The sequence below is a fragment of the Urtica dioica genome, chromosome 4 (assembly GCF_054948205.1).
Source record: "Urtica dioica subsp. dioica isolate 48M chromosome 4, U.dioica_male_clone48M_v1_H2, whole genome shotgun sequence".
Taxonomy (NCBI): Eukaryota; Viridiplantae; Streptophyta; class Magnoliopsida; order Rosales; family Urticaceae; genus Urtica; species Urtica dioica.
In genome coordinates, this window is record NC_142759.1 from 34471056 (window position 1) to 34543144 (window position 72089).

Here is a 72089-nt window from a genome sequence, read left to right on the forward strand (position 1 = left end):
AAATTCCGCCGCTTACCAAAGCGTTAATTATTTTCTCAAACCCTAGATCGATTCCAACAGCGGTTTCCCCGAGGGGCGCGCAGCGTGTTGTCCGTCTCGTCGGACTCTTGTGGGCTTTAGTGGTCTTGGGTTATCACGCTTGTTACACGAAATATGAAGGTCTCTACTTGATGAGAGTGACTCGATTCGAGGAGCGACTCGAGGCTCGACTCGATGAGAACAACTCGAGGCTCGACTCGAGGAGAACGACTCGAGGGCTTGACTCGAGGAGAACGACTCGAGGCTCGACTCTAGGAGAACGACTTGAGGGCTCGACTCGAGGAGAACGACTCGAGGGTCGACTCGAGGAGCGAGGATCGACTCAGGAGAACGACTCGAGGGTCGACTCGAGGAGCGAGGCTCGACTCAAGGAGAACAACTCGAGGGCTCGACTCGAGGGGAATTACTCAACTCAAGGAGCGAGGCTCGACTTGAGGAGCTGAGAGTTTGGCACGAGGGCTTGCCAGTCCACTCGTGATGGAAGGCTTGCCGCTCTTCAGGACCTCCGGCCTGACCATTGGCCCTTTGAGCGGTGCGCCTTTCCGGCGGTTTGGGTTTTCCGAAAACGACCGACAACAAGTATCTTTATACATTAATGCACAAAAATTGGTCTCTCTTTTCTTTTGGGTTAGACGGCCAAAACACCTTCTAGAAGGTGCTTCTAGATTTTTCTTCATTTGTTCATGACAACATAAGAAAGGCCCATTAGGAATTTTAAAGTAAAATTCCATGAACTGAAATTAATCCTCAAGGCCCAAAATCTTATCACGGCTGAGTGGTTTATTTGTCATCATATGACAATGTCAAAAAATTTATTGACATTCATTTCATCCTATGTCCAAAAAGACATAAATACCCTTTAGACAATTTTCGTAAAACTCTTTTCGTTCTTGTTTTGACTTAGCTTCTAGTTTAACTAATCCTACTCGATATGACATGTGACAGTGACCTCATGGATCTAAATGAACAAAGCTTGAGCTAACATACTTGGACTCAAAAGTTCGCAAACCTTTTCCAAGTTTAGGTTAATGTCAACTGACTCCACTAAAGAGTTGACACTGAGAATCTCTCGGTTCAAATAAATTTATTTTCTACTCAAGAATTTAAATTAATTGTGATGAGTGGATCCTTTAAATGTTTATTCTTCTTCTGTCTCTAGAAGTGCACTGAATAATAGATAACATTCAATGGATCCACTCATCAGAATTAATTTGAATTCTTGAGTACAAAATAAATTCATTTGAACCGAGAGATTCTCAGTGTCAACTCTTGAGTGGAGTCAGTTTACATTAAGCTAAACTTGGAAAAGGTTTGTGAACTTTTGAGTCCAAGTATGTTAGCTCAATCTTTGTTCATTTGGATCCATGAGGTCACTATCACAAGTCATATCGAGTAGGAATAGTTAAAGTAGAAGCTAAGTCAAAACAAGAACGAGACAAGTTTTACAAAAATTGTCTAAAGGGTAATTTTGTCTTTTTGGACATAGGACGAAATGAATGTCAATAAATTTTTTGACATTGTCATATGATGACAAATGAAATACTTGGCCATGATGAGATTTTTGGGCCTTGAGGATTAATTTCATTGCATGGAATTTTACTTGAAAATTCTTAATGGGCTTTTCTTATGTTGTCATGAACAAATGAAGAAACATCTAGAAGCTCAATTTCGTCCAACATACCAAGAGAGAAAAGGGAATTATTTTATGAATTGATGTATGAAGATACTTGCCAAAAGAAAAAGAGGAAATAAATTTCCTCTAGAAGGAATTATTTTGGGCGGCCAGCTAAGGAGAAAACAAAAGAGGAAACAAATCCAAGGACTTGCATGGGATAGTTTGCACGTCCAAATGAGAGAAACGGAAGCCAATATTTGCTCATGAATATGTGATATTCTTTAGAAGAGGAAACTACCTTTATGAAGGTAATCCCTCCCCTATAAATAGAGGCCTCATTCTAATTGTTTTCTCATCCCACATAAGTTAAAGATGACAAACTTCTCTCTCTAGACATTATGGCCGCCTAACCCTCTCTCTCTCTCTCTCTAATTCTTTTCATTTTTGTTTTGGCACCTAGGTACACATTTGACCTAGTGTTTTAGCTCTTCGACTCTTAGACTTGTTCTTGAGACGTCGGGTTTAAAAGTGCCCACACACTAATTCATTCTTTTCTCGAATGATTCATGTGATAGAAACTTTCGTGGTTACTCGAGTTTCTGAAGAACGAGGAAAGACGAGCTGCGTGGGGAGACAAACGTTTCAACCTTCCTAAGGCTTCATTGTTGTCAATGGTGCCAACAAGAAGAGTTGTAGTCTTTATTTTGTACATTTGATGTAATAAAGTCTCACGAAGACTCTTGCTTGTAATTGCTTATTCATTAATAAAAAGTTGAAGCGTTCATTCATTCTTCCTTGTCTATTTGAAGCTTTATGATTAAACATTAGTCTTTAGTCCATAAACAAACTTAACAACTTACAAAGAGATAAATGTAGATTTGCATGAACAAACTCTTCGTAGTTTGCTTAAAATGATATATTCGCAATCTAAGGGTCAAAGGACTATTGACCTCAGTACGATTATTAGGAGAATCTATGATGTCTGGTTATGGGGCATTGAGAGTTGGAGACTCTATAGTTCTTCTAGGTATCTTCCGAAGGTACTGAATTGACCAGTGCACTCCTAGAGACAAAATAAGAACAAACCATTTAACCTCTTATGTCTCGAAGTCACTACGTATGAATTGCATCGTGCTTACCTTAATCCTGAAATGATACATGCCATTTCACAACTTACGTATTCTCATTTGAGAAAGTCAGAGTTCGGACTCACTATGTGATTCCGAACAGGGCCTATTGGTGAAGTACTAAGCTGTGAGAATGTCATGAGTAACTTTGTGAAGTTCTCATAGATATGGAATTCATGTACATGATTGCTGAAATGCAATGTATATCACCTCTTGCTTTGTTCCTTGGAGTGTGAATAAATGAACTGGCCAGTGTCCAAATTGAGTCCTGACTCTTTTGGATGAAACAATGTGACTTGTTAGCTCCTCGTCAATACATTGTTTCTTACTTATTCACAAGCGACAAAAGAGTTGAGGAAATAACAGCTAGAAGGGTAAAATGATAATTTTGTAAATCCCGACTAGGTGATGATATTCATGAAGGGTAAACATAGATAATATTCAGTGGATCCGCTCATCATAATTTGGTTGAATTCTTGAGTAGAAAATAAATTCATTTGAACCGAGAGATTTTCAGTGTCAACTCTTTAGTGGAGTCAGTTGACATTAAGCTAAACATGGAAAATGTTTGTGAACTTTTGAGTCCAAGTGTTTAGCTCAAGCTTTGTTCATTTGGGTCCATGAGGTCACTGTCACGAATCACATCGAGTTGGAATAGTTAAACTAGAAGCTAAGTCAAAACAAAAACGAGACAAGTTTTTTGAAAATTGACAAAAGGCTATTTTTTTCTTTTGAGGCATAGGATGAAATGAATGTCAATAAATTTTTTGACATAGTCATTTGATGACAAGTAACACTCGGCCAAAATTAGATTTAAAGGGCCTTGTGGATTAATTTCATTTCATGAGAATTTTATTGAAAATTCTTAATGGGCCTTTTACATGTTGTCATGAACAAATGGAAAAGCTTCTAGAAGGCCTTTCTAGAACATGTTGGGCGCCTACTACCCAAGAGAGAGAGAATATTTTGTGCATGAATGTATCAAGATACTTGCCAAAAGAAAAAGAGGAAACAAATTTCCTATGCATGGCAATAGGAATTTTGGCCAAGAGCAGTCAAGGGAGAAGCAAATAAAAGAGGAAACAAATCCAAGGACTTGCTTGGCAAGTCTTGGCCGTGTGACTCTATGAAGGAAAAGGGAAATTGGCTCATGAATATGTGATATTCTATAGAAGAGGAAACTACCTTATTGAAGGTGAGACCTCTCCTATAAATAGGTGCCTCATTCCACACATTTCATTCATCAAAAGTTTTAGAGATTGAGAGCTTCTCTCTCTATAACCTTGGCCGCCCCTCTCTTCTATCTCTCTATTCAATTTCGGTTTTTGTTTTGGCAACTAGGTCCTCATTTGACCTAGTGTTTAGCTCTTCGACTTCAAGACTAGTTCTTTAGTCGTAGTGTTTAAAAGTGCCCACACACTAATTCCTTTTTATCTTGAGTGATTTAGTCATAGAAACTTTCGTGGTTGCTCGAGTTTACGAGGAAAGGAAGAGAGACGTGCTGCGAGGGAGACGAACGTTGCAACCTTTTCCAAAAGCTTCTCAACTTTCAAGCTTCTAAATGGTTAGTAATCTTTTATGCTCATATTAGTTTTTATTTACATGTGCTTGCTCTTTGTCTAGGTTAGTAAAATGGTTTTACTTGTTAAAAAGAAAATTTTTAAAATTCCGCCGCTTACCGAAGAGTTAAACTTTTTCTTAAACCCTAGATCAATTCCAACATTCTCAACGTTCAAGCTTCACAAAGGTTAGAAAACGAGTAATGCTCTTTAATAGTTTTAATTTATATATGAACATGTGCTTGCTCTTTGTCTATGTTAGTAAAATCGTTTTACTTGTTTAAAAGAAATTTTTTATTTTCCGCCCTTGCTCGAAGCCTTAAATCGTTTTTTAACCCTAGATCAATTCCAACAAATGGTATCAAAGCTATGGTCAAAGATAAGCATGTACATATGATTAAAACTATGAGCTTGAAAATCGTTTTCGAAAGATTACTCGTTTTTTGACAAGTTAGAATTGTTTTCTTAGATTTTTTTTTTAATTTATTGTTCTTGCCTTTAAATTAAAAAACATGTTGGTTATCTATAACTTGGGGATGTTATTAAAACACATTAGAATCAGTTCTAAAAGTTTTTTATTTTTTATAATGAAAAACGTGTTTTAAAGTTTGAGAAAATTTCGAGTAATTTTGTGACTAGTTATATTGTCTTGGTAGTTTCGTTTATTTACTCGATTCGTTTTATGTTTGTTGTTATCTAATCTTATACTATGTTATTACCATGTTAATAAAACACATATAATAGCTTTAATAACTATCTAAAACGTTCCGTTAAACTCGATTCTTTTTCGCACTCAGGTCCAAACTTTAATTATTTCCAGTTTTCTTCGAGCTCGAGAAAAACCCGCAGTAAAAGTGGCATAACTCTCTGCTTAAAAATTGAAATTTAATGATTCTTGAATCAAAGTAAAGGTCTGTTTGTCCTCTTTACAATGAAATTGGTTTTAGGTCAAAAGGACTTCGGAGCCACCAGTTATGGCGATTTTACTCCGAAGTACGCGGCTGTTCCAAATGTCCAGTTTGTTAGGATTATTGAATTACGAATTTAGGACCCCACTGCATGAGTTATAGAACTCTAATGAGAAAATTTCCTTGAGCAAATTTCCTTGAGCAAAATTGTTTACAAAACTAGTCTGTATTTTGAAAAATCGTTTTCCCTTTCAAACTTGAAAATAGTTTGTCATCCAAATCAAATAAGTTTTCAAAACATTATCTATATCACATATGTTCAAAAGATATGTAATATCAAACTTTCAAGTGTTCGAGTGAGTTGAAATTCACACTTCCCTCATGCACTTTCACGAATAGAAAATAGGAAAATGTCCGAGTATGTACGTTGTGCCTTTATGCACTAACACTGCTATTTGTTGAACACGAAGATCTAGGATTCCTTTCTAGAAGTCCACTCTATCACTCTATAACTAGGAAATTTGTTTCCGAACTTATAAGAGACAACGTGCCAACTCCAAAAACTAAGTGGGAGGGTTATACTTATTGTTTGTAACCCATGATCTCCAACAGTAATGAAAGAAGCAATTAAACGTGAGACTAAGAGTCACTCTTGTGGCCCTCTCCAATAAGAGTACTCTATGGCATTTTTGCTTCGATCATTGCTCAATGACCTACGTCCGAGAGTGAGACGATGAAGACAAGGTCTCATCATGGGGGATTGTTATTTCAAAGTTGACCTTTTGGACTAAGTGGTTGGTTGCACACTTAGGCTTAATCCCTAGTAATCCCTTCTTGAGGATATGCGAAATGATGTGAGTGATCAAACCATTTTAAAAGGTGGCTAGTCAAAATTAGTGTATTGACATCTTGTCTAAGCATTAATGATGTGTCATTTACTTATAAAAGGAGATTTTTTGCGGCCTTCTCTTGAGGGAGTAGATTATCATTTCATTTATAACACCTTTGGATTTTATCAAATTCTAAAAACTTAAATCCTAAACCAAAGACTAATCATAAATTTGTTTCAACTTAATTTAGCAACATGTCTCTCAACCATCCTATCCTCGTACAAACTCGAAAACGAAAACTACGTAGATTCGAAACGTAACCTCGATATCGTCCTTACCGTTAACAAGCACAAATGGGTAGTCACCACGTCCTGTCCTCAAACAAATGATGATTCGACACAAGAGGAAAAAGACATCCTGGCGGCCTGGCTCCGATCCGATGAGATTGCGAGGTGCTATATTTTAGCATCAATGAACAATGTGTTGCAACAACAACATCGTGACATCAGAACTGCCGCCGACATGTTCTACAATCTCCATGAGATGTTTGGAGGGCAAGGGCGTCAGGCCGGACAACAAGCAGTCAGACAGTTTATGAACCGTCGCATGAAGGCTGAGACTCTTGTAAAGGACCATATGATGCTGATCATTAGTTACCTGAATTAGATGGAAATCCTAGGATCCGAAATTGATTGGGAGACCAAAATAGATATGATCTTGGAAACTCTCCCCGAATCATTTGATACCTTCAAGCTGAACTACTCCATGAATAAGCTAGAGTACACTGTTATCGAGCTAAAAAAGGAGCTTCACACTACAAAGGGTCTTACTAAGAAAAAGAGGAATCAAGGGGGTCACATGCTACTGAGCACAAAGCCTCCGCCTCTGGATCTAAGAAGAGACCTCACAAGGCCGAGAATTGTACTAATTACCGAACCATGCTTAATAGCTGATAATTTATCAACGTGGATTCTTGACTCCGCTGCTACTATCCATATTTGTTGTTCCTTGACTGCTTTCAAGAAAGCCAAAAGCTTAGAGGAAGGCGACTTCTGTTTCAAATGGGGTGATGGGAGCCTGGTGTCTGCGAACGCTGTGGGATACGTGACGCTGTCTTTTGAAGACCGCACTTTAAACTTGTATAATGTTTATTTCGTTCCTTCCTTTGGAAAGAACTTAATGTTGTCGGCCCGTCGACGACCGACAGGGGCAAAGAAGTCAATACACGATGCGGTTCGAAGAACCACGTGGAAGCGAGGTGTCGTTGGCCAGTCTGAACCAACAAGGGCAAAACCATCACGCCACATCCCGGCCGGCACCCGGCCAGCCATCACCCGCCCGGTCAAGGACCGTCACGACACCTCCCGTCCGGCCAAGGCCTATTCGACCTTCTCCACCTAGCCAATGGCCACCCCAAACTTGGCCGGCCCAACCTCTTCGGCCGGCCAGCGGACGACCCAACTCGGTCGGCCAATGGCCGGCTCAACACCTTCGCCTGGGCAATGGCCGGCTCAACACCTTCGCCCGACCAATGGCTGGCTCAACACATTCGCCCGCCCAATGGCCGGCTCAACACCTTCGCCCGACAATGGGCGGCTTAACGCCTTAGCCCGGCCAATGGGCGGCTCAACACCTTCGCCCGGCCATTGGCCGGCTCAACACCTTCGCCCTGACAATGGGCGGCTCAACACCTTCGCCCGACCATTGGCCGGATCAACACCTTCACCTGGCCATTGGCCGGCTCAACACCTTCGCCCGGCCATTGGCCGTCTCAACACCTTCGCCCGGTCAATGGTTGACTCAACATCTTCATCCAAGGAGTCTTCAAAACCACTCATTGGTCGCCTATAAATAGAGGGGACCATCCCTCTACTCAAGTAATCCAAAATTGAGTACTGAAACGCTGCTCAACTCGTACTTCACTCGTTTCTCTCAAGCTTCGGCCCTCTAAACACTAAACCCTCTTTATTCCACCTCAAACCTCCTAATGTTGAGCATCGGAGAGGTAAATAGAGGCACCCCCTCTGTTTCCCCTTTGTAGTTCATCGTTTCCTTCTTTTCCAAGACCAACGTCGGACGAGGCAAACACCATCGACAGGTAAGGGACGAATTGGGATACCAAGTCCGACACGATCGAGCCGAAGCGAGACCAGTTGGTCCGGCCTTGGGTCTGACCGCTTTGGGCTCCTAAATAGTTGTCCAAAAATGAGCGACAACATTTTGGCGCTAGAAGGAGGGGATCTCCCGACCTTGGCGACACATTCCCTCTACTACTCTTCTTCTACCTTCGACAGATGAGTCAACTGCCCGTCACCTCCGCGGCTGATCGAGCGACTAGCTCGAGATACACCTTGGGAAGCTTGGCACGCCAGATGGGGGATCAAGGGCCTCGTGACAATGAGAGCCTGCCCCTCGAACCAACCATCCTTGAACCGGCCAGCGACGCCGATGACACTCTCCGTGAAGACACGGCCCGAAGACTCTCTGAACACCTCGAGCGGCCAGGTGTGAATGGCGCACTCATCGCCAACCTCCTCGGCTATGGCATCGAGGACGACATCAACCACGATGAGATAGACCCCCACTACGTGGTGAAGTCGAAAACCAACGAGACTAACCTCGACCACGCTATTCATGAAAGTGAACGCGCATGCACGCCTTCAAGGGCACACCATTCGGAAACCGCATCAAGACGTCAATCTTCGAGTGAACGCACACATGCATACTCGAGAGGACATCCTCGGGTGACCACGTCAAGGCATCAAAGATCGAGTAATACTCAAGGACGCTCAATCTCAAGGTCCTGAAAGGGGCGCTCCAAGCTTACCATCTGCGTCCAAAACCCCTGGAGAGAAGGTGACATTGATGGTCGCGACGTCCATCGAGGACGTTGCTCGAGTGGCATACCCTTGCCAAGGGTGATCGGAACTGTTGTCAGCACATCAATGATCGACAAGGGAAAAATCACAACGCCATCTGCCGGCCGGCCAAGGCCCGTCCGGTCGACTCCCAGCAGGCCAAGTCCCGTCCGGCAAGCTCCCGGCTGGCCAAGTCCCGTCCGGTCGACTCCCGGCCGGTCAAGTTCCGTCCGGCCAGCTCCCGGCCGGTAGCCTCCCGGCCGGCAGCCTCCCGGCCGGCCAAGGCTTGCCTTGGCCAATGGCCGGTTCAAGGCTTGCCTCGGCCAATGGCCGACCCTAGCTTGCCTCGGCCAATGGATGACCCTAGCTTGCCTCGGCCAATGGCCGACCCTAGCTTGCCCCGTCCAATGGACGACTCTAGCTTGCCTCGGCCAATGGCTGACCCTAGCTTGCCTTTACCAATGGACGACTCTAGCTTGCCTCGGCCAATGGCCGACCCTAGCTTGCCTCGGCCAATGGACGACCCTAGCTTGCCTCGGCCAATGGACGACCCTAGCTTGCCCCGGCCAATGGACGACTCTAGCTTGCCTCGACCAATGGCCGACCGTAGCTTGCCTCGGCCAATGGCCGACCCTAGCTTGCCTCGGCCAATGGATGACTCTAGCTTGCCTCGGCCAATGGCCGACCCTAGCTTGCCCCGGCCAATGGCCGACCCAAAATCCTTCTCGGCCAAGGGGTGCCTCAATGACCCCTTGGTCGCCTATAAATGGAGAGGTAAGCCCTCTCCCAAAGGTAATCTATTTTTGAGTCCCGAAATGCTGTCGAACTCATACTTCACTCGTTTCGCTCATCTTCGGCCTCTCACCCTCTAAAACCTCTATACTCCACCTCAATCCCACTAATGTTGAGCGTCGGAGAGGTAAATAGAGGCACCCCTTCTGTTTCCCCTTTGTAGTTCATGTGTTCTTTCTTTCTTTTCAGGTGCGTGGATGAACTCAAGGGACATTCACAGCTAAGGGAAGACTCGGGATACCGAGTCCGACATGCTTGAGCCCGAACGCGACCACTTGGTCCGGCCTTGGGTCGAACCGTTTGGGGCTCCTAAATCGTTGTCCGAAAACGAGCGATAACATTTTGGTGCTAGAAGGAGGGGACCTCCCGACCTTGGCGACGCTCTCCCTTCCAATACTTTTCTTCCCGCTTATATGACTCTCGAGAGATGATTCAAGTTCCCGCTACCTCCGCTAACACTCGAGCGACGGGCTCGAGGTACGGCCCCCGAAGCCTCGCGCACCGTCTAGGAGGGCAACCTCGTGACAATGAGAGCCAGCCCCGTGACTCGCCGCATGACCCTGAGGCCGCGCTCCGAGAGGACACGGCTCGAAGGCTCGCCGAGCTCCTAGACCATCCCGGCGTCGACGACGTACTCATCACCGACCTCCTTGGCTACAACAACGTCGACGATGTCAACCATGATAACAAAGACCCCAACCATGTGGCGAAATCAAAAACCAGCGAGACGAACCCCGTCCACGCTATTCACGATAGTGGACGCGCACGAACGCCTTCGAGGAGACTCCCTCGGGCAACCACGTCAAGACATCAATCGTCGAGTGAACAAACACGTGCGCCCCCGAGGAGACACCCTCGAGAGATCACATCAAGACAAAGATCGAGCAATGTTCGAGGACGCTCAATCTCGAGGTCCCGAAAGGGACGCTCCAAGCTCACCATTTGCGTCCAAAACCCTTGTAGAGACGACAACGTTGATGATCGCGGCATCTGTCGAGGACGTCGCCTGAATGACATACCCTTGCCAAGGGTGATAGGAACGGCCAGCGGAGACTTGAGATACCGCCTCAATTCGGCCAGCGGAGACTTGAGAGACCGTCTCAATTCTCGAAGGGAATCTCATGGGAGTGACTTGAGGGATAAACTCAACACCCAATGCGAGATCACAAGAAAAGTCATCTCGGGACACCAACCACCCAACGCTTTTAATCAAGCATCGAGCAAGAAGCGAGTCGCCACACTCATGGCACCGGCCACCGGTCCCGACTCGCGAAGGAAGAGGCATAGAAATGGTCAAGTCCCTAATGACCATCCTCTCCAGCCCCGAAACAATCCTTCGTCCCTCTCAACGCAACACCCGATAGGATCCTGAGCTTACACAGAGATAAGCTGGGATCTCCGCCTCCGACGAAGATGGACCCCGCAACGCGAGACAAGAGCAAACAATGCGAATATCACCAGGACCACGGACACACGACAACTGAATGCTACCAACTTAGGAAGCAAGTTGATTCCCTGATTCGAGGTGGGGATCTCAAGGAATTCGTCACATCTTCTAGCAAGGTGACAATCCCGACTGAGCACCCTACTCGTCAAAGAGAAGGAAACTGTTGTCAATGGTGCACACAAGAAGAGTTGTAGTCTTTATTATGTACATTTGATGTAATAAAGTCTCATGAAGACTCTTGCTTGTAATTGCCTATCTATTCATTAATAAAGTTGAAACGTTCATTCAATCTTCCTTGTTTGAAGCTTTATGATAAAACCATAGTCTTTTAGTCCATAAACAAACTTAACAACTTACGAAGAGACAAATGTAGATTTGCATGAACAAACTCTTCGTAGTTTGCTTAAAATGATATATTCGCAATCTTAGGGTCAAAGGACTATTGACCTCAGTATGATTGTTAGAAGAATCTATGATGTCTGGTTATGAGGCATTGAGAGTTGGAGACTCTATAGTTCTTCTAGGTATCTTCCGAAGGTACTGAATTGACCAGTGCACTTCTAGAGACAATATAAGAACAAACCATTTAACCTCTTATGTCTCGAAGTCACTATGTATGAATTGCATCATGCTTACCTTAATCCTAAAATGAGACATGCCATTTCACACCTTAGTATTCTCATTTGAGAAAGTCAAAGTTCGGACTCACTATGTGATTCCGAACAAGGCCTATTGGTGAAGTACTAAGTTGTGAGTCTGTCATGAGTAACTTTGTGAAGTTCTCATAGATATGGAATTCATGTACAAGATTGCTGAAATGCAATGCATGTCACCTCATGCTTTGTTCCTTGGAGTGTGAATAAATGAACTGGCCAGTGTCCAAATTGAGTCCTGACTCTTTTGGATGAAACAATGTGACTTGTTAGCTCCTCGTCAATACATTGTTTCTAACTTATTCACAAGCGACAAAGGAGTTGAGGAAATAACAGCTAGATGGGTAAAATGGTAATTTAGTAAATCCCGACTAGCTGATGACATTCATGAAGGGTAAACATAGATAATATTCAGTGGATCCGCTCATCATAATTAGGTCGAATTCTTGAGTAGAAAATAAATTCATTTGAACCGAGAGATTTTCAGTGTCAGCTCTTTAGTGGAGTCAGTTGACATTAAGCTAAACTTGGAAAAGGTTTGTGAACTTTTGAGTCCAAGTGTTTAGCTCAAGCTTTGTTCATTTGGGTCCATGAGGTCACAGTCACGAATCACATCGATAGGAATAGTTAAACTGGAAGCTAAGTCAAAACAAGAACGAAAATTGTCGAAAGGGTATTTTTGTCTTTTGAGACATAAAGATGAAATGGATGTCAATAAATTTTGACAAGTTCATTTGATGACTTAATGTCACTCGGCCATAATATGATTAACTGGGCCTTGTAAATTAATTTCATTTCATGAGAATTTTATTGAAAATTCTTAATGGGCCTTTCTCATGTTGTCATGAACAAATGAAGAAGCTTCTAGAAGCTCCTTCTAGAGAGACTTGGGCGCCTACCCTAATAGAGAAATAGGAGAGTTTATTTTGTGCATAAATGTATTTAGATACTTGCCAAAAGAAAAAGAGGAAACAAATTTCCTCCAAGAGGAAAGTGGGAATCGGCCAAGTGAGAGACAAGGCAAGGCCTTGAACAAAATTGGAAACAAATCAAGGCTTCTAGAAGCCTTGAGTTGGCCGAGTGTCTCAAAGGGAAAAAAAGAGGAAATTGCTCATGAATATGTGATATTCTATAGAAGAGGAAACTACCTTATTGAAGGTGAGACCTCTCCTATAAATAGGAGCCTCATTTCCTCACATTTCATTCATCCAAGTTTAAGAGATTTGAGAGACTCTCTCTCTAGAACTTGGCCGAAGTCCTCTTCTCTTTCTCTCTAGTTTATTTTCGATTTTCTCTTGTCTTGGCACCTAGGTCCTCACTCGACCTAGTCTTTAGCTCTGCGACTTTGAGACTCGTTCTTAAGTCGTAGTGTTTAAAAGTGCCCACTCACTAATTCCTTCTTTTCGAGTGATTTAGTGATAGAAACTTTCGTGGTTGCTCGAGGTGCCGAGGAAAGAAAGAGAGACGTGCTGCGAGGGGAGACGAGCGTTGCAACTTTCCAAAAGCTTCTACAAGGTTCAAGCTTCAAGAAAGGTTAGTAACTTTAATAGCTCATATTAGTTTTTATTTACATGTACATGCTCTTGTCTAGGTTAGTAAAAACTAGTTTTACTTAAAAAAGAAAATTTTTAAAATTCCGCCGCTTAACGAAGCGTTAAACTTTTTCTTAAACCCTAGATCGATTCCAACAAATGGTATCAGAGCTATGGTCAAAGGAATGCATGTGCATGTTTTTAAATTATGAGCTTGAAAATCGTTTTCGAAAGTTTACTAATTTTGTGACAAGTTAGAATTGTAATCTTAGATTTTTTTTAATTTATTGCTCTTGTCTCTAAATTAAAAACCATGTTGATTTTCTATGAGTTTGGGATGATGTTAAAACACATTAGAATCAGTTCTAAAAGTTTTTAATTTTTTATATTGAAAAACGTGTTTTAAAGGTTTGAGAATTTTCGAGTAAAATTTTGTGACTAGTTTTGTTACCTTGCTAGTTTCTTATTTTTACTTGAATCGTTTTATGCTTGTTGTTATTTATTTTATGCCTTGTTATTACCTTGCTAATAAAACACAAATAAAAGCTTTAAACAACATCTTAAAACGTTCCGTTACACTTGATTCTTTTTCGCACCTAAGTAGGACCAAGTTTTAATTTATTTCTTTTTCTTCGAGCTGGAGTAAACCCGCATTAAAAGTGGCATAACTCTCTGCTCAGAAATCGAAATTTAATGATTCTTGAATCAAATTAAAGCTCTGTCTGTCCTCTGTCCAATGCCACCGGTTTCGGCTGAAAAGGACATCGGAGCCGCCAGATATGGCGATTTTACTCCGAGGTGCGCGGCTGTCTGAAACTCCAGTTTTTTAGAAATCCGGATTTTCAAACCCCACTACCATGAGTTATAGAACTCTAATGAGAAAATTTTCTTGAGCAAAAATGTTTTTCATATGATTATAAACATGATGTGTAAGATTAAAATGTTTTGATTTTTGAAAGTTTAATTGAAATTGAATTTTTACAAAACTAGTTTGAATTTTGAAAAACCGTTTTCACTTTCAAACTTGAAAATATTTTGTCATCCAAATCAAATAAATTTTCAAAATGTTTTCAAAACTATATCTATATCACATATGTTCAAAATCTATATGCTCTTGAAAATTTGAGTGGGAGGTCTCCTTGTAGACAAGCCGAAAAATAAAAGGATGTGTAATCTCAAACTTTCAAGTGTTCGAGTGAGTTGAAGTTCACACTTCCCTCACGCACTTTCCCGAAATAGAAAATAGGAAAAGATCGAGTATGTACCTTGTGCCTTTATGCACTAATACTGCTCTGAACATGTTGATCTAGGATTCTCTTCTAGTTGTCCGCTCTGTCGCTCTCTAACTAGGAAATTTGTTTCCGAACTTATAAGAGTCGATGAACCAACTCCAAAAACTAAGTGGGAGGGTTATACTTGTTGTTTGTAACCCACGATCCCCAACACTAATGAAAGATGCAATAACGTGGGACTAAGAGCCGCTCTTGCGACCCTCACTTAAATGTGAGTACTCCAAGGCGTTATTGCTTCGATCATTGCTCAATGAGCTACGTCCGAGAGTGATGCAATGATGGCAAGGCCTCCCCTTGTGGGATTGTTTTTCAAAGCTGATCTTTTGGACTAAGTGGTTGGTTGCACACTTAGGCTCAATCCCTAGTATCCTCCCTTGAGGCTCTGCGAAAGGATGTGAGTGATCAAACCAATTTACAAGGTGGCTAGTCAAAGCTGATGTATTGACATCTTGGCTAAGCATTAGTGATGTGTCATTTACTTATAAAAGGAGATTTTTTGCGGCCATCTCTTGAGGGAGTAAATTATCGTTTGGTTTATAACACCTTTGGATTTTATAAAAGTCTTAATAAAACTTAAATCCTAAACCAAAGACTAATCATAAACTTGTTTCAACTTCAATAGGCTTTATGTCCCGCAAACATCTCTCAATCTTTCTTTCCTCGATCAAACTCGAAAACGAAAACTACGTAGATTCGAAACGTAACCTCGACATAATACCTACCGTTAACAAGCACAAATGGGTACTCACCACCCCGTGTCCTCCTCTGTCGAATGATGATTCAACTCAAGAGGACAATGACGCCTTAGCGGCCTGGCTTCGATCCGATGAGATTGTGAGGTGCTGTATCTTGGCATCTATGAACAATATGCTGAAAGAGCAACATCGTGACATCGAGACTGCCGCCGAAATGCTCTACAATCTCCTTGAGATATTTGGAGGGCAAAGGCGTCAAGCAAGGCAACAAGCAGTCCGACAGTTTATGAACTGTCATATGAAGGCTAGGACTCCTGTTAGAGACTTTATGATACTGATCATTAGTTTTCTAAATAAGATGGAAATCCTAGGATCTGAGAATATGGGAAGAATGTCATAGATATGATCTTAGAAACTCTCCCCGCATCTCTTGATACCTCCAAGATGAACTACTCAATAAACAAGCTAGAGTACACTGTTACCAAGCTTATGGAGGAACTTCACACTACTGTAGGTCTCACTAAGAGAAAGAGGAATCAAGGAGAGGCACATGCTACTGAGCAAAAAGCCTCCGCCTCTGGAACTGTGAAGAGACCTTACAAGGCCGATAAAAAGAACTGTCCCGCCTATCTCAAAGCAAAGGAACATAGTATTGTACTAGTTACCGAAGCATGCTTAGTAGCTGATAATGTATCATCGTGGATTCTTGACTCCGCTGCTACTAACCATATTTGCTGTTCCTTGAATGGTTTCAAGAAAACCAAAAGCTTAGAGGAAGGCGAGTTCTGTTTCAAATGGGGTGATGGGAGCCTGGTGTCTGCGAAGGCTGTGGGATCCGTGACATTGTCTTTTGAAGACCGCACTATAAACTTGAATAATGTTTATTTTGTTCCTACCTTTGGTAAGAACTTAATATCCGTTGCTCGTCTTCTTGAGCAAGATTATTGTTTAAAGTTCATTAAGAATGGAATTCGTATTTCGTTTCCTGATAATTCTTTTGTCACTGATGCATGTATGAAGAATGCTCTTTTCTACATCTATCCCACTCAACCTTCTCTTTTAGACACCAAAATAGATAACGATCTAATTAGGGAGCCAAAGAGGATCAAACTTTCTGAATCCTCGGATCTAACAAAATCAACATACCTCTGGCACTTAAGACTTGGTCATATTAGTCTAGATAGGATTAAGAGACTTGTGAGGGATGGTCCACTCCAAGCCTCTGCAATAGGCTCACTACCTACTTGTGAATCCTGTATAGAAGGAAAAATGACTAAGCGACCTTTCTCCGATAAGGGTCGAAGAGCCACTGAGTTGCTGGAACTAATACATTCTGATGTATGTGGTCCGCTCAACCAACAGGCACGTGGAGGATACGAATACTTCATTACCTTCACTGATGATTACTCAAGATATGGGTTTGTCTATTTGCTTAAACACAAATCCGAGACCTTTAACGTATTTAAGGTCTTTAGGGCTTTAGTGGAAAAGCAAACTGGCAAAGTGATCAAAACCCTTCGATCTGATCGAGGTGGTGAGTATATGTCTGGAAAGTTCGATGACTTTCTTAAAGAAGAAGGTATCGCTTCTCAGCTTACCGCACCTGGCACACCTCAACAAAACGGAGTGTCAGAGAGAAGAAACCGAACTCTTATGGAGATGGTTAGATCGATGATGAGTTACTCATCACTCCCACTTTCCTTTTGGGGATATGCCCTCGAAACAGCCGCCTACATTCTGAACCAAGTTCCGTCTAAAACGGTTCCTGGTACTCCTTATGAACGATGGACTGGCCGTAAAGTGAATCTTGGCCGCATCCGAATTTGGGGTTGCCCTGCACACGTGCTGAGGCAAAAGACTAGCAAGTTGGCTAGTAGGTCAGAATTGTGCCTGTTTGTAGGATATCCGAAGGAAACCAAAGGTTTTACTTTCTATAGTCCCGAGGACGATAAGACTTTCGTTAGCACGAATGCTCGTTTCCTTGAGGAGGACTTTATGAAGGATGCGAAACCTAGAAGCAAAATTGTGCTTGAAGAAAAGTTGGGTGAGGAAGCTTCTACCTCATCTATAAGAACTGTTCTTACCCCAACTGAAACACAACCTAACTCATCAGAATCTCGTCAAGTAGTACTTCGACGTAGTGGGAGGGCTACTCAAAAGCCTGACAGGTACATGTCTTATGGAGACTCTCTTGTAGCCGTCTCCGACATGGATGACCCTGTTTCCTATAGCCAAGCGATGGCTTGTTCTGAATCAAACCTTTGGCTTGACGCCATGAAAGTTGAAATGCACTCGATGTATGTCAACAAAGTCTGGAAACTTGTAGACCTTCCTGAAGGGATTAAACCCGTAGGGTGTAAGTGGATATACAAGAAGAAAAGGGGTCCTGATGGGAACGTCGAGACGTTCAAAGCACGACTTGTGGCGAAGGGTTATACCCAACAAGAAGGGATTGACTATGAAGAAACCTTCTCGCCAGTCGCAATGCTTAAATCCATCCGCATACTCCTATCCGTAGCTGCAGCTCTCGACTATGAGATCTGGCAAATGGATGTCAAGACAGCCTTTCTGAATGGCAATCTTGACGAGCGCATCTACATGGCTCAACCAGACGGTTTCGTGGATAAAGGTCAAGAGACCAAGGTTTGTGAGTTGCTTAAATCCATTTATGGACTAAAGCAAGCATCTAGGTCATGGAATATTAGATTCGATGAAACTGTAAAGAGCTTCGGCTTTGAACAGTCAATAGATGAGCCTTGTGTTTACAAGTTAATACACGAAGGCAAAGTTGTGTTTCTGGTACTATATGTCGATGATATACTACTCATTGGTAATGACGTGGGTAAGTTATCTGAGGTTAAGGTCTGGCTGGCAAAGCAATTCGATATGAAGGATCTAGGAGAAGCCACATACATTCTGGGAATCCAAATCTTTCGAGATAGGAAAAACCGGACCCTGTCGCTCTCTCAAGCATCTTATATTGATAAGGTGATGGATCGCTTCTCGATGCAAGACTGCAAGAGGGGTCAAACACCCTTTAGGCATGGAGTTTCACTCTCTAAGGACCAGTCTCCCAAGACTGCACAAGAGATTGAAGACATGAGGAAGATTCCTTACGCCTCTGCCGTAGGAAGCCTCATGTATGCTATGCTTTGCACTAGACCTGATATATGTTTCGCCGTTGGCGTAGTTAGCCGTTTCCAATCCAACCCTGGACCCGAGCACTGGATTGCTGTTAAGCATGTTCTTAAGTATCTTCGAAGAACTAGGAACTTGATGCTTACATACTCAGGTACTGACCTGACTATGACGGGATATACCGACTCCGATTTTCAAGCGGATAAGGATTCCAGGAAATCCACATCAGGATCTGTGTTCTGTTGTCAATGGTGCCCACAAGAAGAGTAGTAGTGTCTATTTATGTACATTTGATGTCATATAGTCTTACGAAGACTCTTGCTTGTAATTGCTTATTCATTAATAAAAAGTTGAAACGTTCATTCAATCTTCTTTGTTTGAAGCTTTATGATAAAACCTTAGTCTTTTAGTCCATAAACAAACTTAACAACTTACGAAGAGACAAATGTAGATTTGCATGAACAAACTCTTCGTAGTTTGCTTAAAACGATATATTCGCAATCTTAGGGTCAAAGGACTATTGACCTCAGTATGATTGTTAGAAGAAACTATGATGTCTGGTTATGAGGCATTGAGAGTTGGAGACTCTATAGTTCTTCTAGGTATCTTCCGAAGGTACTGAATTGACCAGTGCACTTCTAGAGACAAGATAAGAACAAACCATTTAACCTCTTATGTCTCGAAGTCACTACGTATGAATTGCATCATGCTTACCTTAATCCTGAAATGAGACATGCCATTTCACACCTTAGTATTCTCATTTGAGAAAGTCAGAGTTCGGACTCACTATGTCATTCCGAACAGGGCCTATTGGTGAAGTACTAAGTTGTGAGTATGTCATGAGTAACTTTGTGAAGTTCTCATAGATATGGAATTCATGTACAAGATTGCTGAAATGCAATGTATGTCACCTCATGCTTTGTTCCTTGGAGTGTGAATAAATGAACTGGCCAGTGTCCAAATTGAGTCCTGACTCTTTTGGATGAAACAATGTGACTTGTTAGCTCCTCGTCAATACATTGTTTCTAACTTATTCACAAGCGACAAAGGAGTTGAGGAAATAACAGCTAGAAGGGTAAAATGGTAATTTAGTAAATCCCGACTAGCTGATGACATTCATGAAGGGTAAACATAGATAATATTCAGTGGATCCGCTCATCATAATTAGGTTGAATTCTTGAGTAGAAAATAAATTTATTTGAACCGAGAGATTTTCAGTGTCAACTCTTTAGTGGAGTCAGTTGGCATTAAGCTAAACTTGGAAAAGGTTTGTGAACTTTTGAGTCCAAGTGTTTAGCTCAAGCTTTGTTCATTTGGGTCCATGAGGTCACTGTCACGAATCACATCGAGTAGGAATAGTTAAACTGAAAGCTAAGTCAAAACAAGAACGAGACAGTTTTACGAAAATTGTCAAAAGGGTATTTTTGTCTTTTTGGACATAGGACGAAAAGAATGTCAATAAATTTTTTTGACATTGTCATATGATGACAAATGAAATAAATATTACTCAGCCATATTAGTGTAATTGGGCCTTGAGGATTAATTTCATTTCATAGAATTTTACTTGAAAATTCTTAGTGGGCTTTTCTTATGTTGTCATGAACAAATGAAGAAACATCTAGAAGGTCCTTCTAGAAGCCTTATTTTCGTCCAACCCAATGAAAAGAGAGGCTAAATTTCGTGCATACCATGGTATGAAAGAGAGATTATTTTGTGCATTAATGTATGAAGATACTTGCCAAAAGAAAAAGAGGAAACAAATTTGCTTCTAGAAGCAAGTGTATTTTCGGCCAAGAGAGAGCAAATTAAATGAGGAAACAAATCCAAGGCCTTAATTAGCTCATGTTGGACGTCCATATAGGTGAGAAAAGAGAAAAGGAAACTACCTTTTGAAGGTAATCCCTCCCCTATAAATAGAGGCCTCATTCTCATTGTTTCATTCATCTCAAAGTTTTAGAGATTGAGAGCTTCTCTCTCTAGACTTGGCCGATCCTCTCTCTCTCTCTCTCTCTCTTCAATTTCGTTTTATTGTTTTGGCACCTAGGTCCTCATTTGACCTAGTGTTTAGCTCTGCGACTTCAAGACTCGTTCTTAGGTCGTAGTGTTTAAAAGTGCCCACTCACTAATTCCTTTTCTCTCGAGTGATTTAGTGATAGAAACTTTCGTGGTTGCTCGAGGTGCCGAGGAAAGAAAGAGGGACATGCTGCGAGGGGAGACGAGCGTTGCAACTTTCTAAGAGCTTCTCAAAGATCAAGCTTCAAGAAAGGTTAGTAAGCTTCTTAGCTCATAATAGTTTTTAATTACATGTACTTGCTTCTTTGTCTAGGTTAGTAAAAACTGTTTTTACTTGAAAAGAAATTTTTTAAAATTCCGCCGCTTCCCGAAGCGTTTAAACTTTTTCTTAAACCCTAGATCAATTCCAACAAATGGTATCAGAGCTATGGTCAAAGATTAGCATGTACATGTTTTTAAAATTATGAGCTTGAAAATCGTTTTCGAAAGTTTACTAATTTTGTGACAAGTTAGAATTGTTATTTTAGATTTTTTTTTAATTTATTGCTCTTGTCTTTAAATTAAAAAGCATGTTGATTTTCTATGAGTTTGGGATGGTTTTAAAACGCATTAGAATCAGTTCTAAAAGTTTTTAATTTTTTTATATTGAAAAACGTGTTTTAAAGGTTTGAGAAATTTCGAGTAAAATTTTGTGACTAGTTTTGATATCTTGCTAGTTTCTTATTTTTACTTGAATCGTTTTATGCTTGTTGTTATTTCTTTTATTCTATGTTATTACCCTGCTAATAAAACACAAATAAAAGCTTTAAACAACATCTTAAAACGTTCCGTTACACTCGATTCTTTTTCGCACCTAAAAAGGACCAACCTTTAATTTATTTCTTTTTCTTCGAGCTGGAGTAAACCCGCATTAAAAGTGGCATAACTCTCTGCTCAGAAATCTAAATTTAATGATTCTTAAATCAAATTAAAGCTCTGTCTGTCCTCTGTCCAATGCCACCGGTTTCGGCTGAAAAGGACATTGGAGCCGCCAGATATGGCGATTTTACTCCGAGGTGCGCGGCTGTCTGAAACTCCAGTTTTTTTTAGAAATCCGGATTTTCAAACCCCACGACCATGAGTTATAGAACTCTAATGAGAAAATTTTCTTGAGCAAAATTGTTTTTCATATGATTATAAACATGATGTATAAAGATTAAAAGTTTTGATTTTTGAAAGATTAATTGAAATTGAGTTTTTACAAAACTAGTTTGAATTTTGAAAAACCGTTTTCACTTTCAAACTTGAAAAATATTTTGTCATCCAAATCAAATAAGTTTTCAAAATGTTTTCAAAACTATATCTATATCACATATGTTCAAAATCTATATGCTCTTGAAAATTTGAGTGGGAGGTCTCCTTGTAGACAAGCCGAAAAATAAAAAGATGTGTAATCTCAAACTTTCAAGTGTTCGAGTGAGTTGAAGTTCACACTTCCCTCACGCACTTTCCCGAAATAGAAAATAGGAAAAGATCGAGTATGTCCCTTGTGCCTTTATGCACTAATACTGCTCTGAACATGTCGATCTAGGATTCTCTTCTAGTTGTCCGCTCTGTCGCTCTCTAACTAGGAAATTTGTTTCCGAACTTAAAAGAGTCGATGAACCAACTCCAAAAACTAAGTGGGAGGGTTATACTTGTTGTTTGTAACCCACGATCCCCAACACTAATGAAAAGTGCAAGTGTCGCCGGACTAAGAGTCACCCTCGTGGCCCTCTCTTAAATGAGAGTACTCAAGGGCGCTTTGCTCTGATCATTGCTCAATGAGCTACGTCCGAGAGTGAGACGATGATGACAAGACCTCCCCTCAGCGGATTGTTTTTCAAAGTCAATCTTTTGGACTAAGTGGTTGGTTACACACTTAGACTCAATCCCTAGTAATCCTCCCTCGAGGCTCTGCGAAAGGATGTGAGTGATCAAACCAATTTAAAAGGTGGCTAGTCAAAATAGATGTATTGACATCTTGGCTTAGCATTAATGATGTGTCATTTACTTATAAATGGAGATTTTTTGCGGCCTTCTCTTGAGGGAGTAAATTATCGTTTGGTTTATAACACCTTTGGATTTTACAAAAGTCTTAATAAAATTTAAATCCTAAACCAAAGACTAATCATAAACTTGTTTCAACTTTTATAGGCAATATGTCTCTCAACCCTCTCTCTACAATTCTTTCCTCGAATAAACTCAAAAACGAAAACTACGTAGATTCGAAACGTAACCTCGACATAACACCTACCGTTAACAAGCACAAATGGGTACTCACCACCCCATGTCCTCCTCTGACGAATGATGATTCGACTCAAGAGGACAATGACGCCTTAGCGGCCTGGCTTCGATCCGATGAGATTGTGAGGTGCTATATCTTGGCATCTATGAACAATATGCTGAAAGAGCAACATCGTGACATCGAGACTGCCGCTGACATGCATACAATCTCCTTGAGATGTTTGGAGGGCAAAGGCGTCAAACAAGGCTACAAGCAGTCCGACAGTTTATGAACTGTTATATGCAGGCTAGGACTCCTATTGGAGACTTTATGATATTGATCATTAGTCATCTGAGTAAAATGGAAATCCTAGGATCTGAGATTGATGGGAAGAATGTCATAGATGTGATCTTAGAAACTCTCCCCGCATCTCTTGATACGTTCAAGATGAACTACTCCATTAACAAGCTAGAGTACACTGTTACCAAGCTTATGGAGGAACTTCACACTGCTGTAGGTTTCACTAAGAGAAAGAGGAATCAAGGAGAGGCACATGCTACTGAGCAAAAAGCCTCCGCCTCTGGAACTGTGAAGAGACCTTACAAGGCCGATAAAAAGAACTGTCCCGCCTATCTCAAAGCAAAGGAACATAGTATTGTACTAGTTACCGAAGCATGCTTAGTAGCTGATAATGTATCAACGTGGATTCTTGACTCCGCTGCTACTAACCATATTTGCTGTTCCTTGAATGGTTTCAAGAAAACCAAAAGCTTAGAGGAAGGCGAGTTCTGTTTCAAATGGGGTGATGGGAGCCTGGTGTCTGCAAAGGCTGTGGGATCCGTGACGCTGTCTTTTGAAGACCGCACTTTAAACTTGAATAATGTTTATTTTGTTCCTACCTTTGGGAAGAACTTAATATCCGTTGCTCGTCTTCGTGAGCAAGATTATTGTTTAAAGTTCATAAAGAATGGAATTCGTATTTCGTTTCCTGATAATTCTTTTGTCACTGATGCATGTATGAAGAATGCTCTTTTCTACATCTATCCCACTAAACCTTCTCTTTTAGACACCGAAATAGATAATGATCTAATTAGGGAGCCAAAGAGGATCAAACTTTCTGAATCCTCCGATCTAACAAAATCAACACACCTATGGCACTTAAGACTTGGTCATATCAGTCTAGAAAGGATTAAGAGACTTGTGAGGGATGGTCCACTCCAAGCCTCTGCAATAGGTTCACTACCTACTTGTGAATCCTGCATAGAAGGAAAAATGACTAAGAGACCTTTCTCTGATAAAGGTCGAAGAGCCACTGAGTTGCTGGAACTAATACATTCTGATGTATGTGGTCCGCTCAGCCAACAGGCACGTGGAGGATACGAGTACTTCGTTACCTTCACTGATGATTACTCACGATATGGGTTTGTCTATTTGCTCAAACACAAATCCGAGACCTTTAAAGTATTTAAGGTCTTTAGGGCTTTAGTGGAAAAGCAAACTGGCAAAGTGATCAAAACCCTTCGATCTGATCGAGGTGGTGAGTATATGTCTGGAGAGTTCGATGACTTTCTTAAAGAAGAAGGTATTGCTTCTCAGCTTACCGCACCTGCCACACCTCAACAAAACGGAGTGTCAGAGAGAAGAAACCGAACTCTTATGGAGATGGTTAGATCGATGATGAGTTACTCATCACTCCCGCTTTCCTTTTGGGGATATGCCCTCGAAACAACCGCTTACATTCTGAACCAAGTTCCGTCTAAAACGGTTCCTGGTACTCCTTATGAAAGATGGACTGGCCGTAAAGTAAGTTTGGGCCACATCCGAATTTGAGGTTGCCCTGCACATGTGCTAAGGCAAAAGACTAGCAAGTTGGCTAGTAGGTCAGAATTGCGCCTGTTTGTAGGATATCCGAAGGAAACCAAAGGTTTTACTTTCTATAGTCCCGAGGACGATAAGACTTTCGTTAGCACGAATGCTCGTTTCCTTGAGGAGGACTTTATGAAGGATGCGAAACCTAGAAGCAAAATTGTGCTTGAAGAAAAGTTGGGTGAGGAAGCTTCTACCTCATCTGTAAGAACTGTTCTTACCCCAACTGAAACACAACCTAACTCATCAGAATCTCGTCAAGTAGTACTTAGACGTAGTGGGAGGGCTACTCAAAAGCCTGACAGGTACATGTCTTATGGAGACTCTCTTGTAGCCGTCTCCGACATGGATGACCCTGTTTCCTATAGCCAAGCAATGGCTTGTTCTGAATCAAACCTTTGGCTTGACGCCATGAAAGTTGAAATGCACTCGATGTATGTCAACAAAGTCTGGAAACTTGTAGACCTTCCTGAAGGGATTAAACCCGTAGGGTGTAAGTGGATATACAAGAAGAAAAGGGGTCCTGATGGGAACGTCGAGACGTTCAAAGCACGACTTGTGGCGAAGGGTTATACCCAACAAGAAGGGATTGACTATGAAGAAACCTTCTCGCCAGTCGCGATGCTTAAATCCATCCGCATACTCCTATCCATAGCTGCAGCTCTCGACTATGAGATCTGGCAAATGGATGTCAAGACAGCCTTTCTGAATGGCAATCTTGACGAGCGCATTTACATGGCTCAACCAGACGGTTTCGTGGATAAAGGTCAAGAGACCAAGGTTTGTGAGTTGCTTAAATCCATTTATGGACTAAAGCAAGCATCTAGGTCATGGAATATTAGATTCGATGAAACTGTAAAGAGCTTTGGCTTTGAACAGTCAATAGATGAGCCTTGTGTTTACAAGTTAATACACGAAGGCAAAGTTGTGTTTCTGGTACTATATGTCGATGATATACTGCTCATTGGTAATGACGTGGGTAAGTTATCTGAGGTTAAGGTCTGGCTGGCAAAGCAATTCGATATGAAGGATCAAGGAGAAGCCGCGTACATTCTGGGGATCCAAATCTTTCGAGATAGGAAAAACCGGACCCTGTCGCTCTCTCAAGCATCTTATATTGATAAGGTGATGGATCGCTTCTCGATGCAAGACTGCAAGAGGGGTCAAACACCCTTTAGGCATGGAGTTTCACTCTCTAAGGACCAGTCTCCCAAGACTGCACAAGAGATTGAAGACATGAGGAAAATTCCTTACGCCTCTGCCGTAGGAAGCCTCATGTATGCTATGCTTTGCACTAGACCTGATATATGTTTCGCCGTTGGCGTAGTTAGCCGTTTCCAATCCAACCCTGGACCTGAGCACTGGATTGCTGTTAAGCATGTTCTTAAGTATCTTCGAAGAACTAGGAACTTGATGCTTACATACTCAGGTACTGACCTGACTATGACGGGATATACCGACTCCGATTTTCAAGCGGATAAGGATTCCAGGAAATCCACTTCAGGATCTGTGCTCATCCTTAATGGAGGAGCTGTTGTGTGGAGAAGTATTAAGCAATCTTGCATTGCTGACTCCACAATGGAAGCAGAATATGTGGCTGCTTGTGAAGCATCCAAAGAGGCTGTATGGCTTAGAAAATTCCTTAAGTATTTGGAAATTGTTCCAAACGTCGACGAGCCCATGACCCTTTATTGTAATAATAGTGGGGCTGTCGCAAACTCAAAGGAACCTCGAAGCCATAAGCACTCTAAGCATATTAAGAGGAAATACCATTTGATTCGAGAGATCGCGCAACGCGGAGACGTGGAGGTGAAGTAGATCTCTGGCAGATCCATTCACCAAGGCCCTAGCGAACATGGTCTTCGACCAACTTCGAGAGGGATTAGGCATGTAGGACTACTCACATCTTCTTTGAGTCAAGTGGGAGTTTGTTGTCAATGGTGCCCACAAGAAGAGTAGTAGTGTCTATTTATGTACATTTGATGTCATATAGTCTTACGAAGACTCTTGCTTGTAATTGCTTATTCATTAATAAAAAGTTGAAACGTTCATTCAATCTTCTTTGTTTGAAGCTTTATGATAAAACCTTAGTCTTTTAGTCCATAAACAAACTTAACAACTTACGAAGAGACAAATGTAGATTTGCATGAACAAACTCTTCGTAGTTTGCTTAAAACGATATATTCGCAATCTTAGGGTCAAAGGACTATTGACCTCAGTATGATTGTTAGAAGAAACTATGATGTCTGGTTATGAGGCATTGAGAGTTGGAGACTCTATAGTTCTTCTAGGTATCTTCCGAAGGTACTGAATTGACCAGTGCACTTCTAGAGACAAGATAAGAACAAACCATTTAACCTCTTATGTCTCGAAGTCACTACGTATGAATTGCATCATGCTTACCTTAATCCTGAAATGAGACATGCCATTTCACACCTTAGTATTCTCATTTGAGAAAGTCAGAGTTCGGACTCACTATGTCATTCCGAACAGGGCCTATTGGTGAAGTACTAAGTTGTGAGTATGTCATGAGTAACTTTGTGAAGTTCTCATACATATGGAATTCATGTACAAGATTGCTGAAATGCAATGTATGTCACCTCATGCTTTGTTCCTTGGAGTGTGAATAAATGAACTGGCCAGTGTCCAAATTGAGTCCTGACTCTTTTGGATGAAACAATGTGACTTGTTAGCTCCTCGTCAATACATTGTTTCTAACTTATTCACAAGCGACAAAGGAGTTGAGGAAATAACAGCTAGAAGGGTAAAATGGTAATTTAGTAAATCCCGACTAGCTGATGACATTCATGAAGGGTAAACATAGATAATATTCAGTGGATCCGCTCATCATAATTAGGTCGAATTCTTGAGTAGAAAATAAATTCATTTGAACCGAGAGATTTTCAGTGTCAGCTCTTTAGTGGAGTCAGTTGACATTAAGCTAAACTTGGAAAAGGTTTGTGAACTTTTGAGTCCAAGTGTTTAGCTCAAGCTTTGTTCATTTGGGTCCATGAGGTCACTGTCACGAATCACATCGATAGGAATAGTTAAACTGGAAGCTAAGTCAAAACAAGAACGAAAATGGTCGAAAGGGTATTTTTGTCTTTTGAGACATAAAGATGAAATGGATGTCAATAAATTTTGACAAGTTCATTTGATGACTTAATGTCACTCGGCCATAATATGATTAACTGGGCCTTGTGAATTAATTTCATTTCATGAGAATTTTATTGAAAATTCTTAATGGGCCTTTCTCATGTTGTCATGAACAAATGAAGAAGCTTCTAGAAGCTCCTTCTAGAGAGACTTGGGCGCCTACCCTAATAGAGAAATAGGAGAGTTTATTTTGTGCATAAATGTATTTAGATACTTGCCAAAAGAAAAAGAGGAAACAAATTTCCTCCAAGAGGAAAGTGGGAATCGGCCAAGTGAGACACAAGGCAAGGCCTTGAACAAAATTGGAAACAAATCAAGGCTTCTAGAAGCCTTGAGTTGGCCGAGTGTCTCAAAGGGAAAAAAGAGGAAATTGCTCATGAATATGTGATATTCTATAGAAGAGGAAACTACCTTATTGAAGGTGAGACCTCTCCTATAAATAGGAGCCTCATTTCCTCACATTTCATTCATCCAAGTTTAAGAGATTTGAGAGACTCTCTCTCTAGAACTTGGCCGAAGTCCTCTTCTCTCTCTCTCTAGTTTATTTTCGATTTTCTCTTGTCTTGGCACCTAGGTCCTCACTCGACCTAGTCTTTAGCTCTGCGACTTTGAGACTCGTTCTTAAGTCGTAGTGTTTAAAAGTGCCCACTCACTAATTCCTTCTTTTCGAGTGATTTAGTGATAGAAACTTTCGTGGTTGCTCGAGGTGCCGAGGAAAGAAAGAGAGACGTGCTGCGAGGGGAGACGAGCGTTGCAACTTTCCAAAAGCTTCTACAAGGTTCAAGCTTCAAGAAAGGTTAGTAACTTTAATAGCTCATATTAGTTTTTATTTACATGTACATGCTCTTGTCTAGGTTAGTAAAAACTAGTTTTACTTAAAAAGAAAATTTTTAAAATTCCGCCGCTTAACGAAGCGTTAAACTTTTTCTTAAACCCTAGATCGATTCCAACAGAAACGTGTACTAAAGAACAAGCTACCGCCATTTGCAGCTGTTGTCGCTCGTTTTCGGAAAACGATTTAGGAATCGGAAGCGGTTAGGCCCAAGGCCGGACCAAGTGGCCTCGCTTCGGTTCGAGCGTGTCGGACTTGGTATCCCAAGTCGTCCCTTAGCTGTTGGTGATGTCTATCTCGTCCAAACACCTGAAAAAGTAAGAATGTGAACTACAAAGGGGAAACAGAGGGGGTGCCTCTGTTTACCTCTCCAATGCTCAACATTAGTGGGATTGAGGTGGACTGTAGTGGTTTTAGAGGGTGAGAGGCCAAAGATGAGCGAAACGAGTGAAGTATGACTTCGGCAGCGTTTCGGGACTAAAAAATGGATTACCTTTGGGAGAGGGCGGACCTCTCTATTTATAGGCAACCAAGGGGTGTTTTGGGCAACCCCTTGGCCGAGTGAGCCTTTGGGTCGGCCATTGGCCGAGTGAAGTGCTTGGCCGGCTGAAGGTTCACTCGGCCATTGGCCGAGTGAACTGCCTGGCCGGCTGAAAGTTTCACTCGGCCATTGGCCGAGTGAACTGCCTGGCCGGCTAAAGGTTTCACTCGGCCATTGGCCGAGCGAACTGCTTGGCCGGCTGAAGTTTTCACTCGGCCATTGGCCGAGTGAACTGCCTGGCCGGCTGAAGGTTTTACTCGGCCATTGGCCGAGTGAAGGGGCTAAACCTTCGGCCGGCCATTGGCCGGCTGCCCCTTGGGTCGGCCATTCGTCGGCCGAACTTTTGGGTCGGCCACTGGCTGGCTGAGCATTGGGCCGGCCATTGGCCGGTTGACCCTTGGGTCGGCCATTGGTTTGGGCAGGCCAATGGCCGAGGCAAGGTTTCGCCATCCGAGGCCTCGCGCCGGTCGCGTGGGTCGAAGTGACGCCTTTGTCCTCGTCGGTCCGAGACGGGCCGACAACATTAGCCCCCCGAGTTTCTGGTCAAGCGTGGGTCGAGCGGAAACTCAGTACTTGAGCTGATGTGCGGACCCGGGACAAACGCTCTCGAGTTTATGGTCGCATCGTAGAAGGGATTTTAAGGCGTCGCAAGGGACGACTTTTGTGCGTCGTGAGGGACGGCTTTTGTGTGTCGCGAGGGCCGGCTTTTGTACGTCGTGAGGGACGGCTTGTGTGCGTCGCGAGGGACGGCTTTGGTGCATCGCGAGGGACGGATTTTGCTGTCTTTCTTTTTATGCGTCTTATGTTCTCGACATACTATCGTAGTCGATTCGCACGGTTTTGTCGGTGCGCGTCTTATTTTCTCGACTTGCCGACGAGGGCGTAATCGATTTGCGCGGCTTGGCAGTGCGCGGCTTATTTTCTCGATTCACCAATGAAGGCATAACCGACTCGCACGTCTTGGAGGTGCGTGGCTTATTTTCTCGACTTACCAACGTAGGCGTAATCGATTTGCACGTCTTGAGGGTGGGTGGCTTATTTTCTCGACCTACCAACGAAGGCGTAATCGATTTGCACGTCTTGAGGGTGCGTGGCTTATTTTCTCGACCTACCAATGAAGGCATGATCGATTTGCACGGCTTTATTGTTCGTGGCTTATTTTCTCGACCTACCAATGAAGGCGTGATCGATTAGCACGGCTTTGTTTTGCGTGCCTCATTTTCTCGACCTACTAATGAAGGCGGGATCGATTTGCACGGCTTTGTTGTGCGTGGCTTATTTTCTCGACCTACCAATGAAGGCGTGATCGATTAGCACGGCTTTGTTGTGCGTGGCTTAATTTCTCGACCTACCAATGAAGGCGTGATCGATTTGCACGGCTTTGTTGTGCGCGGCTTATTTGTTGTCAATGGTGCCCACAAGAAGAGTTGTAGTCTTTATTTTGTACATTTGATGTAATAAAGTCTCATGAAGACTCTTGCTTGTAATTGCTTATTCATTAATAAAAAGTTGAAACGTTCATTCATTCCTCCTTGTCTGTTTGAATCTTTATGATAAAACATTAGTCTTTAGTCCATAAACAAACAAAACAACTTACGAAGAGACAAATGTAGATTTGCATGAACAAACTCTTCGTAGTTTGCTTAAAACGATATATTCGCAATCTAAGGGTCAAAGGACTATTGACCTCAGTACGATTGTTAGGAGAATCTATGATGTCTGGTTATGGGGCATTGAGAGTTGGAGACTCTATAGTTCTTCTAGGTATCTTCCGAAGGTACTGAATTGACCAGTGCACTTTTAGAGACAAGATAAGAACAAACCATTTAACCTCTTATTTCTCGAAGTCACTACGTATTAATTGCATCATGCTTACCTTAATCCTGAAATGAGACATGCCATTTCACAACTTACGTATTCTCATTTGAGAAAGTCAGAGTTCGGACTCACTATGTGATTCCGAACAGGGCCTATTGGTGAAGTACTAAGTAGTGAGAATTTCATGAGTAACTTTGTGAAGTTCTCATAGATATGGAATTCATGTACAAGATTGCTGAAATGCAATGTATATCACCTCATGCTTTGTTCCTTGGAGTGTGAATAAATGAACTGGCCAGTGTCCAAATTGAGTCCTGACTTTTTTGGATGAAACAATGTGACTTGTTAGCTCCTCGTCAATACATTGTTTCTAACTTATTCACAAGCGACAAAGGAGTTGAGGAAATAACAGCTAGAATGGTAAAATGGTAATTTTTGTAAATCTCGACTAGCTGATGATATTCATGAAAGGTAAACATAGATAATATTCAGTGGATCCGCTCATCATAATTTGGTTGAATTCTTGAGTAGAAAATAAATTCATTTGAACCAAGAGATTTTTAGTGTCAACTCTTTAGTGGAGTCAGTTGGCATTAAGGTAAACTTGGAAAAGGTTTGTGAACTTTTGAGTCCAAGTGTTTAGCTCAAGCTTTGTTCATTTGGATCCATGAGGTCACTGACATAAATCATATCGAGTAGGAATAGTTAAACTAGAAGCTAAGTCAAAACAAGAACGAGACAAGTTTTACGAAAATTGTCAAAAGGGTAAATTTGTCTTTTTGGACATAGCATGAAATGAATGTCAATAAATTTTTTGACATGGTCATATGATGGCCTAGATCACTTGGCCATGATGTGTTCATTGGGCCTTGTGGATTAATTTCATTTCATAGAATTTTACTTGAAAATTCTCAATGGGCTTTTCTTATGTTGTCATGAACAAGTAAAGAAAAATCTAGAAAGGCTTTCTAGAAGCCCTTTGCCGTCCAACCCAAGAGAATGGGAGACTAATTTCGTGCAGCCCAATAGAGAAAAAGAGAGTTTATTTTGTGCATAAATGTATGAAGATACTTGCCAAAAGAAAAAGAGGAATCAAATTTTCCCCAAGAGGAAAGTTAATTTCGGCCAACTAGAGTCAAGAGAGAAGCAAAATTAAATGGGGAAACAAATCCAAGGCTTCTAAAAGCCTATGTTGGACGTGCAAAGCAAGGGAAAAATGAGGAAATAAGATTTCCTCATGAATGCTTGGAAAAAAAGAGGAAACTACTTCTTTCCAAGGCTAACCCTTCTCCTATAAATAGGACCCTTGTTTCTCTCATTTCATTCATCCAAGTTTTAGAGATTTGAGAGACTCTCTCTCTAGACTCGGCCGACTCCTCTCTCTCTCTCTCTATTCAATTTCATTTTTGGTTTTGGCACCTAGGTCCTCATTTGACCTAGTGTTTTAGCTCTTCGACTTCAAGACTTGTTCTTAAGTCGTAGTGTTTAAAAGTGCCCACACACTAATTCCTTTTTCTCTCGAGTGATTTAGTGATAGAAACTTTTGTGGTTGCTCGAGTTGCCGAGGAAGGAAGAGAGACGTGCTGCGAGGGGAGACGAACGTTGCAACCTTTTCCAAAAGCTTCTCAACGTTCAAGCTTCTAAAAAGGTTAGTAATCTTCAATGCTCATATTAGTTTTTATTTACATGTGCTTGCTCTTTGTCTAGGTTAGTAAAAACGTTATACTAGTTTATTTTTTTTTTTTTTAAATTCCGCCGCTTACCCGAAGTGTTAAACTTTTTCTTAAACCCTAGATCATTTCCAACAAATGGTATAAGAGCTATGGTCAAAGATATGCATGTACATGTATTTAAAATTATGGGCTTGAAAATCATTTTCGAAAGTTTACTAATTTTGTGACAAGTTAGAATTGTTATCTTAGATTTTTTTTTTAATTTATTGCTCTTGCCTTTAAATTAAAAATCATGTTGATTTTCTATGAGTTTGGGATGTTATTAAGACACATTAGAATCAGTTCTAAAAGTTTTTAATTTTTTATACTAAAAAACGTGTTTTTAATTTTGAGAAAATTTCTAGTATATTTTGTAACTAGTTGTATTGTCTTGCTAGTTTCTTTTATTTACTTGAATCGTTTTATGCTTGTTGTTATTTGTTTTATACCATGTTATTACCTTGATAATAAAACACAAATAAAAGATTTAACAACTTCCTAAAACGTTCCGTTACACTCGATTCATTTTCGCACCTAAAAAGACCGAACTTTAATTATTTCTTTTTCTTAGAGCTGGAGTAAAACCCGCAGTAAAAGTGGTATAACTCTCTGCTCCAAAATCGAAATTAAAGCTCAGTCTGTCCTCTTTCAAATGCTACCGGTTTTAGGTCAAAAGAACATCGGACCCGCCAGTTATGGCGATTTTACTCCGAGGTGCGCGGCTGTTCCCAATGTCCAGTTTTTTAGAAATCCTGATTTTCAGCCCCACTACCATGAGTTATAAAACTCTAATGAGAAAATTTTATTGGGCAAAAATGTTTTTCATAAGATTATAAACATGATGTGAATGATTAAAACGTTTTGATTTTTGAAAGTTTAATTGAAATTGAAATTTACAAAACTAGTTTGAATCTTGAAAAACCGTTTTCGTTTTCAAACTTGAAAATATTTTGTCATCCGAATCAAATAAGTTTTCAAAATGTTTTCAAAACTATATCTATATCACATATGTTCAAAATCTATATGCTCTTGAAAATTTGAGTGGGAGGTCTCCTTGTTGACAAGCCGAAAAATAAAAAGATGTGTAATCTCAAACTTCCAAGTGTTCGAGTGAGTTGAAGTTCACACTTCCCTCATGCACTTTCCCGAAATAGAAAATAGGAAAAGATCCGAGTATGTCCCTTGTGCCTTTATGCACTAACACTGCTCTGAACATGAAGATCTAGGATTCTTTTCTAGTTGTCCGCTCATTCGCTCTATAACTAGGAAAACCGTTTCCGAACTTATAAGAGTCGATGTACCAACTCCAAAAACTAAGTGGGAGGGTTATATTTGTTGTTTGTAACCCACGATCCCCAACACTAATGAAAGAAGCAATTAACGTGGGACTAAGAGCCGCTCTTGCGACCCTCTCTTAAATGGGAGTACTCCAAGGCGTTTTTTCTTCGATCATTGCTCAATGAGCTACGTCCGAGAGTGAGACGATGATGACAAGGCTTCCCCTTGGGGGATTGTTTTTCAAAGTTGATCTTTTGGACTAAGTGGTTGGTTGCACACTTAAGCTCAATCCCTAGTAATCCTCCCTTGAGGATCTGCGAAAGGATGTGAATGATCAAACCAATTTAAAAGGTGGCTAGTCAAAATTGATGTATTGACATCTTGGCTAAGCATTAATGATGTGTCATTTACTTATAAATGGAGATTTTTTGCGACTTCTCTTGAGGGAGTAAATTATCGTTTGGTTTATAACACCTTTGGATTTTATCAAGTCTTAATAAAACTTAAATCCTAAACCAAAGACTAATCATAAACTTGTTTCAAATTTATTAAGAAACATGTCTCTCAACCATCTCTCAATCATCCTTTCCTCGAACAAACTCGAAAACGAAAACTACGTAGATTTGAAACATAACCTCGATATCATCCTTACCATTAACAAGCACAAATGAGTACTCACCACCCCGTGTCCTCCTCTGACGAATGATGATTCGACTCAAGAGGGCAAAGGCGTCAAGCAAGGCAACAAGCAGTCCGACAGTTTATAAACTGTCATATGAAGGCTAGGACTCCTGTTGGAGACTTTATGATACTGATCATTAGCTTTCTGAATAAAATGGAAATCCTAGGATCTGAGATTGATGGGAAGAATGTCATAGATATGATCTTAGAAACTCTCCCCGCATCTCTTGATACGTCCAAGATGAACTACTCCATAAACAAGCTAAAGTACACTGTTACCTAGCTTATGAAGGAACTTCACACTGCTGTAGGTCTCAGTAAGAGAAAGAGGAATCAAGGAGAGGCACATGCTACTGAGCAAAAAGCCTCCGCCTCTGGAACTGAGAGGAGACCTCACAAGGCCGATAAAAAGAACTGTCCTGCCTCTCTCAAAGCAAAGGAACATAATATTGTACTAGTTACCGAAGCATGCTTAGTAGCTGATAATGTATCAATGTGGATTCTTGACTTCGCTGCTATTAACCATATTTGTTGTTCCTTGAATGGTTTCAAGAAAACCAAAAGCTTAGAGGAAGGTGAGTTCTGTTTCAAATGGGGTGATGGGAGCCTGGTGCCTGCGAAGGTTGTGGGATCCGTGACGCTGTTTTTTGAAGACCACACTTTAAACTTGAATAATGTTTATTTTGTTCCTATCTTTGGGAAGAACTTAATATCCGTTGCTCGTCTTCTTGAGCAAGATTATTGTTTAAAGTTCATCAAGAATGGAATTCGTATTTCGTTTCCTGATAATTCTTTTGTCACTGATGCATGTATGAAGAATGCTCTTTTCTACATCTATCCCACTCAACCTTCCTTTTTAGAAATCGAAATATATAATGATCTAATTAGGGAGCCAAATAGGATCAAACTTTCTGAATCCTCCGATCTAACAAAATCAACATACCTATGGCACTTAAGACTTGGTCATATCAGCCTAGATAGGATTAAGAGACTTGTGAGGGACGGTCCACTCCAAGCCTCTGCAATAGGTTCACTGCCTACTTGTGAATCCTGCATAGAAGGAAAAATGAATAAGCGACCTTTCTCCGATAAGGGTCGAAGAGCCACTGAGTTGCTGGAACTAGTACATTCTGATGTATGTGGTCCGCTCAGCCAACAGGCACGTGGAGGATACGAATACTTCGTTACCTTCACCGATGATTACTCGCGATATGGTTTTTTCTATTTGCTCAAACACAAATCCGAGACCTTTAACGTATTTAAGGTCTTTAGGGCTTTAGTGGAAAAGCAAACTGGCAAAGTGATCAAAACCCTTCGATCTGATCGAGGTGGTGAGTATATGTCTGGAGAGTTCGATGACTTTCTTAAAGAAGAAGGTATCGCTTCTCAGCTTACCGCACCTGACACACCTCAACAAAACGGAGTGTTAGAGAGAAGAAACCGAACTCTTATGGAGATGGTTAGATCAATGATGAATTACTCGTCACTCCCTCTTTCCTTTTGGGGATATGCCCTCGAAACAGCCGCTTATATTCTTAACCAAGTTCCATCCAAAACGGTTCCTGGCTTATGAACGAAGGACTGTCCCTAAAGTAAATATGGGTCACATCCGAATTTGGGGTTGCCCTGCACATGTGCTAAGGCAAAAAACTAGCAAGTTGGCTTGTAGGTCTGAATTGTGCCTGTTTGTGGGATATCCAAAGGAAACCAAAGGTTTCATTTTCTATAGTCCCGAAGACGATAAGAATTTCGTTAGCACGAATGCTCGTTTCCTTGAGAAGGACTTTATGAAAGACGTGAAGCCTAGAAGCAAAATTGTGCTTGAAGAAAAGTTGGATGAGGAAGCTTCTACCTCATCTGTAAGAACTGTTCTTACCCCAACTGAAACACAACCTAACTCTTCAGAATCTCGTCAAGTAGTACTTCGATGTAGTGGGAGGGCTACTCAAAAGCCTGACAGGTACATGTCCTATGGATACTCTCTTGTAGCCGTCTCCGACATGGATGACCCTGTTTCCTATAGCCAAGCAATGGGTTGTTCTGAATCAAACCTTTGGCTTGATGCCATGAAAGTTGAAATGCACTCGATGTATGTCAACAAAGTCTGGAAACTTGTAGACCTTCTGGAAGGGATTAAACCCGTAGGGTGTAAGTGGATATACAAGAAGAAAAAGGGGTCCGGATGGGAACGTCGAGACGTTCAAAGCACGACTAGTGGCTAAGGGTTATACCCAACAAGAAGGGATTGACTATGATGAAACCTTCTCGCCAGTCGCGATGCTTAAATCCATCCGCATACTCCTATCCATAGCTGCAGCTCTCGACTATGAGATCTGGCGAATGGATGTCAAGACAGCCTTCCTGAATGGCAACCTTGACGAGCACATTTACATGGCTCAACCAGACGGTTTCGTGGAAGAAGGTCAAGAGACCAAGGTTTGTGAGTTGCTTAAGTCCATTTATGGATTAAAGCAAGCATCTAGGTCATGGAATATTAGATTCGATGAAACTGTGAAGAGCTTTAGCTTTGAGCAGTCAATAGATGAGCCGTGCGTTTACAAGTTAATGCACGCAGGTAAAGTTGTTTTTCTGGTACTAAATGTCGATGATGTATTAGTCATAGGTAATGACGTGGGTAAGTTATCTGAGGTTAAGGTCTGGATGGCAAAGCAATTCGATATGAAGGATCTAGGAGAAGCCGCGTACATTCTGGGGATCCAAATCTTTCGAGATAGGAAAAACCAGACCCTGTCGCTCTCTCAAGCATCTTATATCGATAAGGTGATGGATCGCTTCTCAATGCAAGACTCCAAGAAGGGCCAAACACCCTTTAGGCATGGAGTCTCACTCTCTAAGGACCAGTCTCCCAAGACTGCACAAGAGATTGAAGACATGAGGAAAATTCCTTACGCCTCTGCCGTAGGAAGCCTCACGTATGCTATGCTTTGAACTAGACCTGACATCTGTATCACCGTTGGCGTAGATAGCCGTTTCCAATCCAACCCTGGACCCGAACACTGGATTGCTGTTAAGCATGTTCTTAAGTATCTTCGAAGAACTAAGAACTTGATGCTTACATACTCAGGTACTGACCTGACTATGACGGGATACACTGACTCCGATTTTCAAGCGGATAAGGATTCCAGAAAATCCACTTCGGGATTTGTGTTCATCCTTAATGGTGGCGCTGTTGTGTGGAGGAGTATTAAGCAATCTTGCCTTGCTGACTCCACAATGGAAGCAGAATATGTGGATGCCTGTGAATCATCCAAAGAGGCTGTATGGCTTAGAAAATTCCTTGAGTATTTGGAAGTTGTTCCAAACGTCGACGAGCCCATGACCCTTTATTGTGATAATAGTGGGGCTGTCGCTAACTCAAAGGAACCTGGAAGCCATAAACGCTCTAAACATATTGAGAGGAAATACCATTTGATTCGAGAGATCGTGCAGCGTGGAGATGTAGAGGTGAAGTAGATCTCTGGAAGATCCATTCACCAAGGCCCTAGCGAACAAGGTCTTCGACCAACATCGAGACGGATTAGGCATAAAGGACTACACACATCTTCTTTGAGTCAAGTGGGAGTTTGTTGTCAATGGTGCCCACAAGAAGAGTTGTAGTCTTTATTTTGTACATTTGATGTAATAAAGTCTCATGAAGACTCTTGCTTGTAATTGCTTATTCATTAATAAAAAGTTGAAACGTTCATTCATTCCTCCTTGTCTGTTTGAAGCTTTATGATAAAAAATTAGTCTTTAGTCCATAAACAAACAAAACAACTTACGAAGAGACAAATGTAGATTTGCATGAACAAACTCTTCGTAGTTTGCTTAAAACGATATATTCGCAATCTAAGGGTCAAAGGACTATTGACCTCAGTATGATTGTTAGAAGAATCTACGATGTCTGGTTATGAGGCATTGAGAGTTGGAGACTCTATAGTTCTTCTAGATATCTTCTGAAGGTACTGAATTGACCAGTGCACTTCTAAAGACAAAATAAGAACAAACCATTTAACCTCTTATGTCTCGAAGTCACTATGTATGAATTGCATCGTGGTTACCTTAATCCTGAAATGAGACATGCCATTTCACAACTTACGTATTCTCATTTGAGAAAGTCTGAGTTCGGACTCACTATGTGATTTCGAACAGGGCCAATTGGTGAAGTACTAAGTTGTGAGAATGTCATGAGTAACTTTGTGAAGTTCTCATAGATATGGAATTCATGTACAAGATTGCTGAAATGCAATGTATATCACCTCATGCTTTGTTCCTTGGAGTGTGAATAAATGAACTGGCAAGTGTCCAACTTGAGTCCTAACTCTTTTGGATGAAACAATGTGACTTGTTAGCTCCTCGTCAATACATTGTTTCTAACTTATTCACAAGCGACAAAGGAGTTGAGGAAATAACAGCTAGAAGGGTAAAATGGTAATTTAGTAAATCCCGACTAGTTGATGACATTCATGAAGGGTAAGCATAGATAATATTCAGTGGATCCGCTCCTCATAATTAGGTCGAATTCTTGAGTAGAAAATAAATTCATTTGAACCGAGAGATTTTCAGTGTCAGCTCTTTAGTGGAGTCAGTTGGCATTAAGCTAAACTTGGAAAAAGTTTGTGAACTTTTGAGTCCAAGTGTTTAGCTCAAGCGTTGTGTTATCGGCCCGACGAGGTCCGATGTCGCGACCGGCGTCTCGGGCGGCCGGACAAGCTCCCCCAGCCGAGGACCGGCCCAGTTCGCCCGGCCGTCGGCCGACCCAAACAGATTCACTCGGCCAAAGGCCGAGCGAAACCCCCAGGCGGCCCACAACGCTCACTCGGCCAATGGCCGAGTGAGGCCCCAGTCGGCCCAACACATTCACTCGGCCAAGGGCCGAGTGAAACCTTCTGCCGGCCCAACGACTCGCTCGGCCAACTGACGAGTGAGTCTCCTCTCGGCCCAGACCCTTCACTCGGCTGATGGCCGAGTGAACCTCCCTCGGCATCCAGCATCTCGCTCGGTCGTCGGCCGGCCGAGCCTCACTCGGCTGATGACCGACTCAACCTCGCCCGGCGCCCACTCCCTCGCTCGGCCATCGGCCGGCCGAGCCTCACTCGGCTGATGGCCGACTCAACCTCGCCCGGCGCCCACTCCCTCGCTCGGCCATCGGCCGGCCGAGCCTCACTCGGCTGGTGGCCGACTCAACCTCGCCCGGCGCCCGCTCCCTCGCTCGGCCATCGGCCGGCCGAGCCTCACTCGGCTGGTGGCCGACTCAACCTCGCCCGGCGCCCTTGCCCTCACTCGGCCATTGGCCGAGTGAGCCTTCCCCAGCGGCCTACATCTCACTCGGCCATCGGCCGGCCGAGCCTCACTCGGCCGATGGCCGGCTCAACCTCACTCGGCCAAGGGACCCTCGAAACGTCCCTTGGTCGCCTATAAATACAGGGATCCTTTCCCCCGTCTAGGTAATCCGATTTTGAGTACTGAAACGCTGCCGAACTCACAACTCGCTCGTTTCTCTCAACTCTCGACCCCTAAACACTAAACCTCTATCAACCACCTCAATCCTACTAATGTTGAGCGTCGGAGAGGTAAACAGAGGCAACCCTCTGTTTCCCCTTTGTAGTTCACACCTTTTCGCTTGTGTTTCAGGTGCTTGGACGAGATAGACATTACAAACAGCTAAGGGACGACTTGAGATATCAAGTCCGACACGCTCGAGCCGGAGTGAGACCACTTGGTCCGGCCTTGGGTCTAACCATTTCCGGTTCCTAAATCGTTGTCCGAAAAACTGCGACAACATTTTGGCGCTAGAAGGAGGGGATCTCTCGACCTTGACGACGCATTCCCTCTACCAGTTTTCTCCCTTTGTTCTCACGACTCTCGAGAGATGAGTCACATTCCCACTACCTCCGCGGGTACCCGAGCGACTGGCTCGAGGTACGGTCTTCGGCACCTCGCACATCGTCTTGAAGGGCAACCTCGCGATAGCGAGAGCCAGCCCCAAGACCCGATGGTTGACCCCGAGGCCGCGCTCCGAGAGGACACGGCCCGGCGGCTTGCGGAGCTCCTTGACCGCCCCGGCGTCGATGGCTCGCTCATAGCCGACCTCCTCGGCTATGACGTTGAGGATAGGTCCGCCAAAGACTACTCCGACTCCGAATATGTGGGGGAGTCGAGGACCAACGAGGTAACGCCTAGCCTCGTCCCTTCGCGGCCCGAGAGGCCCAACGACGCTTTGGCCGGACCGTCGCACATGGTGCGGCAGCAGGCACGATCCCATTCCCGGGGGCTCGCCCCCTCGGTTTCAAGAGGTGGCCGGACACGGCCCCTCGCCGAGGAGAGAGCGACTCTGGTAGATGACGGGGCCGATAGCCGAAGCGCCCGCCGGACGGCCCGACCAAGGGCGACCTCGCCTCGCCCCGCACCGAGTGCGGACCTTAGAGAGCGCTTGACGGCGCAGAGAAACTCCCGAGGGGAGGATCTCCGCCAAAGGCTAAACTCTCGAAGGGACGCGCTCCCCGCCGCAACTCTCGGCCGGCCACAGGCCAATGTCGTGGACCAAGCGTCCAACGAACGCCAACCGGTGACTCCCGTGGCCCCGACGATCGGCCCCGCTAACGGGCTCGACATGGTCACGATGATTCAAAGCCTCCAGAATCAAATCATCGAAATGAGGGAGTCGGGGAGGCAAAGGCCGTACGGAGGGATCAAGGAATCATACTCTCCCTTCGCCGCGCAAATCCTCGCGCAACCATGCGTGGGGAACTTCAAGTTACCGTCCATTCCTCCCTACGATGGACGTACGGACCCTCACTTCCACGTCCAACACTATGAGACGTGGATGACTATGCAGGGGCAGGCGGACGCCACCCTCTGCCAGGCCTTCAGCCTGACCCTCACAGGCTCGGGGTTTGAGTGGTTCCGAAGCTTGAGGCCGGGAAGCATCCCGTCTTTCCGGGCCTTGCGAGAGGCTTTCCTCGCCCGATTCGCCACCCTCGTGGCGCAAAAGAAGCCGAAGACCCACCTCCTCTCTATCCGACAAGGGAGAGACGAGACGTTGAGACAATACCTCGCTCGCTTCACCGAGGAATCTCACAAGGTCGAAGGGTTCGACGACAGGGACGCCATCACGGCAATCACTGAGGGAGTGCGCACGAGCGACTTCCTCAAGTCTATTGTTGGCCAGGTCCCGCGTGACATGGCGGAGCTGATGACAAGAGCTCGCACATACATGGGAGTCGAGGACTATCTCGATGGCCGAGATGGCCGAAAGGCAGGAGGACAGGGGAGTCGCCGCCGCGACGATCGAGACGAAGATCGTCCCGACCCCCGAAAGAGGAGGAATAAGGGAAGCCAGGCCCCTAACGGCCGTTCCCTCCCCGGGCCGAAGCCGTCGCATGTCGACAGCTTCCGGAGGTTCTCGCCGTTCACTCCTCTGAACACTCCGCCGGAGCAAATCCTAGCTCTGCACCGTGACAAGTTGGGGAGCCCGACCCCGCTCACGAAGGATCCCGCCAAGAGGGATCAAAGCAAGTACTGTGACTACCATCAAGATCATGGGCACCTGACATCCGAATGCTATCAACTCAAGCGTCAGATTGAGGCCCTGATTCAAGATGGGAAGCTGAAAGAGTACGTCCTGAGAACTATCGGGACGGCCGCGGCGCACGGAGGTCGCCCGCGGCAAGGGAAGAAAGGCCCGGCGACGGTGACTGTCACGGACCGAGCAACAAACGAAGAGCCGGAGAGCTCGCAACTTCACGTCGTGGGTGCAATCTTGGGTGGCCCGGAGTTCGGAGACTCGGCTACGCAAAGGAAGAAGTACGTGCGCGAAGTTTCCCAAGGGAAAATAGCGCACTACATCAACCACACGTACGAGGTTCCTCCTCCGGCCCCCTTCGAGTCCATGTTCTTCACCGGACAAGAAGCAACGCGAGTTCTCCATCCACACAATGACGCGATAGTCGTCTCTGCCCCGGTCGCCAACAACCTCGTCCGGAGAATCCTGATTGACAATGGGAGCTCCGCCGACATAATCTTCAAATCTGCGTTGGACAGGATGAAGCTATCCGGGGTAAGACCGACCCCGATCTCAACCCCGCTCTTCGGCTTCTCTGGGGAGAGGGTTATGACGGAGGGAACTATCGACCTCCCGGTTACCTTCGGTACGCCGGGGGGGCTCGAAGTTACCCACATCGTGTCGTTCCTGGTGGTGGATCAGCCCTCGGCTTATAACATCATCGTCGGCCGCCCGACTCTCAATCGGTTGAAGGCCATAACGTCCACGTACCACCTGATGATGAAGTTCCCGACCGATAGAGGGATCGCCGTGATGTTGGGAGACCAATCCATGGCGAGGATGTGCTACATCCAGGGCGTGGACGGAAAGGGGAAGGCGAAGGTAGTGAGCACCGTCTTCCAACTCGGAGACAAATTCCCGTGCAAGTTAGAGGAAGGGGGCACCTTCGGAGAGCTAGACCAAAGGGACGAAGTCGAGCGTCGAAAGGTGGAGACACCGGACGACCTCGTTCCCGTCGTGTTGGACGACGCCAAACCTGATCAAGTGGTCAAGGTAGGCGCCCAACTCCCGTCTGAGACCCGAATCGAGCTCGCCGCTTTCCTCCGAGAGCACAAAGATGTCTTTGCGTGGACACACGCTGACATGCCGGGAATCGACCCCGAGATCATGGTTCATCGTCTCAACGATGATAAGAGAGTGGCCGAGCGCGTTCAACCGCGACGGGCGTTCAGTGGGGAGAGGTACCAAGCCATTGGTGAAGAAGTTGACAAACTTCTCGCCGCCGACTTCATCAGGGAGGCGGAGCACCCCAAGTGGGTGTCCAATGTGGTAATGGTCAAGAAGCCAAACGGGAAGTGGCGGATCTGTATCGATTACAAAGATCTCAACAAAGCCTGCCCAAAGGACAGCTTCCCTCTTCCGAGGATCGAGCAGCTCGTGGATGCCACGGCGGGCCACGAGTTGCTGAGCTTCATGGATGCCTATTCAGGCTACAACCAGATCCGCATGCACGAGCCGGATCAAATCAAGACCACCTTTGTTACGAACCGCGGACTCTACTGTTACAAGGTCATGCCCTTTGGCCTCAAAAACGCGGGAGCAACGTATCAAAGGTTGGTGAACCGCATGTTCGCCAATCAAATTGGCAAGACTATGGAGGTCTACGTGGATGACATGCTTGTCAAAAGCCTCAAAGCCCGCGACCACGTCCGAGACCTTAGAGAAATGTTCACGATTCTGCGGCGTTACAAGATGAAGCTTAACCCCAACAAGTGCGCTTTCGGGGTCGAATCTGGAAAGTTTCTGGGCTACATGGTGAGCCGCCGCGGGATCGAGGCCAATCCTGAGAAGATTAAGGCGATCTTAGAGATGAGGTCGCCACAAAAGGTCAAAGAAGTTCAAAGCTTGACGGGAAGGATCGCCGCCCTGACACGATTTGTTTCCAAAGCCACTGACAGGTGCCAACCATTCTTCAAGGCACTGAAGAAGACCGACGGGTTCGTGTGGACGGAGGAGTGCGAGGAAGCATTCCGCGATATGAAAGCCTATTTCACCTCCCCCCCGTTCCTCGCGAAGCCAAAGAACGGCGAAACCCTGTACCTCTACCTCGCGGTTTCCGATAGGGCCGTGAGCGCGGTCCTCATACGCGAAGAAGACAAGGTGCAATGGCCAGTCTACTACATTAGCAAGGCACTCCTCAACGCCGAAACCCGATACCCCGAGATCGAGAGACTGTCCCTCGCCCTCGTCATGAGCGCGAGAAAGCTCCGGCCCTACTTCCAGGCGCACCCCATCGTGGTCCGCTCGGGGCATCCCATCGAGAAGGCCCTTCAAAAAGGGACCTCCTCTCGAATGGCGATATGGTCCCAAGAGCTGGGCGAATACGGGGTCGAGTTCCAACCGAGAACCGCCATTAAGGGTCAGGCCCTCGCCGACTTCATCACCGAGTTCACAAGCGCGCCCCCAACCAATGAGGACGACGAAGGGAGTAAGACCGCGGGAGACAAGGAGGACAACCATAGCGAGTCCTCAAGGAAGAGAACCAACGACCCGATAGGGCCGGTTTGGGATTTACACGTGGATGGCGCGTCAAACGCCCGGGGGGCTGGCGCCGGCGTTGTGCTCACAAATCCCGATAGGGAAAAGCTGAGGTACGCCCTGCGGTTCGAGTTCAAGGCTTCCAACAACGAGGCAGAGTACGAGGCTCTGATTGTTGGCTTGGAGCTAGCGAACAAGTTGGGCGCCCAAAACCTGCGCATCCATTGCGACTCGCAATTGATCGTGAATCAGGTTAAGGGCGACTACGCCGCAAAGGAGCCACACATGATCGCCTATTTGTCCAAGGCCCAAAAGAACTTGGAGGCCCTGTCGTGGTTCGAGATCGTCCAGGTCCCTCGAGAGGCGAACGTTGACGCCGACGCCCTAGCTCGCCTCGCGTCTGGGATAGACGAGGAAGGCGAAGGCAGCGTCCCAATCAAAGTGTTAACCCGACCGTACGTCTCGAGAGGCGACGTAGGGGTCATTGACGAGACTCCGCCTCCCTCATGGATGACCCCGCTCGTGGAATTCCTTAAACGGGGAGTCGTCCCCGAGGACAAAGAAGAAGCTAGAAAGATGAGAAGCCTAGCCCCGAAGTACACAATGAGGGAGGACAATTTGTTCAAGAGAGGCTACTCCATGCCCCTTCTCCGTTGCCTGACCGAGGTGGAGGCGAGGAAAGCACTCCACGAGGTGCACGAGGGGGTGTGCGGTAACCACGCTGCCGGGCAATCTTTGGCATTGAAGTTGCTAAGACTTGGATATTTCTGGCCAACCTTGAAAAAGGACTCCCACGAGTGGGCCAAGAAGTGTGACAAGTGCCAAAGGTTCGCCCACATTCCGCGCCAAGCACCGGCCCCTTTGTGTCCGATTATCGTACCGCGACCTTTCGCGAAGTGGGGAATCGACCTCATCGGCGAACTACCTACGGCCCCGAGGCAGTACAAGCACGCGATCGTGGCTATCGATTACTTCACGAAGTGGGTAGAGGCTGAACCGCTAGCAAAGATCACCGAGGCGAACACGACAAGCTTCATTTGGAGAAACATCATCTGCCGCTTCGGGATCCCTGCGTCAATTATAACCGACAACGGAAAACAATTCGACAACGCGCGCCTCCGGGAAATGTGCGAACAGCTTGGCATTAGCAAGACTTTCTCCTCTCCCCGCCATCCCCAAGCCAACGGTCAGGTCGAGGCGGTGAATAAGACGATCAAGGAGAACCTGAAGAAGAAGCTGGAAGCAAGAAAGGGGGCTTGGGCTGACGAGCTCCCCATGGTCTTATGGGTATACCGCACCACCGCCCGAAACGCGACCGGCGAAACCCCTTTCGCTCTCGCGTTCGGCGTCGAGGCTGTGGTACCTGTCGAGATCAAGCTGCCAACCTTGCGCATCGAGGAGTACGACGAAGCCGCCAACGATGACGTGATCAGGCTCGAGCTAGACCTCATAGACGAAAGGAGGGCGGACGCACTTACCCGGCTTGCCGCGCAGAAGAGGAAGGTCGAGAAGTACTACAACTCGAAGATCAAGCTGCGGAAGTTCGCCGACGGAAGCCTCGTCCTTCGAAGGGTGTTCCAAAACACCAAAGTGCAAGGTGCGGGAGTTCTAGGCCCCACCTGGGAAGGCCCGTACCGTGTGCACCGAGCCATCCACAATGGCACGTACGAGCTCGAGAACATGGAGGGACTCGTGTTCACGCACCCGTGGAATGCGGAGCATCTCCGGCAATATTATCAATAAATGTTCACTCGTCCATTTTCACGCTTTGTTGTTTTCGTGTAACTTTCGATTCTAGCAAAGTCAATTTTAAATTTCAAGTTTGGCCAAAGGCCTGGGATGTAATTTTTGAACCATTTCGATAATTTAATAAATTACATTTCACTTCAATACACTTGGTATCTTAGTTTCTAGCCTCCTCTACGAGCACCCAAGAAACTCGGGGGGCTAAGGAGGATATTTCCATGCGCCAAACGGCAACAAAACACCCATAAATCGGATCCGCGCTCCGGACCTCCGAATTCGTACCCTCCCCGCGCGACGCTCTCGCACGGGTTGAGGCCGTATGCCGAGAGATAGCGAAACGTCGATGAGTTGGATCCGCGCACCGGACCTCCGGCCTCGCACGTCTTTTGCTACAACCCTCTCGTGCACCGATGCACCTCGCGCACCGATAGGCGACAAGTCATCGATGGATCACGTCCGCACACCGGATTGTCGATCCCGGCAGTCAAAACCTAAAAACGTGACACGCGTACCGACAAGTACCATGCTCACTGGGAACTGCAAGCTCGTCGCGAGACGCACGCCGATAGGTAGCATACTCGCTTGAAGATGAGCGCGATGGTCGGACCAGCTCGCGCACGTCGATAGGCGGCGAGTCACGAATGGTCGACCGAGAATCGCACCCGCCGGATGAAACTGGTCTAGCCAGCATCCGCGGGAAACTTCGCCGCCGAATGCGGTAGCGAGCCATGCAAACCGGTTGCGCTAGACATAGTAAGCCGAGTTCGTAAGACATGCATCAATCAAACCGCGCAAATCGATTACACTAAGCATAGCAAGTCGAGACAATAAGACGCATAGCAAGTAAAAAGGCTTCAATCAAAGCAAAGCAATGTTTCACAATCAACCCGACAAGAAAAGTACGAGGGTACAATGCAAACATAACGAGAATCCGAAAGCAAGCGCTAAACAGGTGCGCAAAAAACCAAAGAAGGCACGGCTACTCTGAGCCGAAATCGATTTGTTCTTCATCATCCTCGGGATGTGGGGCGTCGGGCCCGCCGATGTCCTCTCCGTCAAACCGGTGGTTTGTCGACTGCGCGGCCTCCGTGGGAACTTCGGGATCCGGGCCGTCTTCCGGCGACTCGTCGTCGGGAGAAGGGAACATGGCGTTAAAAAAAGAAAAGGTTGTTCCTCGGGACGCGTTTTCCCTCGCGGTCGCGTCTCGGACTCGTACAGCTGCTTCATAGCGAGCCTGCTCTAACGCCAAGTCCCAATTCTCCTCCTGTTCCTCCTTGGATCGCACGGCATCTTCCCTTTCCTCTGTGAGGGTCTGCACCTCAGATAGCAAAGAGTCCCTCTCCCTCTCGGCCTTGACCCGAGACATCTCGCTCGCCGATAGTCGGGCCTGAACGATCTTCAGCTCCTCGTCCCGGCTCGAGAGCGTCGACTGAAGTTTCTTAGTCTCGCCTAAGAACGTGTCGGCGGCCTGCTCCGCCTTTTCTAGGGACGCCTGCGCCGCTATGCGCTGCGATCTTTCGGCCGCCAACTCCTCCCGGGTTCGCTGTGATTCTTCGTCGAGCGCCTGAAACTCCTGGGCGGTTCGGACTCCCACCAGGGCGGCAGCATGGTCGGCCGCCGCACGCTCCATATCTCTCTTCATGATCTGCATTCTGCGAAGTAAGTCTCGGAGGATGCGTTCGCTCCGCTCCTGGCTCGCGAGCATCTGCAAGGAATCGTGATATATACATCATCATGACAAGTGCGGTGGTTATGCGCGATGCAAAGGAGATGGGTCGTACCTTTCGGGCATTGCGAACCCCGTTATGGAAGTGGTCTAGGTCGCTTGCGGTCAACAGACTCTTGAAATCCCCTAGAGGAGTCTCGAGAAGTCCCCGGGAACACTGGCCTCGCAGCTCGGCCGCCTCCGCTAAAAGCATCGACTCCATGCCGTCCGACGCCGCTGACGTGCGAATACGCTTGTGGCCGGACGACGAACCAAGGAGGGCCGTCGACGATGGTCGCTTGTTCGAGGAGTTCGCCTCATTCCTCGTCCGCGTCGGTGACCCCCCGTGTCGGACCTCTACCTGAGAGCGTGGCGCGGCCTCGGCATCAGCGCTAGGAGCTACCGCCGGCACTCTCGCGCGTGATCGACGTACCATGGTATCTGCAAAATAGAAGGAAGAAGTGTCAGTCGATTAAAACGCAATAATAAGCACGAACAATGAAAAGCAACAATGGTGCGAAAGCATGTAATCGATCGGTACCCCCCACGTCGGGTAGGGGGGCAGACGAGCCCCCTGCCTCAGATACGGGGTCCTCCACGGCCTCCGCTCCGGATCTGGGTCGCGATGGGTCCTCGACGGCAGGTGTGAACCATCCGGTGGTCGCCATCAGGTCCGGGGATTCAAAAAGCCACCCCTGTCGCCCCGAATCTGGAAACGCTCCGACCACGAGCGCGAGCTCAGAGCTCTCGAGACCGTAGTCGGCGGGGAAGTCAGCTACGGGACCAAAGACGAGGGGCGCCGCCCCGAAGGCGGACTCGGATACCCACATCCAAGGATAGCGATGCTTGGAGGTCAGCTTAGTGAGAATGGGGAACCGCTTCCGATGCTGGGCCTTGTAAAAGCCAGGTTTTCCGGGAACGTCAAAGACGGCCACGAGGTTCCTTATATCATCGGCCGTCAGTGCCCGACCCTTCGCGCGGTGTAGCATCATGTGGCAAGCGGCTACCATGCGGTAGAAGGATGGAGACATCTGGGCCGCATGGACACTGAGCCGGGCTAGGAGGTCCTGGATTACGGGTTGGAAAGGTAGTCGCAATCCCCCGCGAAGACTAGCCTCATGGACGGCGGCGTACCCCCTCCGAGGACGAGTGGGGAGATCTCCCGGCAATGGGCGCAACAGTGACACTGATTGCGGGATACCGAAGCGTTTCCTCAAATCTCGGAAACTCGCGAACGAAAGAGAACTCGAGAAGTCAACGCCGGAACAATCGAAGCCGTCTCGAACCGCTGATTCTCCGATAGGGAATAGCAAGGCGCGCTCCTCCTCCTGTGCGGTCGAGCTGGTTGAGGCAATCGACGGGGTATGGCGGCTCGACGCCTCGCCGGAATCCTCGCCGTTAGAAGGGATCGCTCGGGCCGAGACACGCACCCCCGGCCCGACCGAGCCCTCGACCCGTGTAGCGGCCGCGAGGGACGGCCCGGTCGATGCGTCCGGCCCGGTCGCGGGCCCGTCATGCACATCGGCCGCTCGGGCCCGAAGGCCGGTATCTCTTGGGGTCGGCCCAATCGCCCCCCCTTCATGGCCCTGGGTCATTGGGTCGGCCATGGGGCACCCATGTGGTGTGTCCCGCCCAACCGCGTGACCCGGCCCAAGAGGGGCTAAGTCCTCACCCCCTAGGCCCGGCCCATTGGGCCCTAGGGTTCGCAGGGCAGCCAAGGTGGCCGCCCCCACCTCTTCAGCCGTGGGCGATCGGCAAAGCTCCCCCCCGGCGTTGGGCGGCCGGTGCTCCGCCTGTCCGGCGCCGCCGCCCCCGCCTGCAGCGTCGGCCGCCGCCGGCGGCGCTCCTCCTCCATGGACGCGCTCCAGCCCGGTCGAGCCCGACCCGCCTGGGCTCCCATGGCCGCCGACCACCTGCAGCGCAGCCCCACCCGAGGGGGTGGGGGCCTCCCCGACACCGGCGCCGCCCTCGGCGGCGTTCCTCCACGCCAGCGCGCCATCGTCGGCGCCGACCTCGCCAGACGCGCCGCCCCGGAGCTCGCCCGCGCCCCCCATGGCCGGCTCGGCCCGCTCAGGACGGGGGACACCTCCCCCAGGTCTGGGTTCGCCCCAGACGGCGCCGACTCGGTCGGGCGCAGCCTCCTCCACGCCGGCGTCGGCCGCTGCTGCATCATCGGCGCGATCCTCGGTCGGGGTCGTCGTGCGCGACCTTTCTGGCGCGATCCCGGGGCTGGGCCCAGCGCAGACAGCGCCGACCCAGCCAGGCGCGGCTCCCCCGACGTTGGCGGCGTCCCGCGCAGCGCCGCCCATGGCCGGCCCGCCTCCTCCAGCGGCGGGCTCAGCGAGGGCGTCCTCCCCCGCGCTGGGTACGTCGCCGCTGGTGTTCTGGGCGGTCAGGCCTGCGCGCGCGGCGCGTCCCTCGGCCAGGCCAGCCTCGCGCTGGTCGGCCCGGTGGTCCCCGGCGGTCGGTGCCATCAGGCCGACGCTCCCCTGCCGGTCTGGGCAGTCCCCGGCGCGCGCGTCACCGTCCCCGTCGGCCAGCCACGCCTCGATCAAAGAAAAATCACCGCTCGATGCTTCCACCATGTTCCTACCCGATACGAACAAAGTCAGAGCGTTGAAAGAGGAATGGGTAGGCGAAAGTTGTGCCCAAAAGTTATCCAATTCGACGTCTCGATTCTCGAGAAGCGGGAAGAGGTCGTCCTCGACGGACCCACACCCGATAGGTGATTGGTGGGATCCATAGGCACGTGTAACGAAAAAGCACGTGAAAAGAAAAGAAAATAATATTAAAAATCAGGTGAGGGCCTACCGTTCAACGACGAGATGGCCCAGCGAGACGACGGAGATCGGGGTTTGCTTGAGTTTACCACACGGGCTACGCCCGGCGCCAAACTCGGGGGGCTAATGTTATCGGCCCGACGAGGTCCGATGTCGCGACCGGCGTCTCGGGCGGCCGGACAAGCTCCCCCAGCCGAGGACCGGCCCAGTTCGCCCGGCCGTCGGCCGACCCAAACAGATTCACTCGGCCAAAGGCCGAGCGAAACCCCCAGGCGGCCCACAACGCTCACTCGGCCAATGGCCGAGTGAGGCCCCAGTCGGCCCAACACATTCACTCGGCCAAGGGCCGAGTGAAACCTTCTGCCGGCCCAACGACTCGCTCGGCCAACTGACGAGTGAGTCTCCTCTCGGCCCAGACCCTTCACTCGGCTGATGGCCGAGTGAACCTCCCTCGGCATCCAGCATCTCGCTCGGTCGTCGGCCGGCCGAGCCTCACTCGGCTGATGACCGACTCAACCTCGCCCGGCGCCCACTCCCTCGCTCGGCCATCGGCCGGCCGAGCCTCACTCGGCTGATGGCCGACTCAACCTCGCCCGGCGCCCACTCCCTCGCTCGGCCATCGGCCGGCCGAGCCTCACTCGGCTGGTGGCCGACTCAACCTCGCCCGGCGCCCGCTCCCTCGCTCGGCCATCGGCCGGCCGAGCCTCACTCGGCTGGTGGCCGACTCAACCTCGCCCGGCGCCCTTGCCCTCACTCGGCCATTGGCCGAGTGAGCCTTCCCCAGCGGCCTACATCTCACTCGGCCATCGGCCGGCCGAGCCTCACTCGGCCGATGGCCGGCTCAACCTCACTCGGCCAAGGGACCCTCGAAACGTCCCTTGGTCGCCTATAAATACAGGGATCCTTTCCCCCGTCTAGGTAATCCGATTTTGAGTACTGAAACGCTGCCGAACTCACAACTCGCTCGTTTCTCTCAACTCTCGACCCCTAAACACTAAACCTCTATCAACCACCTCAATCCTACTAATGTTGAGCGTCGGAGAGGTAAACAGAGGCAACCCCTCTGTTTCCCCTTTGTAGTTCACACCTTTTCGCTTGTGTTTCAGGTGCTTGGACGAGATAGACATTACAAACAGCTAAGGGACGACTTGAGATATCAAGTCCGACACGCTCGAGCCGGAGTGAGACCACTTGGTCCGGCCTTGGGTCTAACCATTTCCGGTTCCTAAATCGTTGTCCGAAAAACTGCGACAACACGTTGTTCATTTGGATCGATGAGGTCACTATCATAAATCATATCGAGTAGGAATAGTTAAACTAGAAGCTAAGTCAGAACAAGAACGAGACAAGTTTTACGAAAATTGTCAAAAGGGTAAATTTGTCTTTTTGGACATAGCATGAAATGAATGTCAATAAATTTTTTGACATGGTCATATGATGGCCTAGATCACTTGGTCATGATGTGTTCATTGGGCCTTGTGGATTAATTTCATTTCATAGAATTAAACTTGAAAATTCTCAATGGGCTTTTCTTATGTTGTCATGAACAAGTAAATAAAAATCTAGAAAGGCTTTCTAGAAGCCCTTTGGCCGTCCAACCCAAGAGAATGGGAGACTAATTTCGTGCAGCCTAATAGAGAAAAAGAGAGTTTATTTTGTGCGTAAATGTATGAAGATACTTGCCAAAAGAAAAAGAGGAAACAAATTTTCCCCAAGAGGAAAGTTAATTTCGGCCAACTAGAGTCAAGAGAGAAGCAAAATTAAATGAGGAAACAAATCCAAGGCTTCTAGAAGCCTATGTTGGACGTGCAAAGCAAGGGAAAAAAGAGAAAATAAGATTTCCTCATGAATGCTTGGAAAAAAGAGGAAACTACTTCTTTCCAAGGCTAACCCTTCTCCTATAAATAGGCTTTATTGTGTGTGGCTTATTTTCTCGACCTACCAATGAAGGCGTGATCGATTTGCACGGCTTTGTTGTGCGTGGCTTATTTTCTCGACCTACCAATGAAGGCGTGATTGATTTGCACGGCTTTGTTGTGCGCGGCTTATTTTCTCGACCTACCAATGAAGGCGTGATCGATTAGCACGGCTTTATTGGGCGTGGCTTATTTTCCCGACATACCAATGAAGGCGTGATCGATTTGCACTGCTTTATTGTGCGTGGCTTATTTTCTCGACCTTCCAATGAAGGCGTGATCGATTTGCACGGCTTTGTCCTCGGGGGGCCTTTGTGTGACATTTGTGTGACCGAGTTTTCCATGGACGCTGGCTAGACCAGTTACGTCCGGCAGGCGCAAGCCTTTGAAACCTATGTGACTCGCTGCCTATCGGCGCACGAGCAGGGCGGCGAGCGTGACACAACCATCTTTTGAGCGTGGCACCCTTGGGCGCGCGTGTCATGTGATAGGCGGGGTTAGGTGTAGACTTGAACCCCTGGCGAGTGCGGCACCTTAGTGCTCTGGTAGCGTTTTCAGGTTGAGTCTCTTGGGTCGAGTCTTGTCCCCTTGTGAACATGGTGCCATGGCGCACATGTCACGTTTAGGGACTCAATTATTCGACTCGAGGAGTGAACTCGTGGACTCGTTATTCGACTCGAGGAGTGAACTCAACTCGAGGAGTCATGTAGAGTCAGCACGAGGAGTAGTTAGTCGACACGTGGCCTCGGTATTCGACTCGAGGAGTGAACTCAACTCGAGGAGTCATGTAGAGTCAGCACGAGGAGTAGTTAGTCGACTCGTGGCCTCGGTATTCGACTCGAGGAGTGAACTCAACTCGAGGAGTGAACTCATCTCGAGGAGTCACGTGAAGAGTCAGCACGAGGACTATCAGTCGACTCGTGGACTCGGAACTCAACTCGAGGAATGAACTCAACTCGAGGAGTTATGTGAAAAGTTGGCACGAGGACTATCGGTCGACTCGTGGACTCGGAACTCAACTCAAGGAATGAACTCATCTCGAGGAGTCACGTGAAGAGTCGGAACGAGGACTATCAGTCGACTTGTGGACTCGAAACTCAACTCGAGGAGTGAACTCAACTTGAGGAGTCGTGTAGAGTCGGCACTAAGAGTATCAGTCGACTCGTTGACTCGGAACTCACCTCGAGGAATGAACTCATCTCGAGGAGTCACATGAAGAGTCGGCACGAGGACTATCACTCGACTCGTGGACTCGAAACTCAACTCGAGGAGTGAACTCAACTCGAGGAGTCTTGTAGAGTCAGCACGAGGAGTATCAGTCGACTCGTGGACTCAGAACGCAACTCGAGGAATGAACTCATCTCGAGGAGTCACATGAAGAGTCGACACGAGGACTATCAGTCGACTCGTGGACTCGGAACTTAACTCGAGGAATGAACTCATCTTGAGGAGTCACGTGAAGAGTCGGCACGAGGACTATTAGGCGAATCATGGACTCGGAACTCAACTCGAGGAATGAACTCATCTCGAGGAGTCACGTGAAGAGTCGGCACGAGGACTATTAGGCGACTCGTCGACTCGGAACTCAACTCGAGGAGTTATGTGAAAAGTTGGCACGAGGACTATCCGTCGACTCGTGGACTCGGAACTCAACTCGAGGAATGAACTCATCTCGAGGAGTCACGTGAAGAGTCGGCACGAGGACTATCAGTCGACTCATGGACTCAGAACTCAACTCGAGGAGTGAACTCAACTCGAGGAGTCGTGTAGAGTCGGCACGAGGATTATCAGTCGACTCGTGGACTCGGAACTCAACTCGAGAACTCATCTCGAGGAGTCACGTGAAGAGTCGGCATGAGGAGTATCAGTTAACTCGGGGACTAGGAACTCAACTCGAGGAATGAACTCATCTCGAGGAATCACGTGAAAAGTCGGCACGAGGACTATCCGTCGACTCGTGGACTCAGAACTCAACTCGAGGAATGATCTCATCTCGAGGAGTCACGTGAAGAGTCAGCACGAGGACTATCAGTCGACTCGTGGACTCGGAACTCAACTCGAGGAGTGAACTCAACTTAAGGAGTCGTGTAGAGTCGGCACGAGGAGTATCAGTCAACTTGTGGGCTCAGAACTCAACTCGAGAACTTATCTCGAGGAGTCATGTGAAGAGTCGGCACGAGGACTATCAGTCGACTCGTGGACTCGGAACTCAACTCGAGGAATGAACTCAACTCGAGGAGTTACGTGAAATGTTGGGACGAGGACTATCGGTCGACTCGTGGACTCGGAACTCAACTCGAGGAATGAACTCATCTCGAGGAGTCACGTGAAGAGTCGGCACGAGGACTATCAGTCGACTCGTGGACTCGGAACTCAACTCGAGGAACGAACTCATCTCGAGGAATCACGTGAAAAGTCGGCACGAGGACTATCAGTCGACTCGTGGACTCGGAACTCAACTCGAGGAATGATCTCATCTCGAGGAGTCACGTGAAGAGTCAGCATGAGGACTATCAGTCGACTCGTGGACTCGGAACTCAACTCGAGGAATGAACTCAACTCGAGGAGTTACGTGAAAAGTTGGGACGAGGACTATTGGTCGACTCGTGGACTCGGAACTCAACTCAAGGAATGAACTCATCACGAGGAGTCACGTGAAGAGTCGGAACGAGGACTATCAGTCGACTTGTGGACTCGAAACTCAACTCGAGGAGTGAACTCAACTTGAGGAGTCGTGTAGAGTCGGCACTAGGAGTATCAGTCGACTCGTTGACTCGGAACTCAACTAGAGGAATGAACTCATCTCGAGGAGTCACGTAAAGAGTCGGCACGAGGACTATCACTCGACTCATGGACTCGAAACTCAACTCGAGGAGTGAACTCAACTCGAGGAGTCTTGTAGAGTCAGCACGAGGAGTATCAGTCGACTCGTGGACTCAGAACGCAACTCGAGGAATTAACTCATCTCGAGGAGTCACATGAAGAGTCGACACGAGGACTATCAGTCGACTCGTGGACTCGGAACTTAACTCGAGGAATGAACTCATCTTGAGGAGTCACGTGAAGAGTCGGCACGAGGACTATTAGGCGAATCGTGGACTCGGAACTGAACTCGAGGAATCAACTCATCTCGAGGAGTCACGTGAAGAGTCGGCACGTGGACTATTAGGCGACTCATCGACTCGGAACTCAACTCGAGGAGTTACGTGAAAAGTTGGCACGAGGACTATCGGTCGACTCGTGGACTCGGAAGTCAACTCGAGGAATGAACTCATCTCGAGGAGTCACGTAAAGAGTCGGCACGAGGACTATCAGTCGACTCATGGACTCGGAACTCAACTCGAGGAGTGAATTCAACTCGAGGAGTCGTGTAGAGTCGGCACGAGGATTATCAGTCGACTCGTGGACTCGGAACTCAACTCGAGAACTCATCTCGAGGAGTCACGTGAAGAGTCGGCATGAGGACTATCAGTTAAGTCGGGGACTCAGAACTCAACTCGAGGAATGAACTTATCTCGAGGAATCACGTGAAAAGTCGGCACGAGGACACTATCCGTCGACTCGTGGACTCAGAACTCAACTCGAGGAATGATCTCATCTCGAGGAGTCACGTTAAGAGTCAGCACGAGGACTATCAGTCGACTCATGGACTCGGAAGTCAACTCGAGGAGTGAAATCAACTTAAGGAGTCGTGTAGAGTCGGCACGAGGAGTATCAGTCAACTCGTGGGCTCGGAACTCATCTCGAGGAGTCACGTGAACAGTCGGCACGAGGACTATCATTGGACTCGTGGACTCGGAACTCAAATCGAGGAATGAACTCATCTCGAGGAATCACGTGAAAAGTCGGCACGAGGACTATCAGTCGACTCGTGGACTCGGAACTCAACTCGAGGAATGATCTCATCTCGAGGAGTCACGTGAAGAGTCAGCATGAGGACTATCAGTCGACTCGTGGACTCGGAACTCAACTCGAGGAATGAACTCAACTCGAGGAGTTACGTGAAAAGTTGGCACGAGGACTATCGGTCGACTCGTGGACTCGGAACTCAACTCGAGAAAAAATACTCATCTCGAGGAGTCACGTGAAGAGTCGGCACGAGGACTATCAGTCAACTCGTGGACTCGGAACTCAACTCGAGGAGTCGTGTAGAGTCGGCATGAGGAGTATCAGTCGACTCGTTTACTCGGAACTCAACTCGAGGAATGAACTCATCTCGAGGAGTCACGTGAAGAGTCGTCTCGAGGACTATCAGTCGACTCGTGGACTCGTAACTCAACTCGAGGAATGAACTCATCTCTAGGAATCACGTGAAAAGTAAGCACGAGGACTATCAGTCGACTCGTGGACTCGGAACTAAACTCGAGGAATGATCTCATCTCGAGGAGTCACGTGAAGAGACGGCACGAGGACAATCAGTCGACTCGTGGACTCGGAACTCAACTCGAGGAGTGAACTCAACTTGAGAAGTCGTGTAGAGTCAGCACGAGGAGTATCAGTCGACTCGTGGACTCGGAACTCAACTCGAGGAATGAACTCATCTCGAGGAGTCACGTGAAGTCGGCAGGAGGAGTGGTTAGCCGACTCGGTACTCGACTCTAGGAGTTAACTAAACTCGAGGAGTTATGTAGGGTCGGCACGAGGAGTAGTTAGTCGACTCGTGGACTCGGTACTCGACTCGAGGAGTAAACTTCGGCCTAACCATTGGCCCCTTAAGACTTATGTTATATTTTGTTTTTGACTTTTGAGGGTTTCATTGAGTATTGTTCCCTTTTAGCCCCCGAGTTTCTTGTGTTCGTGAGACGAAGACCAAGAAACTCTCGTGTTGGGGGTATACAATAATACATCACAATGTGTGGAATAACCTTTTTTTATTGCAATAAGGAGGTTGTTACAGCTTGCCATGGCAGTTGGCCTTCTTTGGAAGAGAAAACAGCGTGCTTGAAATAAAGTGATTACAAAGTCGAGCAAGTTCAGGCATGAATTTAAAGGCGAAAACTTTGTCGGTCGTGGTCGCGAATGGTGCGAGCTTGTTCTTTAGTCGATGAACCGCGCTCATCGTCTCACTTCTCTCATGCTCGAGGTTTCTGAGACGTTGCATGTCGTGGGGCTTATTGCAGTGGTGATGTCGTTCTCTTTCTTTTGACGAGTCGGGCGCTCAGTCGGAGTTGACACCCCGCCAGCGAATGTGATGAACTCTTTGAGACGCCCGCCTCGAATCAGGGAATCAATCTCCTTCCTAAGCTGGTAGCATTCGGTCGTCACGTGTCCGTGGTCTTGGTGATATTCGCATTGCTTGCTGCTGTCCCCGATTGCGGGGTCCATCTTTAATGGGGCTGGGGATCCTAGCTTCTCTCTGTGTAAGCTCAGGATCCAGTCGGGTGTCGTAATGAGAGGGACGAAGGATTGCCTCTGTTGTCAATGGTGCCCACAAGAAGAGTAGTAGTGTCTATTTGTGTACATTTGATGTAATATAGTCTTACGAAGACTCTTGCTTGTAATTGCTTATTCATTAATAAAAAGTTGAAACGTTCATTCAATCTTCCTTGTCTGAAGCTTTATGATAAAACCATAGTCTTTTAGTCCATAAACAAACTTAACAACTTACGAAGAGACAAATGTAGATTTGCATGAACAAACTCTTCGTAGTTTGCTTAAAACGATATATTCGCAATCTTAGGGTCAAAGGACTATTGACCTCAGTATGATTGTTAGAAGAATCTATGATGTCTGGTTATGAGGCATTGAGAGTTGGGGACTCTATAGTTCTTCTAGGTATCTTCCGAAGGTACTGAATTGACCAGTGCACTTCTAGAGACAATATAAGAACAAACCATTTAACCTCTTATGTCTCGAAGTCACTATGTATGAATTGCATCATGCTTACCTTAATCTTGAAATGAGACATGCCATTTCACACCTTAGTATTCTCATTTGAGAAAGTCAAAGTTCGGACTCACTATGTGATTCCGAACAAGGCCTATTGGTGAAGTACTAAGTTGCGAGTCTGTCATGAGTAACTTTGTGAAGTTCTCATAGATATGGAATTCATGTACAAGATTGCTGAAATGCAATGTATGTCACCTCATGCTTTGTTCCTTGGAGTGTGAATAAATGAACTGGCCAGTGTCCAAATTGAGTCCTGACTCTTTTGGATGAAACAATGTGACTTGTTAGCTCCTCGTCAATACATTGTTTCCAACTTATTCACAAGCGACAAAGGAGTTGAGGAAATAACAGCTAGAAGGGTAAAATGGTAATTTCGTAAACCCCGACTAGCTGATGACATTCATGAAGGGTAAACATAGATAATATTCAGTGGATCCGCTCATTATAATTAGGTGAATTCTTGAGTAGAAAATAAATTTATTTTAACCGAGAGATTTTCAGTGTCAGCTCTTTAGTGGAGTCAGTTGGCATTAAGCTAAACTTGGAAAAGGTTTGTGAACTTTTGAGTCCAAGTGTTTAGCTAAAGCTTTGTTCATTTGGATCCATGAGGTCACTGTCACGAATCACATCGAGTAGGAATAGTTAAACTAGAAGCTACGCCAAAACAAAAACGAGACGCGTTTTTTCGAAAATAGTCAAAAGGGTATTTTTGTCCTTTTGGACATAGGACGAAATGAATGTCAATAAATTTTTTTTTGACAAGGTCATTTGATGATAAATGAAACTTCAAACACTCAGCCATTAATAGTTTATTGGGCCTTGAGGATTAATTTCATTTCATAGAATTTTACTTGAAAATTCTTAATGGGCTTTACTTATGTTGTCATGAACAAATGAAGAAACATCTAGAAGCTCCTTCTAGAAGCTCAAATTTCGTCCAACCCAAGGAAAATAAGGCTGAATTTCGTTCATGCCATAGTGGGAAAGAGAGTTTATTTTGTGCATTGATGTATGAAGATACTTGCCAAAAGAAAAAGAGGAAACAAATTTCCTTAAGAAGGAAAGTGCATTTTCGGCCAACTAAGAGGAAATCAAATGAGGAAACAAATCCTAAGCCTTCATGAGGCATGTTGGACGTGCAAGGCAATAGGAAAAGAGGAAACTACCTTTTGAAGGTAATCCTCCTCCTATAAATAGGAGCCTCATTCCTCACATTTCATTCATCCCAAGTTTAAGAGATTGAGAGACTCTCTCTCTAGAACTTGTGGCCGAAATCCTCTCTCTCTCTCTCTCTCTAGTTATTTTCGATTTTGTTTTGGCACCTAGGTCCTCATTTGACCTAGAGTTTAGCTCTGCGACTTCAAGACTCGTTCTTAAGTCGTAGTGTTTAAAAGTGCCCACTCACTAATTCCTTTTCTCTCGAGTGATTTAGTGATAGAAACTTTCGTGGTTGCTCGAGGTGCCGAGGAAAGAAAGAGGGACGTGCTGCGAGGGGAGACGAGCGTTGCAACTTTCTAAGAGCTTCTCAAAGATCAAGCTTCAAGAAAGGTTAGTAAACTTCTTAGCTCATAATAGTTTTTAATTACGTGTACTTGCTCTTTTGTCTAGGTTAGTAAAAAACCGTTTTTACTTGTAAAAGAAATTTTTTAAAATTCCGCCGCCTACCGAAGCGTTAATTATTTTCTTAAACCCTAGATCGATTCCAACAGCCACGGGGTCGGAGAAGGAAGGTCATTGGGGACCTGACCGTTTCTGCGCCTTTTCCTTCGCGAGCCGGGACCGGTGGCTGGTGCCATGAGTGTGGCGGCGCACTTTTTGTTGGATGCGGGTCAACAACGTTGGGTGGTTGGCGTCCTCTCGGAGCGCGGCCTCTGGGTCATTTGCCGAGTCATGGGGCTGGCTCTCATTGTCACGAGGTTGCCCTCCTAGACGGTGCACGAGGCTTCGGGGGCCGTACCTCGAGCCCGTCCCTCGAGTGTCAGCGGAGGTAGCGGGAACTTGACTCATCTCTCAAAAGTCGAAGAAGTGGGAATAAAAAGGATTGGAACGGAGAGCGTCGCCAAGGTCGGGAGGTCCCCTCCTTCTAGCGCCAAAATGTTGTCGCTCATTTTCGGACAACGATTTAGGAACCGGAAGCGGTTAGGCCCAAGGCCGGACCAAGTGGCCTCGCTTCGGTTCGAGCGTGTCGAACTTGGTATCCCAAGTCGTCCCTTAGCTATTGGTGATGTCTATCTCGTCCAAACACCTGAAAAAGTAAGAAAAGAGGTGTGAACTACAAAGGGGAAACAGAGGGGGTGCCTCTGTTTACCTCTCCGACGCTCAACATTAGTGGGATTGAGGTGGAGTGTAGTGGTTTTAGAGGGTGAGAGGCCAAAGATGAGCGAAATGAGTGAAGTATGAGTTCGGCAGCGTTTCGGGAATAAAAAATGGATTATCTTTTGGAGAGGGCAGACCTCTCTATTTATAGGCGACCAAGGGGTGTTTTGGGAAACCCCTTGGCTGAGTGAGCCTTTGGGTCGGCCATTGGCCGAGTGAACTTCTTGGTCGGCTGAAGGTTTCACTCGGCCATTGGCCGAGCGAACTGCCTGGCCGGCTGAAGGTTTCACTCGGCCATTGGCCGAGTGAACTACTGGGAGGTTCACTCGGCCATTGGCCGAGTGAACTGCCAGGCCGGCCGAAGGTTTCACTCGGCCATTGGCCGAGTAAAGGGGCTGAACCTTCGGCCGGCCATTGGCCGGCTGACCCTTGGGTCGGCCATTGGCCGGCCGAACCCTTGGGTCGGCCAGTGGCTGGCTGAGCATTGGGCTAGCCATTGGCCGGTTGACCCTTGGGTCGGCCATTGGTTTGGGCCGGCCTATGGCCGAGGCAAGGTTTCGCCATATGAGGCCTCGCGCCGATCGCGTGGGTCAAAGTGATGCCTTTGTCCTCGTCGGTCCGAGACGGGCCGACAACAGCAGCCATGATTGTCACAGCTTCCGCCGTTAAACTCATGGCCGAACTCGCTAGACTTTGTGATCACTTTATTTAAAACATGTGTTGTCGCACGAAAATGAACAACTATTTAAAACCTCGGGCGGTTCGATCCAAGGCCGGACCAAGTGATCGCACCCGGGCCAAGAGTGTGAACTCGATAGTCTCGAGCTAGGGTTTTCTCCGATCAACCCGCCTCTCGGGAGAGGTAGGGGGTGAGGAGGAGGAGTGACCGTGCCTTGGTTGTCGGCTGCCTACGTACCCGTGCGTGGGATCAGGTCAGAACGTAGTTCAAGCGTGTAGGACGCAGTATGAGGCGCGGAGCCCTGGCGGAGAGGCGTGCTCGACGAAGGAGATGGGGCGCGAGGAGTCCTCGGCAGCGTCTCAGAACTTCGTAGATCGCGTACGCGTCTAGCGTGTTAGACGCGTGAGGGTAACTCTAGTCGAGAACCCTAGGGGCGTGCTTGAGCACCGGAGAACGTTCGGTCAAAGGGAGCGACGTCCAGGAAGTCCCCGTGAGTGCTTCGGAACCTTTGAGAATGAGGGAGGCAGAAGAGAGTCTGCTTCAGGCCAAATATGGGATCCGGAGAAGCAGAGAAGAGTAAGAAATCGAGCGTGTCGATAGGAGATGAAGAGAATTTTTGTGTATTGAATAGGATTCAATGGGATCGCTTTCCCCTCAATGGGAGGGGGTTTATATAGGTGTTTGGGAGCCTTAGAAGGTCCCTTTTTTGTCCATGTGGGACTAGGAACGCGCATGCCATCAAGTGGAGGCGCACTGCGCGTGCGGCGCACAAAGCGCGGCGCACAACACGCGGCGCGCGGCGCAGGGGGCGCGGCGCGCGGGTCACCGGGCGCGGGCGAGGGTCACCGGGCGCGCCGTCTGCTGCACGGCCGGCCGCCGTAGCGTGAAAATGTGCGTGATGAACGGCTCGTCTTGCCGGGTTCTTGCGGGTCTTCGAATATCATTCTTCCCACGTGAAATATGAAGATTTTCACTTGACACGAGTGACTCTATTCGAGGAGCAAGGCTCAACTTGACGAGAGTGGCTAGCGACTTGTCTCGAGGAGTGACTCGAGAATGACTCGAGGCTCAACTCGAGAATGACTCGAGGCTCGACTCGAGAATGACTCGAGGCTCAACTCGAGGAACAATTCAAGGCTGGACTCGAGGAGATTGACTCAAGGCTCGACTCGAGGAGCGAAGCTCGACTCGAGGAGATTGACTCAAGGCTCGACTCGAGGAGCGAAGCTCGACTCGAGGAGATTGACTCAATGCTCGACTCGAGGAGCGAAGCTCGACTCGAGGAGATTGACTCAAGGCTCGACTCGAGGAGCGAAGCTCGACTCGAGGAGATTGACTCAATGCTCGACTCGAGGAGCGAAGCTCGACTCGAGGAGATTGACTCAAGGCTCGACTCGAGGAGTCAAGAGTTTAGGCGAGGGCTTGAAGGTCTGCCGCTCTTCAGGACCTCCGGCCTGACCATCGGCCCTTTGAGCGACGTGCCTTCTTGGCGTCTCGGGTTTTCCGAAAACGACCGACAACATTAGCCCCCCAAGTTCGTTGCTCGGGAGGCGTCCCAGCGATGAACTTTTTGTTCTTCTAGTTGGGTGTTTGAGGAAAATATTTCCCGTGTCTTGTGACCCCGAGGAAAAGTCTTTTCCTCTTCTTTTTTTTTTTTTTTTTGTTTTTTGGAGGGCCGCGCGGCGCGCGCCCTGGACGGCGCGGCGCGCGGTCTGTGCTGCATGACCCGCGCGGCGCACGGGCTTGGCGCGCGGGGCTGGTTCGCCTTGCGCGGGAGAACTCCGACTTTTTGGAGTTTTTACTCCGATTTTGCTCCTTGTGGGAGTAGGATTTCGACTCCTACCCCCCTAGAAGTTTATAAATAGACCTCCCCCCTTCCCTTTATTCCTCACTTTATTTTTTCTCTTTTTCTCTACGCTTGTTTTCTTTTTTACGCTTGCATTATGGGTGTCCCTCCCCTTTTCTCAGCTGAGAGTCCCGAGATTGATTTCTCTCTCTTGTTTAAGGGTTCTGAACACGCAGAGGATGATCTCTTCGCGGGATTAAGGGAAGTTCCTCTGCACGTGGAAGAGAATCCAAGCGGAGTAGAGCAGTGGTTGGAGGAAGGCGAGCTGGGTGCGACCGTGCCCGCTGCTCAGCCTCTCGAAGAGTGCGCGCCAACTGGGCGCGGTACAGGTGGGGAGTTTGATCATCCCGCGTCCGGGGAGCCTGCCCCTCGCCTCGTGATCAACTTAGTTGGCGGGGGGGTCCGCGACAAAGTCCGCCTCGACGTGCCGTAGTTCGACTTGGGCTTTCAAGGCGTGCCGAGAGATGTTACGGACGCGGATGCGGTGACTCCGCTAGAGTCGGTTCTCGACGATATAGACTGCATGGACGACTTTGGTCCCGAGTCTGAAGATCCCGGAGGTGAGTCAGAGACATGTCCGGGGGCCGAAGGCCTCGCATCGGAGTGTCCCGAGGTACCGTCGGCAGCTGCCGCGGTCGTGTCGGAGGGCAGGGACCCTTCCGTGGAGCGAGGGGGTTCTCAGCCCGAGACCCCTGACGCTGAGGCGTTAGTATCGGCGAGGTCGCTTGCTAGGACGGAGTGGTATCCCGAGGAGGGCCTTGCCGCTCCCGAGGACTTCGATTGTTCGGGGGTCGATGCTTCGAGCTCGCTCACCTACCGGACATTCGTTGGTCTCCGGGAGGCATTCGCCATTCCGTCGTCCGTGGCGATTCTCCGTCCTTTACAAGATGACCGTCCTTTCCGGCCTCATCGTGGATTTGCCGCAGTTTCAGTTGCAAGTCTCAACTGCGGGTTACGGCTGCCGTTTCAACCCATCGTTCAGCAGCTTCTCGCCCGTCTGGGGGTGCACGCATGTCAGATGAGCCCGGCATTCTACCGTATAGTGGCGATGTGCCACATGGAGTGGCATTGCCAGACTGAGCGGGTAATGACCGTGAGTGATTTTCGCAACCTCATCGCGGTCTTCCCTGCGCCCGGGCAACCCAGTTTCTTTGTGGCCCGCGATCGCCGGAATACCAAGCTGATCGTCGATTCAGAGAAGTATAATCGACGACCATGGGTGTGGGTCTCGGCGGAGGCTTTTGGCGACGCGCCGCTCCGGTTCGGCCCCTTGGCCGAGTTTTCTGCTAACGTAGGGGCCTATGACCTCGACTTTGTGAAGGAGATCCAGGGAATGTTGGAGGCTCGGAAAGCCGTCGAACTATTTCATTCCAATGAGCTGATGGCTTCTACCGGGTGGTTCCCGCCATTTCCACCTAGCCAGCGGACCGAGAGCGCCCCCAGTGCCGCTTCATCTCTCTCGAGTGGCGATCCGCAAGGTATGTCGATGTTTCACACTTCTTGCTTCTTGTTTTTAGCTTAGGTTTTTGACTTTTGTTGCTTTTGTAGTCTCTTCGGCTAGGGCAAGGGCTCGAGCGTGCCTAGAGAAGGCTTCTCGGGACCCGAAGTCGTTGGCGGCGGTCCGTTGCCGGATTGCCGCCCGGAACGGTCGGGAGAAACCCGATACCGATCATCGGACGTGGAGTGGTCCTCGCGCTTCTTTGAAGCTACCCTCCTCCTCGGCTTTACCCGACACGTCTTCGGACTCCAAGCGCGTAAACTCGATGGTTGACGTGGAGGCTGCAGAGGTTAGGGGGGAATGTTCCCTGGGCCTCGCTCAATCTTCGATGAAGATGTGGAAGAGCGTCGTGGCCAGCAGCGACGTGGAGTTCTTTCGTCACGGCGTTCCGATGCACAGAGAGTTAGTTTCCCTTGCCTCGTTTGTGATGAACCTTTCTTTTGCTAAATTATCTTTTTGCCTTCTCAGGTGCTTGCTCGAGCGACCCGGGGCGAGAAGATCCTTCACGATCTCATCTGGCGGATGAGCCGTGCCCAGGAAGAGCTTGCTCAAGCGAAGTCTCAGCTGGCCCAAGCCGAGCAAGGTTCTCACTCAAAGGCGGAGTTTGCGAGTCTCCGCGAGCAGCTTCAGGAGGCTCGCGTGGAATTGGGAGTTACGCGCGGCAAGTGCGACCGTGCTCAGGCAGCGGTGGCGAAGATGGCTGATGAGCTAACGACGGAACGTCAAGCCCTCGAAGTGGCGACTCGATCGACGGAGGTCTTCCGGAGCGAAGCGCGGGACCTTCGACGTCAGTTGGAATCGCGCACGAAAGAAGTTGGCATTCTTCAGGGCCAGCTTACATCGAGTGAGGCTGCCCGTGTTCGTGCGGAGCGTAAGCGCGACTCCTTGGCGGAGGAGGTGGTTCGGGTCACCGAGGAGAAAGTCGCGGCGGAACAGCTTGCGTCCGACCTCCAAGACGACTTTGATGTCGGAGTCGAGGAGGCAAGGCATGCAGCGGCGGTGGACTGTCGGGACGCCACAGCTACCGAGAATGTTTCTCGGGGGGTCACCTTCGACTTCTTCGACTCGCTATTGTGTGAATTGATCTACGGTTTAAGAAAAAGATTAAACGCTTCGGGAAGCGGCGGAATTTTAAAAAATTTCTTTTCAAGTAAAAACAGTTTTTACTAACCTAGAGTATAGAAGTTTACTAACCTTTCTTGAAGCTTGAACTTTGTAGAAGCTTTTGGAAAGTTTGCAACGCTCGTCTCCTCGCAGCACGTCTCTCTTTCTTTCCTCGGCACCTCGAGCAACCACGATAGTTTCTATCACTAAATCACTCGAAATAAAAGGAATCAGTGAGTGGGCACTTTTAAACACTACGACTTAAGAACGAGTCTTGAAGTCGCAGAGCTAAACTCTAGGTCAAATGAGGACCTAGGTGCCAAAACAAAATCGAAAATAAACTAGAGAGAGAGAGAGGAGTTCGGCCAAAGTTCTAGAGAGAGAGTCTCTCAAATCTCTTAAACTTGGATGAATGAAATGTGAGGAATGAGGCTCCTATTTATAGGAGGAGGATTACCTTCAAAAGGTAGTTTCCTCTTTTCCTATTGCCTTGCACGTCCAACATACCTCATGAAGGCTTAGGATTTGTTTCCTCATTTGATTTCCTCTTAGTTGGCCGAAAATGCACTTTCCTTCTTAAGGAAATTTGTTTCCCCTTTTCTTTTGGCAAGTATCTTCATACATCAATGCACAAAATAAACTCTCTTTCCCACTATGGCATGAACGAAATTCAGCCTTATTTTCCTTGGGTTGGACGAAATTTGAGCTTCTAGAAGGAGCTTCTAGATGTTTCTTCATTTGTTCATGACAACATAAGAAAAGCCCATTAAGAATTTTCAAGTAAAATTCTATGAAATGAAATTAATCCTCAAGGCCCAATTACACTAATATGGCTGAGTAATATTTATTTCATTTGTCATCATATGACAATGTCAAAAAAATTTATTGACATTTTTTTCGTCCTATGTCCAAAAAGACAAAAATACCCTTTTGACAATTTTCGTAAAACTGTCTCGTTCTTGTTTTGACTTAGCTTTCAGTTTAACTATTCCTACTCGATGTGATTCGTGACAGTGACCTCATGGACCCAAATGAACAAAGCTTGAGCTAAACACTTGGACTCAAAAGTTCACAAACATTTTCCAAGTTTAGCTTAATGCCAACTGACTCCACTAAAGAGTTGACATTGAAAATCTCTCGGTTCAAATGAATTTATTTTCTACTCAAGAATTCACCTAATTATAATGAGCGGATCCACTGAATATTATCTATGTTTACCCTTCATGAATATCATCAGCTAGTCAGGATTTACTAAATTACCATTTTACCCTTCTAGCTGTTATTTCCTCAACTCCTTTGTCGCTTGTGAATAAGTTAGAAACAATGTATTGACGAGGAGCTAACAAGTCACATTGTTTCATCCAAAAGAGTCAGGACTCAATTTGGACACTGGCCAGTTCATTTATTCACACTCCAAGGAACAAAGCATGAGGTGACATACATTGCATTTCAGCAATCTTGTACATGAATTCCATATCTATGAGAACTTCACAAAGTTACTCATGACAGACTCACAACTTAGTACTTCACCAATAGGCCTTGTTCGGAATCACATAGTGAGTCCGAACTTTGACTTTCTCAAATGAGAATACTAAGGTGTGAAATGGCATGTCTCATTTCAGGATTAAGGTAAGCATGATGCAATTCATACATAGTGACTTCGAGACATAAGAGGTTAAATGGTTTGTTCTTATATTGTCTCTAGAAGTGCACTGGTCAATTCAGTACCTTCGGAAGATACCTAGAAGAACTATAGAGTCCCCAACTCTCAATGCCTCATAACCAGACATCATAGATTCTTCTAACAATCATACTGAGGTCAATAGTCCTTTGACCCTAAGATTGCGAATATATCGTTTTAAGCAAACTACGAAGAGTTTGTTCATGCAAATCTACATTTGTCTCTTCGTAAGTTGTTAAGTTTGTTTATGGACTAAAAGACTAAGGTTTTATCATAAAGCTTCAAACAAAGAAAGAATGAATGAACGTTTCAACTTTATTAATGAATAGATAGGCAATTACAAGCAAGAGTCTTCATGAGACTTTATTACATCAAATGTACAAAATAAAGACTACAACTCTTCTTGTGGGCACCATTGACAACAAACTCCCACTTGACTCAAAGAAGGTGTGTGTAGTCCTTCATGCCTAATCCCTCACGATGTTGGTCGAAGACCTTGTTCGCTAGGGCCTTGGTGAATGGATCTGCGAGGTTGTCCACCGTTGAGATCTTCTTCACTTCCACGTCTCCGCGCTGCACGATCTCTCGAATCAAATGGTATTTCTTCTCAATATGCTTAGAGCGCTTATGGCTTCTCGGTTCCTTTGAGTTAGCGACAGCCCCACTATTATCACAATAAAGGGTCATGGGCTCGTCGACGTTTGGAACAACTTCCAAATACTTAAGGAACTTTTTAAGCCATACAGCCTCTTTGGATGCTTCACAAGCAGCCACATATTCTGCTTCCATTGTGGAGTCAGCAATGCAAGATTGCTTAATACTTCTCCACACAACAGCTCCACCATTAAGGATGAACACAGATCCCGTAGTGGATTTCCTGGAGTCCTTATCCGCTTGAAAATCGGAGTCGGTATATCCCGTCATAGTCAGGTCAATACCTGAGTATGTAAGCATCAAGTTCCTAGTTCTTCGAATATACTTAAGAACATGCTTAACAGCAATCCAGTGCTCGGGTCCAGGGTTGGATTGGAAACGGCTAACTACGCCAACAGCAAAACATATATCAGGTCTAGTGCAAAGCATAGCATACATGAGGCTTCCTACGGCAGAGGCGTAAGGAATCTTCCTCATGTCTTCAATCTCTTGTGCAGTCTTGGGAGACTGGTCCTTAGAGAGTGAAACTCCATGCCTAAAGGGTGTTTGACCCCTCTTGCAGTCTTGCATCGAGAAGCGATCCATCACCTTATCAATATAAGATGCTTGAGAGAGCGACAGGGTCCGGTTTTTCCTATCTCGAAAGATTTGGATTCCCAGAATGTATGCGGCTTCTCCTAGATCCTTCATATCGAATTGCTTTGCCAGCCAGACCTTAACCTCAGATAACTTACCCACGTCATTACCAATGAGTAGTATATCATCGACATATAGTACCAGAAACACAACTTTGCCTTCGTGTATTACCTTGTAAACACAAGGCTCATCTATTGACTGTTCAAAGCCGAAGCTCTTTACAGTTTCATCGAATCTAATATTCCATGACCCAGATGCTTGCTTTAGTCCATAAATGGATTTAAGCAACTCACAAAACTTGGTCTCTTGACCTTTATCCACGAAACCGTCTGGTTGAGCCATGTAAATGCGCTCGTCAAGATTGCCATTCAGAAAGGCTGTCTTGACATCCATTTGCCAGATCTCATAGTCGAGAGCTGCAGCTATGGATAGGAGTATGCGGATGGATTTAAGCATCGCGACTGGCGAGAAGGTTTCTTCATAGTCAATCCCTTCTTGTTGGGTATAACCCTTCGCCACAAGTCGTGCTTTGAACGTCTCAACGTTCCCATCAGGACCCATTTTCTTCTTGTATATCCACTTACACCCTACGGGTTTAATCCCTTCAGGAAGGTCTACAAGTTTCCAGACATTGTTGACATACATCGAGTGCATTTCAACTTTCATGGCGTCAAGCCGAAGGTTTGATTCAGAACAAGCCATCGCTTGGCTATAGGAAACAGGGTCATCCATGTCGGAGACGGCTACAAGAGAGTCTCCATAAGACATGTACCTGTCAGGCTTTTGAGTAGCCCTCCCACTACGTCGAAGTACTACTTGACGAGATTCTGATGAGTTAGGTTGTGTTTCAGTTGGGGTAAGAACAGTTCTTACAGATGAGGTAGAAGCTTCCTCACCCAACTTTTCTTCAAGCACAATTTTGCTTCTAGGTTTCGCATTCTTCATGAAGTCCTCCTCAAGGAAACGAGCATTCGTGCTAACGAAAGTCTTATCGTCCTCGGGACTATAGAAAATGAAACCTTTGGTTTCCTTTGGATATCCCACAAACAGGCACAATTCTGACCTACTAGCCAACTTGCTAGTCTTTTGCCTTAGCACATGTGCAGGGCAACCCCAAATTCGGATGTGGCCCAAACTTACTTTACGGCCAGTCCATCTTTCTTAAGGAGTACCAGGAACCGTTTTAGACGGAATTTGGTTCAGAATGTAAGCGGTTGTTTCGAGGGCATATCCCCAAAAGGAAAGCGGGAGTGATGAGTAACTCATCATCGATCTAACCATCTCCATAAGAGTTTGGTTTCTTCTCTCTGACACTCCGTTTTGTTGAGGTGTGCCAGGTGCGGTAAGCTGAGAAGCGATACCTTCTTCTTTAAGAAAGTCATCGAACTCTCCAGACATATACTCACCACCTTGATCAGATCGAAGGGTTTTGATCACTTTGCCAGTTGGCTTTTCCACTAAAGCCCTAAAGACCTTAAATACGTTAAAGGTCTCGGATTTGTGTTTGAGCAAATAGACAAACCCATATCGTGAGTAATCATCAGTGAAGGTAACGAAGTATTCGTATCCTCCACGTGCCTGTTGGATGAGCGGACCACATACATCAGAATGTATTAGTTCCAGCAACTCAGTGGCTCTTCGACCTTTATCAGAGAAAGGTCGCTTAGTCATTTTTCCTTCTATGCAGGATTCACAAGTAGGTAGTGAACCTATTGCAGAGGCTTGGAGTGGACCATCCCTCACAAGTCTCTTAATCCTTTCTAGACTGATATGACCAAGTCTTAAGTGCCATAGGTGTGTTGATTTTGTTAGATCGGAGGATTCAGAAAGTTTGATCCTCTTTGGCTCCCTAATTAGATCATTATCTATTTCGGTGTCTAAAAGAGAAGGTTGGGTGGGATAGATGTAGAAAAGAGCATTCTTCATACATGCATCAGTGACAAAAGAATTATCAGGAAACGAAATACGAATTCCATTCTTAATGAACTTTAAACAATAATCTTGCTCACGAAGACGAGCAACGGATATTAAGTTCTTCCCAAAGGTAGGAACAAAATATACATTATTCAAGTTTAAAGTGCGGTCTTCAGAAGACAGCGTCACGGATCCCACAGCCTTTGCAGACACCAGGCTCCCATCACCCCATTTGAAACAGAACTCGCCTTCCTCTAAGCTTTTGGTTTTCTTGAAACCATTCAAGGAACAACAAATATGGTTAGTAGCAGCGGAGTCAATAATCCACGATGATACATTATCAGCTACTAAGCATGCTTCGGTAACTAGTACAATACAGTGTTCCTTTGCTTTGAGATAGGCGGGACAGTTCTTTTTATCGGCCTTGTGAGGTCTCTTCTTAGTTCCAGAGGCGGAGGCTCTTTGCTCAGTAGCATGTGCCTCTCCTTGATACCTCTTTCTCTTAGTGAGACCTTCAGCAGTGTGAAACTCCTTCATAAGCTTGGTAACAGTGTACTCTAGCTTGTTTATGGAGTAGTTCATCTTGGCGGTATCAAGAGATGCGGGGAGAGTTTCTAAGATCATATCTATGATATTCTTCCCATCAATCTCAGATCCTAGGATTTCCATTTTATTCAGAAAACTAATGATCAGTATCATGAAGTCTCCAACAGGAGTCCTAGCCTGCATATGACAGTTCATAAACTGTCGGACTGCTTGTAGCCTTGTTTGACGCCTTTGCCCTCCAAACATCTCAAGGAGATTGTAGAGCATGTCAGCGGCAGTCTCGAAGTCACGATGTTGCTCTTTCAGCATATTGTTCATAGATGCCAAGATATAGCACCTCACAATCTCATCGGATCGAAGCCAGGCCGCTAAGGCGTCATTGTCCTCTTGAGTTGAATCATCATTCGTCAGAGGAGGACACGGGGTGGTGAGTACCCATTTGTGCTTGTTAACGGTAGGTATTATGTCGAGGTTACGTTTCGAGTCTATGTAGTTTTCGTTTTCGAGTTT